This window comes from Myxine glutinosa, chromosome 3 (genome assembly GCF_964187855.1).
Source record: "Myxine glutinosa chromosome 3, kmMyxGlut1.1, whole genome shotgun sequence".
Classification (NCBI taxonomy): Eukaryota; Metazoa; Chordata; class Myxini; order Myxiniformes; family Myxinidae; genus Myxine; species Myxine glutinosa.
The window spans coordinates 85,151,227-85,223,315 of NC_136263.1; positions in this window are offsets into that span (position 1 = coordinate 85,151,227).

Sequence of the window (72,089 nt, forward strand, 5' to 3'; positions counted from 1 at the left end):
GCAAAAGTGGTTTCCTGCACCAACACAAGTGCAAAAAGTGGTTTTTCAACACTAACACAAGTGCGAAAAGTGGTTTTTCAACACTAACACAAGTGCAAAAAGTGGTTTTTCAACACTATCACAAGTGCAAAGAGTGGTTTTTCCACACTAATACAAGTGCAAAAGTGGTTTCCTGCACCAACACAAGTGCGAAAAGTAGTTTTTCAACACTAACACAAGTGCGAAAAGTGGTTTTTCAACACTATCACAAGTGCAAAAAGTGTTTTTTCCACACTAATACAAGTGCAAAAGTGGTTTCCTGCACCAGCACAAGTGCGAAAAGAGGTTTTTCAACACTAACAGATGTGCAAAAAGTGTTTTTTCCACACTAATACAAGTGCAAAAGTGGTTTCCTGCACCAACACAAGTGCGAAAAGTGGTTTTTCAACACTAACAGAAGTGGGAAACGTGGTTTTTCAACACTAACACAAGTGCGAAAAGTGGTTTTTCAACATTATCACAAGTGCAAAAAGTGTTTTTCCACACTAATACAAGTGCAAAAGTGGTTTCCTGCACCAACACAAGTGCGAAAAGTGGTTTTTCAACACTAACACAAGTGCAAAAAGTGGTTTTTCAACACTAACACAAGTGCGAAAAGTGTTTTTTCCACACTTATACAAGTGCAAAAGTGGTTTCCTGCACCAACACAAGTGCGAAAAGTAGTTTTTCAACACTAACACAAGTGCGAAAAGTGGTTTTTCAACACTATCACAAGTGCAAAAAGTGTTTTTTCCACACTAATACAAGTGCAAAAATGGTTTCCTGCACCAACACAAGTGCGAAAAGTGGTTTTTCAACACTAACACAAGTGCGAAAAGTGGTTTTTCAACACTAACACAAGTACGAAAAATGGTTTTTCAACACTATCACAAGTGCGAAAAGTGGTTTTTCAACGCAATCACAAGTGCAAAAAGTGCTTTTTCCACACTAATACAAGTGCAAAAGTGGTTTCCTGCACCAACACAAGTGCGAAAAGTGGTTTTTCAACACTAACACAAGTGCGAAAAGTGGGTTTTTCAACACTAACACAAGTGTGAAAAGTGGTTTTTCCACACTAATACAAGTGCAAAAGTGGTTTCCTGCACCAACACAAGTGCGAAAAGTGGTTTTTCAACACTAACACAAGTGCGAAAAGTGGTTTTTCAACACTATCACAAGTGCAAAAAGTGTTTTTTCCACACTAATACAAGTGCAAAAGTGGTTTCCTGCACTAACACAAGTGCGAAAAGTGGTTTTTCAACACTAACAGAAGTGCGAAAAGTGGTTTTTCAACACTAACACAAGTGCGAAAAGTGGTTTTTCAACACTAACACAAGTGCGAAAAGTGGTTTTTCAACACTAACACAAGTGCAAAAAGTGGTTTTTCCACACTAATACAAGTGCAAAAGTGGTTTCCTGCACCAACACAAGTGCGAAAAGTGGTTTTTCAACACTAACACAAGTGCGAAAAGTGGTTTTTCAACACTATCACAAGTGCAAAAAGTGGTTTTTCCAGACTAATACAAGTGCAAAAAGTGGTTTTTCCACATTAATACAAATGCAAAAGTGGTTTCCTGCACCAACACAAGTGCGAAAATTGGTTTTTCAACACTAACACAAGTGCGAAAAGTGGTTTTTCAACACTATCACAAGTGCAAAAAGTGGTTTTTCCACACTAATACAAGTGCAAAAAGTGTTTTTTCCACACTAATACAAGTGCAAAAGTGGTTTCCTGCACCAACACAAGTGCGAAAAGTGGTTTTTCAACACTAACACAAGTGCGAAAAGTGTTTTTTCAACACTAACACAAGTGCGAAAAGTGGTTTTTCAACACTAACACAAGTGCGAAAAGTGGTTTTTCAACACTAACACAAGTGCGAAAAGTGGTTTTTCAACACTATCACAAGTGCAAAAAGTGTTTTTTCCACACTAATACAAGTGCAAAAGTGGTTTCCTGCACCAACACAAGTGCGAAAAGTGGTTTTTCAACACTAACACAAGTGCGAAAAGTGGTTTTTCAACACTAACACAAGTGCGAAAAATGGTTTTTCAACACTATCACAAGTGCAAAAAGTGTTTTTTCCACACTAATACAAATGCAAAAGTGGTTTCCTGCAGCAACACAAGTGTGAAAAGTGATTTTTCAACACTAACACAAGTGCGAAAAGTGGTTTTTCAACACTAACACAAGTGCAAAAAGTGGTTTTTCCACACTAATACAAGTGCAAAAGTGGTTTCCTGCACCAACACAAGTGCGAAAAGTGGTTTTTCCACACTAATACAAGTGCAAAAGTGGTTTCCTGCACCAACACAAGTGCGAAAGGTGGTTTTTCAACACTAACACAAGTGCGAAAAGCGGTTTTTCAACACTAACACAAGTGCGAAAAGTGGTTTTTCCACACTAATACAAGTGCAAAAGTTGTTTCCTGCACCAACACAAGTGCGAAAAGTAGTTTTTCAACACTAACACAAGTGCGAAAAGTGGTTTTTCAACACTATCACAAGTGCAAAAAGTGTTTTTTCCACACTAATACAAGTGCAAAAGTGGTTTGGCCTGCACCAGCACAAGTGCGAAAAGAGGTTTTTCAACACTAACAGAAGTGCAAAAAGTGGTTTTTCAACACTATCACAAGTGCAAAAAGTGTTTTTTCTACACTAATACAAGTGCAAAAGTGGTTTCCTGCACCAACACAAGTGCGAAAAGTGGTTTTTCAACACTAACACAAGTGTGAAAAGTGGTTTTTCCACACTAATACAAGTGCAAAAGTGGTTTCCTGCACCAACACAAGTGCGAAAAGTGGTTTTTCAACACTAACACAAGTGCGAAAAGTGGTTTTTCAACACTATCACAAGTGCAAAAAGTGTTTTTTCCAAACTAATACAAGTGCAAAAGTGGTTTCCTGCACTAACACAAGTGCGAAAAGTGGTTTTTCAACACTAACAGAAGTGCGAAAAGTGGTTTTTCAACACTAACACAAGTGCGAAAAGTGGTTTTTCAACACTAACACAAGTGCGAAAAGTGGTTTTTCAACACTAACACAAGTGCGAAAAGTGGTTTTTCAACACTATCACAAGTGCAAAAAGTGGTTTTTCCAGACTAATACAAGTGCAAAAAGTGGTTTTTCCACATTAATACAAATGTAAAAGTGGTTTCCTGCACCAACACAAGTGCGAAAATTGGTTTTTCAACACTAACACAAGTGCGAAAAGTGGTTTTTCAACACTATCACAAGTGCAAAAAGTGGTTTTTCCACACTAATACAAGTGCAAAAAGTGTTTTTTCCACACTAATACAAGTGCAAAAGTGGTTTCCTGCACCAACACAAGTGCGAAAAGTGGTTTTTCAACACTAACACAAGTGCGAAAAGTGTTTTTTCAACACTAACACAAGTGCGAAAAGTGGTTTTTCAACACTAACACAAGTGCGAAAAGTGGTTTTTCAACACTAACACAAGTGCGAAAAGTGGTTTTTCAACACTAACACAAGTGCGAAAAGTGGTTTTTCAACACTAATACAAGTGCAAAAAGTGGTTTTCCACACTAATACAAGTGCAAAAGTGGTTTCCTGCACCAACACAAGTGCGAAAAGTGGTTTTTCAACACTAACACAAGTGCGAAAAGTGGTTTTTCAACACTATCACAAGTACGAAAAGTGGTTTTTCAACACTAACACAAGAGCAAAAAGTGGTTTTTCCACACTAATACAAGTGCAAAAGTGGTTTACTGCATCAACACAAGTGCGAAAAGTGGTTTTTCAACACTAACACAAGTGCAAAAAGTGGTTTTTCAACACTATCACAAGTGCAAAAAGTAGTTTTTTCCACACTAATACAAGTGCAAAAAGTGTTTTTTCCACACTAATACAAGTGCAAAAGTGGTTTCCTGCACCAACACAAGTGCGAAAAGTGGTTTTTCAACACTAACACAAGTGCGAAAAGTGGTTTTTCCACACTAATACAAGTGTAAAAGTGGTTTCCTGCACCAACACAAGTGCGAAAAGTGGTTTTTCAACACTAACACAAGTGCGAAAAGTGGTTTTTCAACACTATCATCACAAGTGCAAAAAGTGTTTTTTCCACACTAATACAAGTGCAAAAAGTGTTTTTTCCACACTAATACAAGTGCAAAAGTGGTTTCCTGCACCAACACAAGTGCGAAAAGTGGTTTTCCACACTAACACAAGTGCGAAAAGTGGTTTTTCAACACTAACACAAGTGCGAAAAGTGGTTTTTCAACACTATCACAAGTGCAAAAAGTGTTTTTTCCACACTAATACAAGTGCAAAAGTGGTTTCCTGCACCAACACAAGTGCGAAAAGTGGTTTTCCACACTAATACAAGTGCAAAAGTGGTTTCCTGCACCAACACAAGTGCGAAAAGTGGTTTTTCAACACTAACACAAGTGCGAAAAGTGGTTTTTCAACACTATCACAAGTGCAAAAAGTGTTTTTTCCACACTAATACAAGTGCAAAAGTGGTTTCCTGCACCAACACAAGTGCGAAAAGTAGTTTTTCAACACTAACACAAGTGCGAAAAGTGGTTTTTCAACACTAACACAAGTGCGAAAAGTGGTTTTTCAACGCAATCACAAGTGCAAAAAGTGTTTTTTCCACACTAATACAAGTGCAAAAGTGGTTTCCTGCACCAACACAAGTGCGAAAAGTGGTTTTTCCAACACTAACACAAGTGCGAAAAGTGGTTTTTCAACACTAACACAAGTGCGAAAAGTGGTTTTTCCACACTAATACAAGTGCAAAAGTGGTTTCCTGCACCAACACAAGTGCGAAAAGTGGTTTTTCAACACTATCACAAGTGCAAAAAGTGTTTTTTCCACACTAATACAAGTGCAAAAGTGGTTTCCTGCACCAACACAAGTGCGAAAAGTGGTTTTTCAACACTAACACAAGTGCGAAAAGTGGTTTTTCAACACTAACACAAGTGCAAAAAGTGGTTTTTCCACACTAATACAAGTGCAAAAGTGGTTTCCTGCACCAACACAAGTGCGAAAAGTGGTTTTTCCACACTAATACAAGTGCAAAAGTGGTTTCCTGCACCAACACAAGTGCAAAAAGTGGTTTTTCAACACTAACACAAGTGCGAAAAGTGGTTTTTCAACACTAACACAAGTGCAAAAAGTGGTTTTTCAACACTATCACAAGTGCAAAAAGTGGTTTTTCCACACTAATACAAGTGCAAAAGTGGTTTCCTGCACCAACACAAGTGCGAAAAGTAGTTTTTCAACACTAACACAAGTGCGAAAAGTGGTTTTTCAACACTATCACAAGTGCAAAAAGTGTTTTTTCCACACTAATACAAGTGCAAAAGTGGTTTCCTGCACCAGCACAAGTGCGAAAAGAGGTTTTTCAACACTAACAGATGTGCAAAAAGTGTTTTTTCCACACTAATACAAGTGCAAAAGTGGTTTCCTGCACCAACACAAGTGCGAAAAGTGGTTTTTCAACACTAACAGAAGTGGGAAACGTGGTTTTTCAACACTAACACGAGTGCAAAAAGTGGTTTTTCAACACTATCACAAGTGCAAAAAGTGTATTTTCCACACTAATACAAATGCAAATGTGGTTTCCTGCACCAACACAAGTGCGAAAAGTGGTTTTTCAACACTAACACCAGTGCAAAAAGTGGTTTTTCAACACTAACACAAGTGCGAAAAGTGGTTTTTCCACACTAATACAAGTGCAAAAGTGGTTTCCTGCACCAACAGAAGTGCGAAAAGTGGTTTTTCAACACTAACACAAGTGCGAAAAGTGGTTTTTCAACACTATCACAAGTGCAAAAAGTGTTTTTTCCACACTAATACAAGTACAAAAGTGGTTTCCTGCACCAACACAAGTGCGAAATGTGGTTTTTCAACACTAACACACGTGCAAAAAGTGGTTTTTCAACACTAACACAAGTGCGAAAAGTGGTTTTTCAACACTAACACAAGAGCAAAAAGTGGTTTTTCCACACTAATACAAGTGCAAAAGTGGTTTACTGCATCAACACAAGTGCGAAAAGTGGTTTTTCAACACTAACACAAGTGCAAAAAGTGGTTTTTCAACACTATCACAAGTGCAAAAAGTAGTTTTTTCCACACTAATACAAGTGCAAAAAGTGTTTTTTCCACACTAATACAAGTGCAAAAGTGGTTTCCTGCACCAACACAAGTGCGAAAAGTGGTTTTTCAACACTAACACAAGTGCGAAATGTGGTTTTTCAACACTAACACAAGTGCGAAAAGTGGTTTTTCAACACTAACACAAGTGCGAAAAGTGGTTTTTCAACACTAACACAAGTGCAAAAAGTGGTTTTTCCACACTAATACAAGTGCAAAAGTGGTTTCCTGCACCAACACAAGTGCGAAAAGTGGTTTTTCAACACTAACACAAGTGCGAAAAGTTGTTTTTCAACACTAACACAAGTGCGAAAAGTGGTTTTTCCACACTAATACAAGTGTAAAAGTGGTTTCCTGCACCAACACAAGTGCGAAAAGTGGTTTTTCAACACTAACACAAGTGCGAAAAGTGGTTTTTCAACACTATCATCACAAGTGCAAAAAGTGTTTTTTCCACACTAATACAAGTGCAAAAGTGGTTTCCTGCACCAACACAAGTGCGAAACGTGGTTTTTCAACACTATCACAAGTGCAAAAAGTGTTTTTTCCACACTAATACAAGTGCAAAAGTGGTTTCCTGCACCAACACAAGTGCGAAACGTGGTTTTTCAACACTAACACAAGTGCGAAAAGTGGTTTTTCAACACTAACACAAGTGCGAAAAGTGGTTTTTCAACACTATCACAAGTGCAAAAAGTGTTTTTTCCACACTAATACAAGTGCAAAAGTGGTTTCCTGCACCAACACAAGTGCGAAAAGTGGTTTTCCACACTAATACAAGTGCAAAAGTGGTTTCCTGCACCAACACAAGTGCGAAAAGTGGTTTTTCAACACTAACACAAGTGCGAAAAGTGGTTTTTCAACACTATCACAAGTGCAAAAAGTGTTTTTTCCACACTAATACAAGTGCAAAAGTGGTTTCCTGCACCAACACAAGTGCGAAAAGTAGTTTTTCAACACTAACACAAGTGCGAAAAGTGGTTTTTCAACACTAACACAAGTGCGAAAAGTGGTTTTTCAACGCAATCACAAGTGCAAAAAGTGTTTTTTCCACACTAATACAAGTGCAAAAGTGGTTTCCTGCACCAACACAAGTGCGAAAAGTGGTTTTTCCAACACTAACACAAGTGCGAAAAGTGGTTTTTCAACACTAACACAAGTGCGAAAAGTGGTTTTTCCACACTAATACAAGTGCAAAAGTGGTTTCCTGCACCAACACAAGTGCGAAAAGTGGTTTTTCAACACTATCACAAGTGCAAAAAGTGTTTTTTCCACACTAATACAAGTGCAAAAGTGGTTTCCTGCACCAACACAAGTGCGAAAAGTGGTTTTTCAACACTAACACAAGTGCGAAAAGTGGTTTTTCAACACTAACACAAGTGCAAAAAGTGGTTTTTCCACACTAATACAAGTGCAAAAGTGGTTTCCTGCACCAACACAAGTGCGAAAAGTGGTTTTTCCACACTAATACAAGTGCAAAAGTGGTTTCCTGCACCAACACAAGTGCGAAAAGTAGTTTTTCAACACTAACACAAGTGCGAAAAGTGGTTTTTCAACACTATCACAAGTGCAAAGAGTGTTTTTCCCACACTAATACAAGTGCAAAAGTGGTTTCCTGCACCAGCACAAGTGCGAAAAGAGGTTTTTCAACACTAACACAAGTGCGAAAAGTGGTTTTTCAACACTAACACAAGTGCAAAAAGTGGTTTTTCAACACTATCACAAGTGCAAAAAGTGTTTTTTCCACACTAATACAAGTGCAAAAGTGGTTTCCTGCACCAACACAAGTGCGAAAAGCGGGTTTTCAACACTAACACAAGTGCGAAAAGTGGTTTTTCCACACTAATACAAGTGCAAAAGTGGTTTCCTGCACCAACACAAGTGCGAAAAGTAGTTTTTCAACACTAACACAAGTGCGAAAAGTGGTTTTTCAACACTATCACAAGTGCAAAAAGTGTTTTTTCCACACTAATACAAGTGCAAAAGTGGTTTCCTGCACCAGCACAAGTGCGAAAAGAGGTTTTTCAACACCAACAGAAGTGCGAAAAGTGGTTTTTCAACACTAACACAAGTGCGAAAAGTGGTTTTTCAATACTAACACAAGTGCAAAAAGTGGTTTTTCCACACTAATACAAGTGCAAAAGTGGTTTCCTGCACCAACACAAGTGCGAAAAGTGGTTTTTCAACACTAACACAAGTGCGAAAAGTGGTTTTTCAACACTATCACAAGTGCAAAAAGTGGTTTTTCCACACTAATACAAGTGCAAAAAGTGTTTTTTCCACACTAATACAAGTGCAAAAGTGGTTTCCTGCACCAACACAAGTGCGAAAGGTGGTTTTTCAACACTAACACAAGTGCGAAGTGGTTTTTCAACACTAACACAAGTGCGAAAAGTGTTTTTTCCACACTAATACAAGTGCAAAAGTGGTTTCCTGCACCAACACAAGTGCAAAAAGTGGTTTTTCAACACTAACACAAGTGCGAAAAGTGGTTTTTCAACACTAACACAAGTGCAAAAAGTGGTTTTTCAACACTATCACAAGTGCAAAGAGTGGTTTTTCCACACTAATACAAGTGCAAAAGTGGTTTCCTGCACCAACACAAGTGCGAAAAGTAGTTTTTCAACACTAACACAAGTGCGAAAAGTGGTTTTTCAACACTATCACAAGTGCAAAAAGTGTTTTTTCCACACTAATACAAGTGCAAAAGTGGTTTCCTGCACCAGCACAAGTGCGAAAAGAGGTTTTTCAACACTAACAGATGTGCAAAAAGTGTTTTTTCCACACTAATACAAGTGCAAAAGTGGTTTCCTGCACCAACACAAGTGCGAAAAGTGGTTTTTCAACACTAACAGAAGTGGGAAACGTGGTTTTTCAACACTAACACAAGTGCGAAAAGTGGTTTTTCAACATTATCACAAGTGCAAAAAGTGTTTTTCCACACTAATACAAGTGCAAAAGTGGTTTCCTGCACCAACACAAGTGCGAAAAGTGGTTTTTCAACACTAACACAAGTGCAAAAAGTGGTTTTTCAACACTAACACAAGTGCGAAAAGTGTTTTTTCCACACTTATACAAGTGCAAAAGTGGTTTCCTGCACCAACACAAGTGCGAAAAGTAGTTTTTCAACACTAACACAAGTGCGAAAAGTGGTTTTTCAACACTATCACAAGTGCAAAAAGTGTTTTTTCCACACTAATACAAGTGCAAAAATGGTTTCCTGCACCAACACAAGTGCGAAAAGTGGTTTTTCAACACTAACACAAGTGCGAAAAGTGGTTTTTCAACACTAACACAAGTGCGAAAAGTGGTTTTTCAACACTATCACAAGTGCAAAAAGTGGTTTTTCCACACTAATACAAGTGCAAAAGTGGTTTCCTGCACCAACACAAGTGCGAAAAGTGGTTTTTCAACACTAACACAAGTGCGAAAAGTGGTTTTTCAACACTAACACAAGTGCAAAAAGTGGTTTTTCCACACTAATACAAGTGCAAAAGTGGTTTCCTGCACCAACACAAGTGCGAAAAGTGGTTTTTCCACACTAATACAAGTGCAAAAGTGGTTTCCTGCACCAACACAAGTGCAAAAAGTGGTTTTTCAACACTAACACAAGTGCGAAAAGTGGTTTTTCAACACTAACACAAGTGCAAAAAGTGGTTTTTCAACACTATCACAAGTGCAAAAAGTGGTTTTTCCACACTAATACAAGTGCAAAAGTGGTTTCCTGCACCAACACAAGTGCGAAAAGTAGTTTTTCAACACTAACACAAGTGCGAAAAGTGGTTTTTCAACACTATCACAAGTGCAAAAAGTGTTTTTTCCACACTAATACAAGTGCAAAAGTGGTTTCCTGCACCAGCACAAGTGCGAAAAGAGGTTTTTCAACACTAACAGATGTGCAAAAAGTGTTTTTTTCCACACTAATACAAGTGCAAAAGTGGTTTCCTGCACCAACACAAGTGCGAAAAGTGGTTTTTCAACACTAACAGAAGTGGGAAACGTGGTTTTTCAACACTAACACGAGTGCAAAAAGTGGTTTTTCAACACTATCACAAGTGCAAAAAGTGTATTTTCCACACTAATACAAATGCAAATGTGGTTTCCTGCACCAACACAAGTGCGAAAAGTGGTTTTTCAACACTAACACCAGTGCAAAAAGTGGTTTTTCAACACTAACACAAGTGCGAAAAGTGGTTTTTCCACACTAATACAAGTGCAAAAGTGGTTTCCTGCACCAACAGAAGTGCGAAAAGTGGTTTTTCAACACTAACACAAGTGCGAAAAGTGGTTTTTCAACACTATCACAAGTGCAAAAAGTGTTTTTTCCACACTAATACAAGTACAAAAGTGGTTTCCTGCACCAACACAAGTGCGAAATGTGGTTTTTCAACACTAACACACGTGCAAAAAGTGGTTTTTCAACACTAACACAAGTGCGAAAAGTGGTTTTTCAACACTAACACAAGAGCAAAAAGTGGTTTTTCCACACTAATACAAGTGCAAAAGTGGTTTACTGCATCAACACAAGTGCGAAAAGTGGTTTTTCAACACTAACACAAGTGCAAAAAGTGGTTTTTCAACACTATCACAAGTGCAAAAAGTAGTTTTTTCCACACTAATACAAGTGCAAAAAGTGTTTTTTCCACACTAATACAAGTGCAAAAGTGGTTTCCTGCACCAACACAAGTGCGAAAAGTGGTTTTTCAACACTAACACAAGTGCGAAATGTGGTTTTTCAACACTAACACAAGTGCGAAAAGTGGTTTTTCAACACTAACACAAGTGCGAAAAGTGGTTTTTCAACACTAACACAAGTGCAAAAAGTGGTTTTTCCACACTAATACAAGTGCAAAAGTGGTTTCCTGCACCAACACAAGTGCGAAAAGTGGTTTTTCAACACTAACACAAGTGCGAAAAGTTGTTTTTCAACACTAACACAAGTGCGAAAAGTGGTTTTTCCACACTAATACAAGTGTAAAAGTGGTTTCCTGCACCAACACAAGTGCGAAAAGTGGTTTTTCAACACTAACACAAGTGCGAAAAGTGGTTTTTCAACACTATCATCACAAGTGCAAAAAGTGTTTTTTCCACACTAATACAAGTGCAAAAGTGGTTTCCTGCACCAACACAAGTGCGAAACGTGGTTTTTCAACACTATCACAAGTGCAAAAAGTGTTTTTTCCACACTAATACAAGTGCAAAAGTGGTTTCCTGCACCAACACAAGTGCGAAACGTGGTTTTTCAACACTAACACAAGTGCGAAAAGTGGTTTTTCAACACTAACACAAGTGCGAAAAGTGGTTTTTCAACACTATCACAAGTGCAAAAAGTGTTTTTTCCACACTAATACAAGTGCAAAAGTGGTTTCCTGCACCAACACAAGTGCGAAAAGTGGTTTTCCACACTAATACAAGTGCAAAAGTGGTTTCCTGCACCAACACAAGTGCGAAAAGTGGTTTTTCAACACTAACACAAGTGCGAAAAGTGGTTTTTCAACACTATCACAAGTGCAAAAAGTGTTTTTTCCACACTAATACAAGTGCAAAAGTGGTTTCCTGCACCAACACAAGTGCGAAAAGTAGTTTTTCAACACTAACACAAGTGCGAAAAGTGGTTTTTCAACACTAACACAAGTGCGAAAAGTGGTTTTTCAACGCAATCACAAGTGCAAAAAGTGTTTTTTCCACACTAATACAAGTGCAAAAGTGGTTTCCTGCACCAACACAAGTGCGAAAAGTGGTTTTTCCAACACTAACACAAGTGCGAAAAGTGGTTTTTCAACACTAACACAAGTGCGAAAAGTGGTTTTTCCACACTAATACAAGTGCAAAAGTGGTTTCCTGCACCAACACAAGTGCGAAAAGTGGTTTTTCAACACTATCACAAGTGCAAAAAGTGTTTTTTCCACACTAATACAAGTGCAAAAGTGGTTTCCTGCACCAACACAAGTGCGAAAAGTGGTTTTTCAACACTAACACAAGTGCGAAAAGTGGTTTTTCAACACTAACACAAGTGCAAAAAGTGGTTTTTCCACACTAATACAAGTGCAAAAGTGGTTTCCTGCACCAACACAAGTGCGAAAAGTGGTTTTTCCACACTAATACAAGTGCAAAAGTGGTTTCCTGCACCAACACAAGTGCGAAAAGTAGTTTTTCAACACTAACACAAGTGCGAAAAGTGGTTTTTCAACACTATCACAAGTGCAAAGAGTGTTTTTCCCACACTAATACAAGTGCAAAAGTGGTTTCCTGCACCAGCACAAGTGCGAAAAGAGGTTTTTCAACACTAACACAAGTGCGAAAAGTGGTTTTTCAACACTAACACAAGTGCAAAAAGTGGTTTTTCAACACTATCACAAGTGCAAAAAGTGTTTTTTCCACACTAATACAAGTGCAAAAGTGGTTTCCTGCACCAACACAAGTGCGAAAAGCGGGTTTTCAACACTAACACAAGTGCGAAAAGTGGTTTTTCCACACTAATACAAGTGCAAAAGTGGTTTCCTGCACCAACACAAGTGCGAAAAGTAGTTTTTCAACACTAACACAAGTGCGAAAAGTGGTTTTTCAACACTATCACAAGTGCAAAAAGTGTTTTTTCCACACTAATACAAGTGCAAAAGTGGTTTCCTGCACCAGCACAAGTGCGAAAAGAGGTTTTTCAACACCAACAGAAGTGCGAAAAGTGGTTTTTCAACACTAACACAAGTGCGAAAAGTGGTTTTTCAATACTAACACAAGTGCAAAAAGTGGTTTTTCCACACTAATACAAGTGCAAAAGTGGTTTCCTGCACCAACACAAGTGCGAAAAGTGGTTTTTCAACACTAACACAAGTGCGAAAAGTGGTTTTTCAACACTATCACAAGTGCAAAAAGTGGTTTTTCCACACTAATACAAGTGCAAAAAGTGTTTTTTCCACACTAATACAAGTGCAAAAGTGGTTTCCTGCACCAACACAAGTGCGAAAGGTGGTTTTTCAACACTAACACAAGTGCGAAGTGGTTTTTCAACACTAACACAAGTGCGAAAAGTGTTTTTTCCACACTAATACAAGTGCAAAAGTGGTTTCCTGCACCAACACAAGTGCAAAAAGTGGTTTTTCAACACTAACACAAGTGCGAAAAGTGGTTTTTCAACACTAACACAAGTGCAAAAAGTGGTTTTTCAACACTATCACAAGTGCAAAGAGTGGTTTTTCCACACTAATACAAGTGCAAAAGTGGTTTCCTGCACCAACACAAGTGCGAAAAGTAGTTTTTCAACACTAACACAAGTGCGAAAAGTGGTTTTTCAACACTATCACAAGTGCAAAAAGTGTTTTTTCCACACTAATACAAGTGCAAAAGTGGTTTCCTGCACCAGCACAAGTGCGAAAAGAGGTTTTTCAACACTAACAGATGTGCAAAAAGTGTTTTTTCCACACTAATACAAGTGCAAAAGTGGTTTCCTGCACCAACACAAGTGCGAAAAGTGGTTTTTCAACACTAACAGAAGTGGGAAACGTGGTTTTTCAACACTAACACAAGTGCGAAAAGTGGTTTTTCAACATTATCACAAGTGCAAAAAGTGTTTTTCCACACTAATACAAGTGCAAAAGTGGTTTCCTGCACCAACACAAGTGCGAAAAGTGGTTTTTCAACACTAACACAAGTGCAAAAAGTGGTTTTTCAACACTAACACAAGTGCGAAAAGTGTTTTTTCCACACTTATACAAGTGCAAAAGTGGTTTCCTGCACCAACACAAGTGCGAAAAGTAGTTTTTCAACACTAACACAAGTGCGAAAAGTGGTTTTTCAACACTATCACAAGTGCAAAAAGTGTTTTTTCCACACTAATACAAGTGCAAAAATGGTTTCCTGCACCAACACAAGTGCGAAAAGTGGTTTTTCAACACTAACACAAGTGCGAAAAGTGGTTTTTCAACACTAACACAAGTGCGAAAAGTGGTTTTTCAACACTATCACAAGTGCAAAAAGTGTTTTTTCCACACTAATACAAGTGCAAAAGTGGTTTCCTGCACCAACACAAGTGCGAAAAGTGGTTTTTCAACACTAACACAAGTGCGAAAAGTGGTTTTTCAACACTAACACAAGTACGAAAAATGGTTTTTCAACACTATCACAAGTGCGAAAAGTGGTTTTTCAACGCAATCACAAGTGCAAAAAGTGCTTTTTCCACACTAATACAAGTGCAAAAGTGGTTTCCTGCACCAACACAAGTGCGAAAAGTGGTTTTTCAACACTAACACAAGTGCGAAAAGTGGTTTTTCAACACTAACACAAGTGTGAAAAGTGGTTTTTCCACACTAATACAAGTGCAAAAGTGGTTTCCTGCACCAACACAAGTGCGAAAAGTGGTTTTTCAACACTAACACAAGTGCGAAAAGTGGTTTTTCAACACTATCACAAGTGCAAAAAGTGTTTTTTCCACACTAATACAAGTGCAAAAGTGGTTTCCTGCACTAACACAAGTGCGAAAAGTGGTTTTTCAACACTAACAGAAGTGCCGAAAAGTGGTTTTTCAACACTAACACAAGTGCGAAAAGTGGTTTTTCAACACTAACACAAGTGCGAAAAGTGGTTTTTCAACACTAACACAAGTGCAAAAAGTGGTTTTTCCACACTAATACAAGTGCAAAAGTGGTTTCCTGCACCAACACAAGTGCGAAAAGTGGTTTTTCAACACTAACACAAGTGCGAAAAGTGGTTTTTCAACACTATCACAAGTGCAAAAAGTGGTTTTTCCAGACTAATACAAGTGCAAAAAGTGGTTTTTCCACATTAATACAAATGCAAAAGTGGTTTCCTGCACCAACACAAGTGCGAAAATTGGTTTTTCAACACTAACACAAGTGCGAAAAGTGGTTTTTCAACACTATCACAAGTGCAAAAAGTGGTTTTTCCACACTAATACAAGTGCAAAAAGTGTTTTTTCCACACTAATACAAGTGCAAAAGTGGTTTCCTGCACCAACACAAGTGCGAAAAGTGGTTTTTCAACACTAACACAAGTGCGAAAAGTGTTTTTTCAACACTAACACAAGTGCGAAAAGTGGTTTTTCAACACTAACACAAGTGCGAAAAGTGGTTTTTCAACACTAACACAAGTGCGAAAAGTGGTTTTTCAACACTATCACAAGTGCAAAAAGTGTTTTTTCCACACTAATACAAGTGCAAAAGTGGTTTCCTGCACCAACACAAGTGCGAAAAGTGGTTTTTCAACACTAACACAAGTGCGAAAAGTGGTTTTTCAACACTAACACAAGTGCGAAAAATGGTTTTTCAACACTATCACAAGTGCAAAAAGTGTTTTTTCCACACTAATACAAATGCAAAAGTGGTTTCCTGCAGCAACACAAGTGTGAAAAGTGATTTTTCAACACTAACACAAGTGCGAAAAGTGGTTTTTCAACACTAACACAAGTGCAAAAAGTGGTTTTTCCACACTAATACAAGTGCAAAAGTGGTTTCCTGCACCAACACAAGTGTGAAAAGTGGTTTTTCCACACTAATACAAGTGCAAAAGTGGTTTCCTGCACCAACACAAGTGCGAAAGGTGGTTTTTCAACACTAACACAAGTGCGAAAAGCGGTTTTTCAACACTAACACAAGTGCGAAAAGTGGTTTTTCCACACTAATACAAGTGCAAAAGTTGTTTCCTGCACCAACACAAGTGCGAAAAGTAGTTTTTCAACACTAACACAAGTGCGAAAAGTGGTTTTTCAACACTATCACAAGTGCAAAAAGTGTTTTTTCCACACTAATACAAGTGCAAAAGTGGTTTGGCCTGCACCAGCACAAGTGCGAAAAGAGGTTTTTCAACACTAACAGAAGTGCAAAAAGTGGTTTTTCAACACTATCACAAGTGCAAAAAGTGTTTTTTCTACACTAATACAAGTGCAAAAGTGGTTTCCTGCACCAACACAAGTGCGAAAAGTGGTTTTTCAACACTAACACAAGTGTGAAAAGTGGTTTTTCCACACTAATACAAGTGCAAAAGTGGTTTCCTGCACCAACACAAGTGCGAAAAGTGGTTTTTCAACACTAACACAAGTGCGAAAAGTGGTTTTTCAACACTATCACAAGTGCAAAAAGTGTTTTTTCCAAACTAATACAAGTGCAAAAGTGGTTTCCTGCACTAACACAAGTGCGAAAAGTGGTTTTTCAACACTAACAGAAGTGCGAAAAGTGGTTTTTCAACACTAACACAAGTGCGAAAAGTGGTTTTTCAACACTAACACAAGTGCGAAAAGTGGTTTTTCAACACTAACACAAGTGCGAAAAGTGGTTTTTCAACACTATCACAAGTGCAAAAAGTGGTTTTTCCAGACTAATACAAGTGCAAAAAGTGGTTTTTCCACATTAATACAAATGTAAAAGTGGTTTCCTGCACCAACACAAGTGCGAAAATTGGTTTTTCAACACTAACACAAGTGCGAAAAGTGGTTTTTCAACACTATCACAAGTGCAAAAAGTGGTTTTTCCACACTAATACAAGTGCAAAAAGTGTTTTTTCCACACTAATACAAGTGCAAAAGTGGTTTCCTGCACCAACACAAGTGCGAAAAGTGGTTTTTCAACACTAACACAAGTGCGAAAAGTGTTTTTTCAACACTAACACAAGTGCGAAAAGTGGTTTTTCAACACTAACACAAGTGCGAAAAGTGGTTTTTCAACACTAACACAAGTGCGAAAAGTGGTTTTTCAACACTAACACAAGTGCGAAAAGTGGTTTTTCAACACTAATACAAGTGCAAAAAGTGGTTTTCCACACTAATACAAGTGCAAAAGTGGTTTCCTGCACCAACACAAGTGCGAAAAGTGGTTTTTCAACACTAACACAAGTGCGAAAAGTGGTTTTTCAACACTATCACAAGTACGAAAAGTGGTTTTTCAACACTAACACAAGAGCAAAAAGTGGTTTTTCCACACTAATACAAGTGCAAAAGTGGTTTACTGCATCAACACAAGTGCGAAAAGTGGTTTTTCAACACTAACACAAGTGCAAAAAGTGGTTTTTCAACACTATCACAAGTGCAAAAAGTAGTTTTTTCCACACTAATACAAGTGCAAAAAGTGTTTTTTCCACACTAATACAAGTGCAAAAGTGGTTTCCTGCACCAACACAAGTGCGAAAAGTGGTTTTTCAACACTAACACAAGTGCGAAATGTGGTTTTTCAACACTAACACAAGTGCGAAAAGTGGTTTTTCAACACTAACACAAGTGCGAAAAGTGGTTTTTCAACACTAACACAAGTGCAAAAAGTGGTTTTCCCACACTAATACAAGTGCAAAAGTGGTTTCCTGCACCAACACAAGTGCGAAAAGTGGTTTTTCAACACTAACACAAGTGCGAAAAGTTGTTTCCTGCACCAACACAAGTGCGAAAAGTGGTTTTCCACACTAATACAAGTGCAAAAGTGGTTTCCTGCACCAACACAAGTGCGAAAAGTGGTTTTTCAACACTAACACAAGTGCGAAAAGTGGTTTTTCAACACTATCACAAGTGCAAAAAGTGTTTTTTCCACACTAATACAAGTGCAAAAGTGGTTTCCTGCACCAACACAAGTGCGAAAAGTAGTTTTTCAACACTAACACAAGTGCGAAAAGTGGTTTTTCAACACTAACACAAGTGCGAAAAGTGGTTTTTCAACGCAATCACAAGTGCAAAAAGTGTTTTTTCCACACTAATACAAGTGCAAAAGTGGTTTCCTGCACCAACACAAGTGCGAAAAGTGGTTTTTCCAACACTAACACAAGTGCGAAAAGTGGTTTTTCAACACTAACACAAGTGCGAAAAGTGGTTTTTCCACACTAATACAAGTGCAAAAGTGGTTTCCTGCACCAACACAAGTGCGAAAAGTGGTTTTTCAACACTATCACAAGTGCAAAAAGTGTTTTTTCCACACTAATACAAGTGCAAAAGTGGTTTCCTGCACCAACACAAGTGCGAAAAGTGGTTTTTCAACACTAACACAAGTGCGAAAAGTGGTTTTTCAACACTAACACAAGTGCAAAAAGTGGTTTTTCCACACTAATACAAGTGCAAAAGTGGTTTCCTGCACCAACACAAGTGCGAAAAGTGGTTTTTCCACACTAATACAAGTGCAAAAGTGGTTTCCTGCACCAACACAAGTGCGAAAAGTAGTTTTTCAACACTAACACAAGTGCGAAAAGTGGTTTTTCAACACTATCACAAGTGCAAAGAGTGTTTTTCCCACACTAATACAAGTGCAAAAGTGGTTTCCTGCACCAGCACAAGTGCGAAAAGAGGTTTTTCAACACTAACACAAGTGCGAAAAGTGGTTTTTCAACACTAACACAAGTGCAAAAAGTGGTTTTTCAACACTATCACAAGTGCAAAAAGTGTTTTTTCCACACTAATACAAGTGCAAAAGTGGTTTCCTGCACCAACACAAGTGCGAAAAGCGGGTTTTCAACACTAACACAAGTGCGAAAAGTGGTTTTTCCACACTAATACAAGTGCAAAAGTGGTTTCCTGCACCAACACAAGTGCGAAAAGTAGTTTTTCAACACTAACACAAGTGCGAAAAGTGGTTTTTCAACACTATCACAAGTGCAAAAAGTGTTTTTTCCACACTAATACAAGTGCAAAAGTGGTTTCCTGCACCAGCACAAGTGCGAAAAGAGGTTTTTCAACACCAACAGAAGTGCGAAAAGTGGTTTTTCAACACTAACACAAGTGCGAAAAGTGGTTTTTCAATACTAACACAAGTGCAAAAAGTGGTTTTTCCACACTAATACAAGTGCAAAAGTGGTTTCCTGCACCAACACAAGTGCGAAAAGTGGTTTTTCAACACTAACACAAGTGCGAAAAGTGGTTTTTCAACACTATCACAAGTGCAAAAAGTGGTTTTTCCACACTAATACAAGTGCAAAAAGTGTTTTTTCCACACTAATACAAGTGCAAAAGTGGTTTCCTGCACCAACACAAGTGCGAAAGGTGGTTTTTCAACACTAACACAAGTGCGAAGTGGTTTTTCAACACTAACACAAGTGCGAAAAGTGTTTTTTCCACACTAATACAAGTGCAAAAGTGGTTTCCTGCACCAACACAAGTGCAAAAAGTGGTTTTTCAACACTAACACAAGTGCGAAAAGTGGTTTTTCAACACTAACACAAGTGCAAAAAGTGGTTTTTCAACACTATCACAAGTGCAAAGAGTGGTTTTTCCACACTAATACAAGTGCAAAAGTGGTTTCCTGCACCAACACAAGTGCGAAAAGTAGTTTTTCAACACTAACACAAGTGCGAAAAGTGGTTTTTCAACACTATCACAAGTGCAAAAAGTGTTTTTTCCACACTAATACAAGTGCAAAAGTGGTTTCCTGCACCAGCACAAGTGCGAAAAGAGGTTTTTCAACACTAACAGATGTGCAAAAAGTGTTTTTTCCACACTAATACAAGTGCAAAAGTGGTTTCCTGCACCAACACAAGTGCGAAAAGTGGTTTTTCAACACTAACAGAAGTGGGAAACGTGGTTTTTCAACACTAACACAAGTGCGAAAAGTGGTTTTTCAACATTATCACAAGTGCAAAAAGTGTTTTTCCACACTAATACAAGTGCAAAAGTGGTTTCCTGCACCAACACAAGTGCGAAAAGTGGTTTTTCAACACTAACACAAGTGCAAAAAGTGGTTTTTCAACACTAACACAAGTGCGAAAAGTGTTTTTTCCACACTTATACAAGTGCAAAAGTGGTTTCCTGCACCAACACAAGTGCGAAAAGTAGTTTTTCAACACTAACACAAGTGCGAAAAGTGGTTTTTCAACACTATCACAAGTGCAAAAAGTGTTTTTTCCACACTAATACAAGTGCAAAAATGGTTTCCTGCACCAACACAAGTGCGAAAAGTGGTTTTTCAACACTAACACAAGTGCGAAAAGTGGTTTTTCAACACTAACACAAGTGCGAAAAGTGGTTTTTCAACACTATCACAAGTGCAAAAAGTGTTTTTTCCACACTAATACAAGTGCAAAAGTGGTTTCCTGCACCAACACAAGTGCGAAAAGTGGTTTTTCAACACTAACACAAGTGCGAAAAGTGGTTTTTCAACACTAACACAAGTACGAAAAATGGTTTTTCAACACTATCACAAGTGCGAAAAGTGGTTTTTCAACGCAATCACAAGTGCAAAAAGTGCTTTTTCCACACTAATACAAGTGCAAAAGTGGTTTCCTGCACCAACACAAGTGCGAAAAGTGGTTTTTCAACACTAACACAAGTGCGAAAAGTGGGTTTTTCAACACTAACACAAGTGTGAAAAGTGGTTTTTCCACACTAATACAAGTGCAAAAGTGGTTTCCTGCACCAACACAAGTGCGAAAAGTGGTTTTTCAACACTAACACAAGTGCGAAAAGTGGTTTTTCAACACTATCACAAGTGCAAAAAGTGTTTTTTCCACACTAATACAAGTGCAAAAGTGGTTTCCTGCACTAACACAAGTGCGAAAAGTGGTTTTTCAACACTAACAGAAGTGCGAAAAGTGGTTTTTCAACACTAACACAAGTGCGAAAAGTGGTTTTTCAACACTAACACAAGTGCGAAAAGTGGTTTTTCAACACTAACACAAGTGCAAAAAGTGGTTTTTCCACACTAATACAAGTGCAAAAGTGGTTTCCTGCACCAACACAAGTGCGAAAAGTGGTTTTTCAACACTAACACAAGTGCGAAAAGTGGTTTTTCAACACTATCACAAGTGCAAAAAGTGGTTTTTCCAGACTAATACAAGTGCAAAAAGTGGTTTTTCCACATTAATACAAATGCAAAAGTGGTTTCCTGCACCAACACAAGTGCGAAAATTGGTTTTTCAACACTAACACAAGTGCGAAAAGTGGTTTTTCAACACTATCACAAGTGCAAAAAGTGGTTTTTCCACACTAATACAAGTGCAAAAAGTGTTTTTTCCACACTAATACAAGTGCAAAAGTGGTTTCCTGCACCAACACAAGTGCGAAAAGTGGTTTTTCAACACTAACACAAGTGCGAAAAGTGTTTTTTCAACACTAACACAAGTGCGAAAAGTGGTTTTTCAACACTAACACAAGTGCGAAAAGTGGTTTTTCAACACTAACACAAGTGCGAAAAGTGGTTTTTCAACACTATCACAAGTGCAAAAAGTGTTTTTTCCACACTAATACAAGTGCAAAAGTGGTTTCCTGCACCAACACAAGTGCGAAAAGTGGTTTTTCAACACTAACACAAGTGCGAAAAGTGGTTTTTCAACACTAACACAAGTGCGAAAAGTGGTTTTTCAACACTAACACAAGTGCAAAAAGTGGTTTTTCCACACTAATACAAGTGCAAAAGTGGTTTCCTGCACCAACACAAGTGCGAAAAGTGGTTTTTCCACACTAATACAAGTGCAAAAGTGGTTTCCTGCACCAACACAAGTGCGAAAAGTAGTTTTTCAACACTAACACAAGTGCGAAAAGTGGTTTTTCAACACTATCACAAGTGCAAAGAGTGTTTTTCCCACACTAATACAAGTGCAAAAGTGGTTTCCTGCACCAGCACAAGTGCGAAAAGAGGTTTTTCAACACTAACACAAGTGCGAAAAGTGGTTTTTCAACACTAACACAAGTGCAAAAAGTGGTTTTTCAACACTATCACAAGTGCAAAAAGTGTTTTTTCCACACTAATACAAGTGCAAAAGTGGTTTCCTGCACCAACACAAGTGCGAAAAGCGGGTTTTCAACACTAACACAAGTGCGAAAAGTGGTTTTTCCACACTAATACAAGTGCAAAAGTGGTTTCCTGCACCAACACAAGTGCGAAAAGTAGTTTTTCAACACTAACACAAGTGCGAAAAGTGGTTTTTCAACACTATCACAAGTGCAAAAAGTGTTTTTTCCACACTAATACAAGTGCAAAAGTGGTTTCCTGCACCAGCACAAGTGCGAAAAGAGGTTTTTCAACACCAACAGAAGTGCGAAAAGTGGTTTTTCAACACTAACACAAGTGCGAAAAGTGGTTTTTCAATACTAACACAAGTGCAAAAAGTGGTTTTTCCACACTAATACAAGTGCAAAAGTGGTTTCCTGCACCAACACAAGTGCGAAAAGTGGTTTTTCAACACTAACACAAGTGCGAAAAGTGGTTTTTCAACACTATCACAAGTGCAAAAAGTGGTTTTTCCACACTAATACAAGTGCAAAAAGTGTTTTTTTCCACACTAATACAAGTGCAAAAGTGGTTTCCTGCACCAACACAAGTGCGAAAGGTGGTTTTTCAACACTAACACAAGTGCGAAGTGGTTTTTCAACACTAACACAAGTGCGAAAAGTGTTTTTTCCACACTAATACAAGTGCAAAAGTGGTTTCCTGCACCAACACAAGTGCAAAAAGTGGTTTTTCAACACTAACACAAGTGCGAAAAGTGGTTTTTCAACACTAACACAAGTGCAAAAAGTGGTTTTTCAACACTATCACAAGTGCAAAGAGTGGTTTTTCCACACTAATACAAGTGCAAAAGTGGTTTCCTGCACCAACACAAGTGCGAAAAGTAGTTTTTCAACACTAACACAAGTGCGAAAAGTGGTTTTTCAACACTATCACAAGTGCAAAAAGTGTTTTTTCCACACTAATACAAGTGCAAAAGTGGTTTCCTGCACCAGCACAAGTGCGAAAAGAGGTTTTTCAACACTAACAGATGTGCAAAAAGTGTTTTTTCCACACTAATACAAGTGCAAAAGTGGTTTCCTGCACCAACACAAGTGCGAAAAGTGGTTTTTCAACACTAACAGAAGTGGGAAACGTGGTTTTTCAACACTAACACAAGTGCGAAAAGTGGTTTTTCAACATTATCACAAGTGCAAAAAGTGTTTTTCCACACTAATACAAGTGCAAAAGTGGTTTCCTGCACCAACACAAGTGCGAAAAGTGGTTTTTCAACACTAACACAAGTGCAAAAAGTGGTTTTTCAACACTAACACAAGTGCGAAAAGTGTTTTTTCCACACTTATACAAGTGCAAAAGTGGTTTCCTGCACCAACACAAGTGCGAAAAGTAGTTTTTCAACACTAACACAAGTGCGAAAAGTGGTTTTTCAACACTATCACAAGTGCAAAAAGTGTTTTTTCCACACTAATACAAGTGCAAAAATGGTTTCCTGCACCAACACAAGTGCGAAAAGTGGTTTTTCAACACTAACACAAGTGCGAAAAGTGGTTTTTCAACACTAACACAAGTGCGAAAAGTGGTTTTTCAACACTATCACAAGTGCAAAAAGTGTTTTTTCCACACTAATACAAGTGCAAAAGTGGTTTCCTGCACCAACACAAGTGCGAAAAGTGGTTTTTCAACACTAACACAAGTGCGAAAAGTGGTTTTTCAACACTAACACAAGTACGAAAAATGGTTTTTCAACACTATCACAAGTGCGAAAAGTGGTTTTTCAACGCAATCACAAGTGCAAAAAGTGCTTTTTCCACACTAATACAAGTGCAAAAGTGGTTTCCTGCACCAACACAAGTGCGAAAAGTGGTTTTTCAACACTAACACAAGTGCGAAAAGTGGGTTTTTCAACACTAACACAAGTGTGAAAAGTGGTTTTTCCACACTAATACAAGTGCAAAAGTGGTTTCCTGCACCAACACAAGTGCGAAAAGTGGTTTTTCAACACTAACACAAGTGCGAAAAGTGGTTTTTCAACACTATCACAAGTGCAAAAAGTGTTTTTTCCACACTAATACAAGTGCAAAAGTGGTTTCCTGCACTAACACAAGTGCGAAAAGTGGTTTTTCAACACTAACAGAAGTGCGAAAAGTGGTTTTTCAACACTAACACAAGTGCGAAAAGTGGTTTTTCAACACTAACACAAGTGCGAAAAGTGGTTTTTCAACACTAACACAAGTGCAAAAAGTGGTTTTTCCACACTAATACAAGTGCAAAAGTGGTTTCCTGCACCAACACAAGTGCGAAAAGTGGTTTTTCAACACTAACACAAGTGCGAAAAGTGGTTTTTCAACACTATCACAAGTGCAAAAAGTGGTTTTTCCAGACTAATACAAGTGCAAAAAGTGGTTTTTCCACATTAATACAAATGCAAAAGTGGTTTCCTGCACCAACACAAGTGCGAAAATTGGTTTTTCAACACTAACACAAGTGCGAAAAGTGGTTTTTCAACACTATCACAAGTGCAAAAAGTGGTTTTTCCACACTAATACAAGTGCAAAAAGTGTTTTTTCCACACTAATACAAGTGCAAAAGTGGTTTCCTGCACCAACACAAGTGCGAAAAGTGGTTTTTCAACACTAACACAAGTGCGAAAAGTGTTTTTTCAACACTAACACAAGTGCGAAAAGTGGTTTTTCAACACTAACACAAGTGCGAAAAGTGGTTTTTCAACACTAACACAAGTGCGAAAAGTGGTTTTTCAACACTATCACAAGTGCAAAAAGTGTTTTTTCCACACTAATACAAGTGCAAAAGTGGTTTCCTGCACCAACACAAGTGCGAAAAGTGGTTTTTCAACACTAACACAAGTGCGAAAAGTGGTTTTTCAACACTAACACAAGTGCGAAAAATGGTTTTTCAACACTATCACAAGTGCAAAAAGTGTTTTTTCCACACTAATACAAATGCAAAAGTGGTTTCCTGCAGCAACACAAGTGTGAAAAGTGATTTTTCAACACTAACACAAGTGCGAAAAGTGGTTTTTCAACACTAACACAAGTGCAAAAAGTGGTTTTTCCACACTAATACAAGTGCAAAAGTGGTTTCCTGCACCAACACAAGTGTGAAAAGTGGTTTTTCCACACTAATACAAGTGCAAAAGTGGTTTCCTGCACCAACACAAGTGCGAAAGGTGGTTTTTCAACACTAACACAAGTGCGAAAAGCGGTTTTTCAACACTAACACAAGTGCGAAAAGTGGTTTTTCCACACTAATACAAGTGCAAAAGTTGTTTCCTGCACCAACACAAGTGCGAAAAGTAGTTTTTCAACACTAACACAAGTGCGAAAAGTGGTTTTTCAACACTATCACAAGTGCAAAAAGTGTTTTTTCCACACTAATACAAGTGCAAAAGTGGTTTGGCCTGCACCAGCACAAGTGCGAAAAGAGGTTTTTCAACACTAACAGAAGTGCAAAAAGTGGTTTTTCAACACTATCACAAGTGCAAAAAGTGTTTTTTCTACACTAATACAAGTGCAAAAGTGGTTTCCTGCACCAACACAAGTGCGAAAAGTGGTTTTTCAACACTAACACAAGTGTGAAAAGTGGTTTTTCCACACTAATACAAGTGCAAAAGTGGTTTCCTGCACCAACACAAGTGCGAAAAGTGGTTTTTCAACACTAACACAAGTGCGAAAAGTGGTTTTTCAACACTATCACAAGTGCAAAAAGTGTTTTTTCCAAACTAATACAAGTGCAAAAGTGGTTTCCTGCACTAACACAAGTGCGAAAAGTGGTTTTTCAACACTAACAGAAGTGCGAAAAGTGGTTTTTCAACACTAACACAAGTGCGAAAAGTGGTTTTTCAACACTAACACAAGTGCGAAAAGTGGTTTTTCAACACTAACACAAGTGCGAAAAGTGGTTTTTCAACACTATCACAAGTGCAAAAAGTGGTTTTTCCAGACTAATACAAGTGCAAAAAGTGGTTTTTCCACATTAATACAAATGTAAAAGTGGTTTCCTGCACCAACACAAGTGCGAAAATTGGTTTTTCAACACTAACACAAGTGCGAAAAGTGGTTTTTCAACACTATCACAAGTGCAAAAAGTGGTTTTTCCACACTAATACAAGTGCAAAAAGTGTTTTTTCCACACTAATACAAGTGCAAAAGTGGTTTCCTGCACCAACACAAGTGCGAAAAGTGGTTTTTCAACACTAACACAAGTGCGAAAAGTGTTTTTTCAACACTAACACAAGTGCGAAAAGTGGTTTTTCAACACTAACACAAGTGCGAAAAGTGGTTTTTCAACACTAACACAAGTGCGAAAAGTGGTTTTTCAACACTAACACAAGTGCGAAAAGTGGTTTTTCAACACTAATACAAGTGCAAAAAGTGGTTTTCCACACTAATACAAGTGCAAAAGTGGTTTCCTGCACCAACACAAGTGCGAAAAGTGGTTTTTCAACACTAACACAAGTGCGAAAAGTGGTTTTTCAACACTATCACAAGTACGAAAAGTGGTTTTTCAACACTAACACAAGAGCAAAAAGTGGTTTTTCCACACTAATACAAGTGCAAAAGTGGTTTACTGCATCAACACAAGTGCGAAAAGTGGTTTTTCAACACTAACACAAGTGCAAAAAGTGGTTTTTCAACACTATCACAAGTGCAAAAAGTAGTTTTTTCCACACTAATACAAGTGCAAAAAGTGTTTTTTCCACACTAATACAAGTGCAAAAGTGGTTTCCTGCACCAACACAAGTGCGAAAAGTGGTTTTTCAACACTAACACAAGTGCGAAATGTGGTTTTTCAACACTAACACAAGTGCGAAAAGTGGTTTTTCAACACTAACACAAGTGCGAAAAGTGGTTTTTCAACACTAACACAAGTGCAAAAAGTGGTTTTCCCACACTAATACAAGTGCAAAAGTGGTTTCCTGCACCAACACAAGTGCGAAAAGTGGTTTTTCAACACTAACACAAGTGCGAAAAGTTGTTTTTCAACACTAACACAAGTGCGAAAAGTGGTTTTTCCACACTAATACAAGTGTAAAAGTGGTTTCCTGCACCAACACAAGTGCGAAAAGTGGTTTTTCAACACTAACACAAGTGCGAAAAGTGGTTTTTCAACACTATCATCACAAGTGCAAAAAGTGTTTTTTCCACACTAATACAAGTGCAAAAGTGGTTTCCTGCACCAACACAAGTGCGAAACGTGGTTTTTCAACACTATCACAAGTGCAAAAAGTGTTTTTTCCACACTAATACAAGTGCAAAAGTGGTTTCCTGCACCAACACAAGTGCGAAACGTGGTTTTTCAACACTAACACAAGTGCGAAAAGTGGTTTTTCCACACTAATACAAGTGCAAAAGTGGTTTCCTGCACCAACACAAGTGCGAAAAGTGGTTTTCCACACTAATACAAGTGCAAAAGTGGTTTCCTGCACCAACACAAGTGCGAAAAGTGGTTTTTCAACACTAACACAAGTGCGAAAAGTGGTTTTTCAACACTATCACAAGTGCAAAAAGTGTTTTTTCCACACTAATACAAGTGCAAAAGTGGTTTCCTGCACCAACACAAGTGCGAAAAGTAGTTTTTCAACACTAACACAAGTGCGAAAAGTGGTTTTTCAACACTAACACAAGTGCGAAAAGTGGTTTTTCAACGCAATCACAAGTGCAAAAAGTGTTTTTTCCACACTAATACAAGTGCAAAAGTGGTTTCCTGCACCAACACAAGTGCGAAAAGTGGTTTTTCCAACACTAACACAAGTGCGAAAAGTGGTTTTTCAACACTAACACAAGTGCGAAAAGTGGTTTTTCCACACTAATACAAGTGCAAAAGTGGTTTCCTGCACCAACACAAGTGCGAAAAGTGGTTTTTCAACACTATCACAAGTGCAAAAAGTGTTTTTTCCACACTAATACAAGTGCAAAAGTGGTTTCCTGCACCAACACAAGTGCGAAAAGTGGTTTTTCAACACTAACACAAGTGCGAAAAGTGGTTTTTCAACACTAACACAAGTGCAAAAAGTGGTTTTTCCACACTAATACAAGTGCAAAAGTGGTTTCCTGCACCAACACAAGTGCGAAAAGTGGTTTTTCAACACTAACACAAGTGCGAAAAGTTGTTTTTCAACACTAACACAAGTGCGAAAAGTGGTTTTTCCACACTAATACAAGTGTAAAAGTGGTTTCCTGCACCAACACAAGTGCGAAAAGTGGTTTTTCAACACTAACACAAGTGCGAAAAGTGGTTTTTCAACACTATCATCACAAGTGCAAAAAGTGTTTTTTCCACACTAATACAAGTGCAAAAGTGGTTTCCTGCACCAACACAAGTGCGAAACGTGGTTTTTCAACACTATCACAAGTGCAAAAAGTGTTTTTTCCACACTAATACAAGTGCAAAAGTGGTTTCCTGCACCAACACAAGTGCGAAACGTGGTTTTTCAACACTAACACAAGTGCGAAAAGTGGTTTTTCAACACTAACACAAGTGCGAAAAGTGGTTTTTCAACACTATCACAAGTGCAAAAAGTGTTTTTTCCACACTAATACAAGTGCAAAAGTGGTTTCCTGCACCAACACAAGTGCGAAAAGTGGTTTTCCACACTAATACAAGTGCAAAAGTGGTTTCCTGCACCAACACAAGTGCGAAAAGTGGTTTTTCAACACTAACACAAGTGCGAAAAGTGGTTTTTCAACACTATCACAAGTGCAAAAAGTGTTTTTTCCACACTAATACAAGTGCAAAAGTGGTTTCCTGCACCAACACAAGTGCGAAAAGTAGTTTTTCAACACTAACACAAGTGCGAAAAGTGGTTTTTCAACACTAACACAAGTGCGAAAAGTGGTTTTTCAACGCAATCACAAGTGCAAAAAGTGTTTTTTCCACACTAATACAAGTGCAAAAGTGGTTTCCTGCACCAACACAAGTGCGAAAAGTGGTTTTTCCAACACTAACACAAGTGCGAAAAGTGGTTTTTCAACACTAACACAAGTGCGAAAAGTGGTTTTTCCACACTAATACAAGTGCAAAAGTGGTTTCCTGCACCAACACAAGTGCGAAAAGTGGTTTTTCAACACTATCACAAGTGCAAAAAGTGTTTTTTCCACACTAATACAAGTGCAAAAGTGGTTTCCTGCACCAACACAAGTGCGAAAAGTGGTTTTTCAACACTAACACAAGTGCGAAAAGTGGTTTTTCAACACTAACACAAGTGCAAAAAGTGGTTTTTCCACACTAATACAAGTGCAAAAGTGGTTTCCTGCACCAACACAAGTGCGAAAAGTGGTTTTTCCACACTAATACAAGTGCAAAAGTGGTTTCCTGCACCAACACAAGTGCGAAAAGTAGTTTTTCAACACTAACACAAGTGCGAAAAGTGGTTTTTCAACACTATCACAAGTGCAAAAAGTGTTTTTCCCACACTAATACAAGTGCAAAAGTGGTTTCCTGCACCAGCACAAGTGCGAAAAGAGGTTTTTCAACACTAACACAAGTGCGAAAAGTGGTTTTTCAACACTAACACAAGTGCAAAAAGTGGTTTTTCAACACTATCACAAGTGCAAAAAGTGTTTTTTCCACACTAATACAAGTGCAAAAGTGGTTTCCTGCACCAACACAAGTGCGAAAAGCGGGTTTTCAACACTAACACAAGTGCGAAAAGTGGTTTTTCCACACTAATACAAGTGCAAAAGTGGTTTCCTGCACCAACACAAGTGCGAAAAGTAGTTTTTCAACACTAACACAAGTGCGAAAAGTGGTTTTTCAACACTATCACAAGTGCAAAAAGTGTTTTTTCCACACTAATACAAGTGCAAAAGTGGTTTCCTGCACCAGCACAAGTGCGAAAAGAGGTTTTTCAACACCAACAGAAGTGCGAAAAGTGGTTTTTCAACACTAACACAAGTGCGAAAAGTGTTTTTTCAATACTAACACAAGTGCAAAAAGTGGTTTTTCCACACTAATACAAGTGCAAAAGTGGTTTCCTGCACCAACACAAGTGCGAAAAGTGGTTTTTCAACACTAACACAAGTGCGAAAAGTGGTTTTTCAACACTATCACAAGTGCAAAAAGTGGTTTTTCCACACTAATACAAGTGCAAAAAGTGTTTTTTCCACACTAATACAAGTGCAAAAGTGGTTTCCTGCACCAACACAAGTGCGAAAGGTGGTTTTTCAACACTAACACAAGTGCGAAGTGGTTTTTCAACACTAACACAAGTGCGAAAAGTGTTTTTTCCACACTAATACAAGTGCAAAAGTGGTTTCCTGCACCAACACAAGTGCAAAAAGTGGTTTTTCAACACTAACACAAGTGCGAAAAGTGGTTTTTCAACACTAACACAAGTGCAAAAAGTGGTTTTTCAACACTATCACAAGTGCAAAGAGTGGTTTTTCCACACTAATACAAGTGCAAAAGTGGTTTCCTGCACCAACACAAGTGCGAAAAGTAGTTTTTCAACACTAACACAAGTGCGAAAAGTGGTTTTTCAACACTATCACAAGTGCAAAAAGTGTTTTTTCCACACTAATACAAGTGCAAAAGTGGTTTCCTGCACCAGCACAAGTGCGAAAAGAGGTTTTTCAACACTAACAGATGTGCAAAAAGTGTTTTTTCCACACTAATACAAGTGCAAAAGTGGTTTCCTGCACCAACACAAGTGCGAAAAGTGGTTTTTCAACACTAACAGAAGTGGGAAACGTGGTTTTTCAACACTAACACAAGTGCGAAAAGTGGTTTTTCAACATTATCACAAGTGCAAAAAGTGTTTTTCCACACTAATACAAGTGCAAAAGTGGTTTCCTGCACCAACACAAGTGCGAAAAGTGGTTTTTCAACACTAACACAAGTGCAAAAAGTGGTTTTTCAACACTAACACAAGTGCGAAAAGTGTTTTTTCCACACTTATACAAGTGCAAAAGTGGTTTCCTGCACCAACACAAGTGCGAAAAGTAGTTTTTCAACACTAACACAAGTGCGAAAAGTGGTTTTTCAACACTATCACAAGTGCAAAAAGTGTTTTTTCCACACTAATACAAGTGCAAAAATGGTTTCCTGCACCAACACAAGTGCGAAAAGTGGTTTTTCAACACTAACACAAGTGCGAAAAGTGGTTTTTCAACACTAACACAAGTGCGAAAAGTGGTTTTTCAACACTATCACAAGTGCAAAAAGTGTTTTTTCCACACTAATACAAGTGCAAAAGTGGTTTCCTGCACCAACACAAGTGCGAAAAGTGGTTTTTCAACACTAACACAAGTGCGAAAAGTGGTTTTTCAACACTAACACAAGTACGAAAAATGGTTTTTCAACACTATCACAAGTGCGAAAAGTGGTTTTTCAACGCAATCACAAGTGCAAAAAGTGCTTTTTCCACACTAATACAAGTGCAAAAGTGGTTTCCTGCACCAACACAAGTGCGAAAAGTGGTTTTTCAACACTAACACAAGTGCGAAAAGTGGGTTTTTCAACACTAACACAAGTGTGAAAAGTGGTTTTTCCACACTAATACAAGTGCAAAAGTGGTTTCCTGCACCAACACAAGTGCGAAAAGTGGTTTTTCAACACTAACACAAGTGCGAAAAGTGGTTTTTCAACACTATCACAAGTGCAAAAAGTGTTTTTTCCACACTAATACAAGTGCAAAAGTGGTTTCCTGCACTAACACAAGTGCGAAAAGTGGTTTTTCAACACTAACAGAAGTGCGAAAAGTGGTTTTTCAACACTAACACAAGTGCGAAAAGTGGTTTTTCAACACTAACACAAGTGCGAAAAGTGGTTTTTCAACACTAACACAAGTGCAAAAAGTGGTTTTTCCACACTAATACAAGTGCAAAAGTGGTTTCCTGCACCAACACAAGTGCGAAAAGTGGTTTTTCAACACTAACACAAGTGCGAAAAGTGGTTTTTCAACACTATCACAAGTGCAAAAAGTGGTTTTTCCAGACTAATACAAGTGCAAAAAGTGGTTTTTCCACATTAATACAAATGCAAAAGTGGTTTCCTGCACCAACACAAGTGCGAAAATTGGTTTTTCAACACTAACACAAGTGCGAAAAGTGGTTTTTCAACACTATCACAAGTGCAAAAAGTGGTTTTTCCACACTAATACAAGTGCAAAAAGTGTTTTTTCCACACTAATACAAGTGCAAAAGTGGTTTCCTGCACCAACACAAGTGCGAAAAGTGGTTTTTCAACACTAACACAAGTGCGAAAAGTGTTTTTTCAACACTAACACAAGTGCGAAAAGTGGTTTTTCAACACTAACACAAGTGCGAAAAGTGGTTTTTCAACACTAACACAAGTGCGAAAAGTGGTTTTTCAACACTATCACAAGTGCAAAAAGTGTTTTTTCCACACTAATACAAGTGCAAAAGTGGTTTCCTGCACCAACACAAGTGCGAAAAGTGGTTTTTCAACACTAACACAAGTGCGAAAAGTGGTTTTTCAACACTAACACAAGTGCGAAAAATGGTTTTTCAACACTATCACAAGTGCAAAAAGTGTTTTTTCCACACTAATACAAATGCAAAAGTGGTTTCCTGCAGCAACACAAGTGTGAAAAGTGATTTTTCAACACTAACACAAGTGCGAAAAGTGGTTTTTCAACACTAACACAAGTGCAAAAAGTGGTTTTTCCACACTAATACAAGTGCAAAAGTGGTTTCCTGCACCAACACAAGTGTGAAAAGTGGTTTTTCCACACTAATACAAGTGCAAAAGTGGTTTCCTGCACCAACACAAGTGCGAAAGGTGGTTTTTCAACACTAACACAAGTGCGAAAAGCGGTTTTTCAACACTAACACAAGTGCGAAAAGTGGTTTTTCCACACTAATACAAGTGCAAAAGTTGTTTCCTGCACCAACACAAGTGCGAAAAGTAGTTTTTCAACACTAACACAAGTGCGAAAAGTGGTTTTTCAACACTATCACAAGTGCAAAAAGTGTTTTTTCCACACTAATACAAGTGCAAAAGTGGTTTGGCCTGCACCAGCACAAGTGCGAAAAGAGGTTTTTCAACACTAACAGAAGTGCAAAAAGTGGTTTTTCAACACTATCACAAGTGCAAAAAGTGTTTTTTCTACACTAATACAAGTGCAAAAGTGGTTTCCTGCACCAACACAAGTGCGAAAAGTGGTTTTTCAACACTAACACAAGTGTGAAAAGTGGTTTTTCCACACTAATACAAGTGCAAAAGTGGTTTCCTGCACCAACACAAGTGCGAAAAGTGGTTTTTCAACACTAACACAAGTGCGAAAAGTGGTTTTTCAACACTATCACAAGTGCAAAAAGTGTTTTTTCCAAACTAATACAAGTGCAAAAGTGGTTTCCTGCACTAACACAAGTGCGAAAAGTGGTTTTTCAACACTAACAGAAGTGCGAAAAGTGGTTTTTCAACACTAACACAAGTGCGAAAAGTGGTTTTTCAACACTAACACAAGTGCGAAAAGTGGTTTTTCAACACTAACACAAGTGCGAAAAGTGGTTTTTCAACACTATCACAAGTGCAAAAAGTGGTTTTTCCAGACTAATACAAGTGCAAAAAGTGGTTTTTCCACATTAATACAAATGTAAAAGTGGTTTCCTGCACCAACACAAGTGCGAAAATTGGTTTTTCAACACTAACACAAGTGCGAAAAGTGGTTTTTCAACACTATCACAAGTGCAAAAAGTGGTTTTTCCACACTAATACAAGTGCAAAAAGTGTTTTTTCCACACTAATACAAGTGCAAAAGTGGTTTCCTGCACCAACACAAGTGCGAAAAGTGGTTTTTCAACACTAACACAAGTGCGAAAAGTGTTTTTTCAACACTAACACAAGTGCGAAAAGTGGTTTTTCAACACTAACACAAGTGCGAAAAGTGGTTTTTCAACACTAACACAAGTGCGAAAAGTGGTTTTTCAACACTAACACAAGTGCGAAAAGTGGTTTTTCAACACTAATACAAGTGCAAAAAGTGGTTTTCCACACTAATACAAGTGCAAAAGTGGTTTCCTGCACCAACACAAGTGCGAAAAGTGGTTTTTCAACACTAACACAAGTGCGAAAAGTGGTTTTTCAACACTATCACAAGTACGAAAAGTGGTTTTTCAACACTAACACAAGAGCAAAAAGTGGTTTTTCCACACTAATACAAGTGCAAAAGTGGTTTACTGCATCAACACAAGTGCGAAAAGTGGTTTTTCAACACTAACACAAGTGCAAAAAGTGGTTTTTCAACACTATCACAAGTGCAAAAAGTAGTTTTTTCCACACTAATACAAGTGCAAAAAGTGTTTTTTCCACACTAATACAAGTGCAAAAGTGGTTTCCTGCACCAACACAAGTGCGAAAAGTGGTTTTTCAACACTAACACAAGTGCGAAATGTGGTTTTTCAACACTAACACAAGTGCGAAAAGTGGTTTTTCAACACTAACACAAGTGCGAAAAGTGGTTTTTCAACACTAACACAAGTGCAAAAAGTGGTTTTCCCACACTAATACAAGTGCAAAAGTGGTTTCCTGCACCAACACAAGTGCGAAAAGTGGTTTTTCAACACTAACACAAGTGCGAAAAGTTGTTTTTCAACACTAACACAAGTGCGAAAAGTGGTTTTTCCACACTAATACAAGTGTAAAAGTGGTTTCCTGCACCAACACAAGTGCGAAAAGTGGTTTTTCAACACTAACACAAGTGCGAAAAGTGGTTTTTCAACACTATCATCACAAGTGCAAAAAGTGTTTTTTCCACACTAATACAAGTGCAAAAGTGGTTTCCTGCACCAACACAAGTGCGAAACGTGGTTTTTCAACACTATCACAAGTGCAAAAAGTGTTTTTTCCACACTAATACAAGTGCAAAAGTGGTTTCCTGCACCAACACAAGTGCGAAACGTGGTTTTTCAACACTAACACAAGTGCGAAAAGTGGTTTTTCCACACTAATACAAGTGCAAAAGTGGTTTCCTGCACCAACACAAGTGCGAAAAGTGGTTTTCCACACTAATACAAGTGCAAAAGTGGTTTCCTGCACCAACACAAGTGCGAAAAGTGGTTTTTCAACACTAACACAAGTGCGAAAAGTGGTTTTTCAACACTATCACAAGTGCAAAAAGTGTTTTTTCCACACTAATACAAGTGCAAAAGTGGTTTCCTGCACCAACACAAGTGCGAAAAGTAGTTTTTCAACACTAACACAAGTGCGAAAAGTGGTTTTTCAACACTAACACAAGTGCGAAAAGTGGTTTTTCAACGCAATCACAAGTGCAAAAAGTGTTTTTTCCACACTAATACAAGTGCAAAAGTGGTTTCCTGCACCAACACAAGTGCGAAAAGTGGTTTTTCCAACACTAACACAAGTGCGAAAAGTGGTTTTTCAACACTACCACAAGTGCGAAAAGTGGTTTTTCCACACTAATACAAGTGCAAAAGTGGTTTCCTGCACCAACACAAGTGCGAAAAGTGGTTTTTCAACACTATCACAAGTGCAAAAAGTGTTTTTTCCACACTAATACAAGTGCAAAAGTGGTTTCCTGCACCAACACAAGTGCGAAAAGTGGTTTTTCAACACTAACACAAGTGCGAAAAGTGGTTTTTCAACACTAACACAAGTGCAAAAAGTGGTTTTTCCACACTAATACAAGTGCAAAAGTGGTTTCCTGCACCAACACAAGTGCGAAAAGTGGTTTTTCCACACTAATACAAGTGCAAAAGTGGTTTCCTGCACCAACACAAGTGCGAAAAGTAGTTTTTCAACACTAACACAAGTGCGAAAAGTGGTTTTTCAACACTATCACAAGTGCAAAAAGTGTTTTTCCCACACTAATACAAGTGCAAAAGTGGTTTCCTGCACCAGCACAAGTGCGAAAAGAGGTTTTTCAACACTAACACAAGTGCGAAAAGTGGTTTTTCAACACTAACACAAGTGCAAAAAGTGGTTTTTCAACACTATCACAAGTGCAAAAAGTGTTTTTTCCACACTAATACAAGTGCAAAAGTGGTTTCCTGCACCAACACAAGTGCGAAAAGCGGGTTTTCAACACTAACACAAGTGCGAAAAGTGGTTTTTCCACACTAATACAAGTGCAAAAGTGGTTTCCTGCACCAACACAAGTGCGAAAAGTAGTTTTTCAACACTAACACAAGTGCGAAAAGTGGTTTTTCAACACTATCACAAGTGCAAAAAGTGTTTTTTCCACACTAATACAAGTGCAAAAGTGGTTTCCTGCACCAGCACAAGTGCGAAAAGAGGTTTTTCAACACCAACAGAAGTGCGAAAAGTGGTTTTTCAACACTAACACAAGTGCGAAAAGTGGTTTTTCAATACTAACACAAGTGCAAAAAGTGGTTTTTCCACACTAATACAAGTGCAAAAGTGGTTTCCTGCACCAACACAAGTGCGAAAAGTGGTTTTTCAACACTAACACAAGTGCGAAAAGTGGTTTTTCAACACTATCACAAGTGCAAAAAGTGGTTTTTCCACACTAATACAAGTGCAAAAAGTGTTTTTTCCACACTAATACAAGTGCAAAAGTGGTTTCCTGCACCAACACAAGTGCGAAAGGTGGTTTTTCAACACTAACACAAGTGCGAAGTGGTTTTTCAACACTAACACAAGTGCGAAAAGTGTTTTTTCCACACTAATACAAGTGCAAAAGTGGTTTCCTGCACCAACACAAGTGCAAAAAGTGGTTTTTCAACACTAACACAAGTGCGAAAAGTGGTTTTTCAACACTAACACAAGTGCAAAAAGTGGTTTTTCAACACTATCACAAGTGCAAAGAGTGGTTTTTCCACACTAATACAAGTGCAAAAGTGGTTTCCTGCACCAACACAAGTGCGAAAAGTAGTTTTTCAACACTAACACAAGTGCGAAAAGTGGTTTTTCAACACTATCACAAGTGCAAAAAGTGTTTTTTCCACACTAATACAAGTGCAAAAGTGGTTTCCTGCACCAGCACAAGTGCGAAAAGAGGTTTTTCAACACTAACAGATGTGCAAAAAGTGTTTTTTCCACACTAATACAAGTGCAAAAGTGGTTTCCTGCACCAACACAAGTGCGAAAAGTGGTTTTTCAACACTAACAGAAGTGGGAAACGTGGTTTTTCAACACTAACACAAGTGCGAAAAGTGGTTTTTCAACATTATCACAAGTGCAAAAAGTGTTTTTCCACACTAATACAAGTGCAAAAGTGGTTTCCTGCACCAACACAAGTGCGAAAAGTGGTTTTTCAACACTAACACAAGTGCAAAAAGTGGTTTTTCAACACTAACACAAGTGCGAAAAGTGTTTTTTCCACACTTATACAAGTGCAAAAGTGGTTTCCTGCACCAACACAAGTGCGAAAAGTAGTTTTTCAACACTAACACAAGTGCGAAAAGTGGTTTTTCAACACTATCACAAGTGCAAAAAGTGTTTTTTCCACACTAATACAAGTGCAAAAATGGTTTCCTGCACCAACACAAGTGCGAAAAGTGGTTTTTCAACACTAACACAAGTGCGAAAAGTGGTTTTTCAACACTAACACAAGTGCGAAAAGTGGTTTTTCAACACTATCACAAGTGCAAAAAGTGTTTTTTCCACACTAATACAAGTGCAAAAGTGGTTTCCTGCACCAACACAAGTGCGAAAAGTGGTTTTTCAACACTAACACAAGTGCGAAAAGTGGTTTTTCAACACTAACACAAGTACGAAAAATGGTTTTTCAACACTATCACAAGTGCGAAAAGTGGTTTTTCAACGCAATCACAAGTGCAAAAAGTGCTTTTTCCACACTAATACAAGTGCAAAAGTGGTTTCCTGCACCAACACAAGTGCGAAAAGTGGTTTTTCAACACTAACACAAGTGCGAAAAGTGGTTTTTCAACACTAACACAAGTGTGAAAAGTGGTTTTTCCACACTAATACAAGTGCAAAAGTGGTTTCCTGCACCAACACAAGTGCGAAAAGTGGTTTTTCAACACTAACACAAGTGCGAAAAGTGGTTTTTCAACACTATCACAAGTGCAAAAAGTGTTTTTTCCACACTAATACAAGTGCAAAAGTGGTTTCCTGCACTAACACAAGTGCGAAAAGTGGTTTTTCAACACTAACAGAAGTGCGAAAAGTGGTTTTTCAACACTAACACAAGTGCGAAAAGTGGTTTTTCAACACTAACACAAGTGCGAAAAGTGGTTTTTCAACACTAACACAAGTGCAAAAAGTGGTTTTTCCACACTAATACAAGTGCAAAAGTGGTTTCCTGCACCAACACAAGTGCGAAAAGTGGTTTTTCAACACTAACACAAGTGCGAAAAGTGGTTTTTCAACACTATCACAAGTGCAAAAAGTGGTTTTTCCAGACTAATACAAGTGCAAAAAGTGGTTTTTCCACATTAATACAAATGCAAAAGTGGTTTCCTGCACCAACACAAGTGCGAAAATTGGTTTTTCAACACTAACACAAGTGCGAAAAGTGGTTTTTCAACACTATCACAAGTGCAAAAAGTGGTTTTTCCACACTAATACAAGTGCAAAAAGTGTTTTTTCCACACTAATACAAGTGCAAAAGTGGTTTCCTGCACCAACACAAGTGCGAAAAGTGGTTTTTCAACACTAACACAAGTGCGAAAAGTGTTTTTTCAACACTAACACAAGTGCGAAAAGTGGTTTTTCAACACTAACACAAGTGCGAAAAGTGGTTTTTCAACACTAACACAAGTGCGAAAAGTGGTTTTTCAACACTATCACAAGTGCAAAAAGTGTTTTTTCCACACTAATACAAGTGCAAAAGTGGTTTCCTGCACCAACACAAGTGCGAAAAGTGGTTTTTCAACACTAACACAAGTGCGAAAAGTGGTTTTTCAACACTAACACAAGTGCGAAAAATGGTTTTTCAACACTATCACAAGTGCAAAAAGTGTTTTTTCCACACTAATACAAATGCAAAAGTGGTTTCCTGCAGCAACACAAGTGTGAAAAGTGATTTTTCAACACTAACACAAGTGCGAAAAGTGGTTTTTCAACACTAACACAAGTGCAAAAAGTGGTTTTTCCACACTAATACAAGTGCAAAAGTGGTTTCCTGCACCAACACAAGTGCGAAAAGTGGTTTTTCCACACTAATACAAGTGCAAAAGTGGTTTCCTGCACCAACACAAGTGCGAAAGGTGGTTTTTCAACACTAACACAAGTGCGAAAAGCGGTTTTTCAACACTAACACAAGTGCGAAAAGTGGTTTTTCCACACTAATACAAGTGCAAAAGTTGTTTCCTGCACCAACACAAGTGCGAAAAGTAGTTTTTCAACACTAACACAAGTGCGAAAAGTGGTTTTTCAACACTATCACAAGTGCAAAAAGTGTTTTTTCCACACTAATACAAGTGCAAAAGTGGTTTGGCCTGCACCAGCACAAGTGCGAAAAGAGGTTTTTCAACACTAACAGAAGTGCAAAAAGTGGTTTTTCAACACTATCACAAGTGCAAAAAGTGTTTTTTCTACACTAATACAAGTGCAAAAGTGGTTTCCTGCACCAACACAAGTGCGAAAAGTGGTTTTTCAACACTAACACAAGTGTGAAAAGTGGTTTTTCCACACTAATACAAGTGCAAAAGTGGTTTCCTGCACCAACACAAGTGCGAAAAGTGGTTTTTCAACACTAACACAAGTGCGAAAAGTGGTTTTTCAACACTATCACAAGTGCAAAAAGTGTTTTTTCCAAACTAATACAAGTGCAAAAGTGGTTTCCTGCACTAACACAAGTGCGAAAAGTGGTTTTTCAACACTAACAGAAGTGCGAAAAGTGGTTTTTCAACACTAACACAAGTGCGAAAAGTGGTTTTTCAACACTAACACAAGTGCGAAAAGTGGTTTTTCAACACTAACACAAGTGCGAAAAGTGGTTTTTCAACACTATCACAAGTGCAAAAAGTGGTTTTTCCAGACTAATACAAGTGCAAAAAGTGGTTTTTCCACATTAATACAAATGTAAAAGTGGTTTCCTGCACCAACACAAGTGCGAAAATTGGTTTTTCAACACTAACACAAGTGCGAAAAGTGGTTTTTCAACACTATCACAAGTGCAAAAAGTGGTTTTTCCACACTAATACAAGTGCAAAAAGTGTTTTTTCCACACTAATACAAGTGCAAAAGTGGTTTCCTGCACCAACACAAGTGCGAAAAGTGGTTTTTCAACACTAACACAAGTGCGAAAAGTGTTTTTTCAACACTAACACAAGTGCGAAAAGTGGTTTTTCAACACTAACACAAGTGCGAAAAGTGGTTTTTCAACACTAACACAAGTGCGAAAAGTGGTTTTTCAACACTAACACAAGTGCGAAAAGTGGTTTTTCAACACTAATACAAGTGCAAAAAGTGGTTTTCCACACTAATACAAGTGCAAAAGTGGTTTCCTGCACCAACACAAGTGCGAAAAGTGGTTTTTCAACACTAACACAAGTGCGAAAAGTGGTTTTTCAACACTATCACAAGTACAAAAAGTGGTTTTTCCACACTAATACAAGTGCAAAAAGTGTTTTTTCCACACTAATACAAGTGCAAAAGTGGTTTCCTGCACCAACACAAGTGCGAAAAGTGGTTTTTCAACACTAACACAAGTGCGAAAAGTGTTTTTTCAACACTAACACAAGTGCGAAAAGTGGTTTTTCAACACTAACACAAGTGCGAAAAGTGGTTTTTCAACACTAACACAAGTGCGAAAAGTGGTTTTTCAACACTATCACAAGTGCAAAAAGTGTTTTTTCCACACTAATACAAGTGCAAAAGTGGTTTCCTGCACCAACACAAGTGCGAAAAGTGGTTTTTCAACACTAACACAAGTGCGAAAAGTGGTTTTTCAACACTAACACAAGTGCGAAAAATGGTTTTTCAACACTATCACAAGTGCAAAAAGTGTTTTTTCCACACTAATACAAATGCAAAAGTGGTTTCCTGCAGCAACACAAGTGTGAAAAGTGATTTTTCAACACTAACACAAGTGCGAAAAGTGGTTTTTCAACACTAACACAAGTGCAAAAAGTGGTTTTTCCACACTAATACAAGTGCAAAAGTGGTTTCCTGCACCAACACAAGTGCGAAAAGTGGTTTTTCCACACTAATACAAGTGCAAAAGTGGTTTCCTGCACCAACACAAGTGCGAAAGGTGGTTTTTCAACACTAACACAAGTGCGAAAAGTGGTTTTTCAACACTAACACAAGTGCGAAAAGTGGTTTTTCCACACTAATACAAGTGCAAAAGTTGTTTCCTGCACCAACACAAGTGCGAAAAGTAGTTTTTCAACACTAACACAAGTGCGAAAAGTGGTTTTTCAACACTATCACAAGTGCAAAAAGTGTTTTTTCCACACTAATACAAGTGCAAAAGTGGTTTGGCCTGCACCAGCACAAGTGCGAAAAGAGGTTTTTCAACACTAACAGAAGTGCAAAAAGTGGTTTTTCAACACTATCACAAGTGCAAAAAGTGTTTTTTCTACACTAATACAAGTGCAAAAGTGGTTTCCTGCACCAACACAAGTGCGAAAAGTGGTTTTTCAACACTAACACAAGTGTGAAAAGTGGTTTTTCCACACTAATACAAGTGCAAAAGTGGTTTCCTGCACCAACACAAGTGCGAAAAGTGGTTTTTCAACACTAACACAAGTGCGAAAAGTGGTTTTTCAACACTATCACAAGTGCAAAAAGTGTTTTTTCCAAACTAATACAAGTGCAAAAGTGGTTTCCTGCACTAACACAAGTGCGAAAAGTGGTTTTTCAACACTAACAGAAGTGCGAAAAGTGGTTTTTCAACACTAACACAAGTGCGAAAAGTGGTTTTTCAACACTAACACAAGTGCGAAAAGTGGTTTTTCAACACTAACACAAGTGCGAAAAGTGGTTTTTCAACACTATCACAAGTGCAAAAAGTGGTTTTTCCAGACTAATACAAGTGCAAAAAGTGGTTTTTCCACATTAATACAAATGTAAAAGTGGTTTCCTGCACCAACACAAGTGCGAAAATTGGTTTTTCAACACTAACACAAGTGCGAAAAGTGGTTTTTCAACACTATCACAAGTGCAAAAAGTGGTTTTTCCACACTAATACAAGTGCAAAAAGTGTTTTTTCCACACTAATACAAGTGCAAAAGTGGTTTCCTGCACCAACACAAGTGCGAAAAGTGGTTTTTCAACACTAACACAAGTGCGAAAAGTGTTTTTTCAACACTAACACAAGTGCGAAAAGTGGTTTTTCAACACTAACACAAGTGCGAAAAGTGGTTTTTCAACACTAACACAAGTGCGAAAAGTGGTTTTTCAACACTAACACAAGTGCGAAAAGTGGTTTTTCAACACTAATACAAGTGCAAAAAGTGGTTTTCCACACTAATACAAGTGCAAAAGTGGTTTCCTGCACCAACACAAGTGCGAAAAGTGGTTTTTCAACACTAACACAAGTGCGAAAAGTGGTTTTTCAACACTATCACAAGTACAAAAAGTGGTTTTTCCACACTAATACAAGTGCAAAAAGTGTTTTTTCCACACTAATACAAGTGCAAAAGTGGTTTCCTGCACCAACACAAGTGCGAAAAGTGGTTTTTCAACACTAACACAAGTGCGAAAAGTTGTTTTTCAACACTATCACAAGTGCAAAAAGTGTTTTTTCCACACTAATACAAGTGCAAAAGTGGTTTCCTGCACCAACACAAGTGCGAAAAGTGGTTTTTCAACACTAACACAAGTGTGAAAAGTGGTTTTTCAACACTAACACAAGTGCGAAAAGTGGTTTTTCCACACTAATACAAGTGCAAAAGTGGTTTCCTGCACCAACACAAGTGCGAAAAGTGGTTTTTCCACACTAATACAAGTGCAAAAGTGGTTTCCTGCACCAGCACAAGTGCGAAAAGAGGTTTTTCAACACTAACAGAAGTGCAAAAAGTGTTTTTTCCACACTAATACAAGTGCAAAAGTGGTTTCCTGCACCAACACAAGTGCGAAAAGTGGTTTTTCAACACTAACAGAAGTGGGAAAAGTGGTTTTTCAACACTAACACAAGTGCGAAAAGTGGTTTTTCAACATTATCACAAGTGCAAAAAGTGTTTTTCCACACTAATACAAGTGCAAAAGTGGTTTCCTGCACCAACACAAGTGCGAAAAGTGGTTTTTCAACACTAACACAAGTGCGAAAAGTGGTTTTTCAACACTAACACAAGTGCGAAAAGTGTTTTTTCCACACTAATACAAGTGCAAAAGTGGTTTCCTGCACCAACACAAGTGCGAAAAGTGGTTTTTCAACACTAACACAAGTGCGAAAATTGGTTTTTCAACACTATCACATGTGCAAAAAGTGTTTTTTCCACACTAATACAAGTGCAAAAGTGGTTTCCTGCACCAACACAAGTGCGAAAAGTGGTTTTTCAACACTAACACAAGTGCGAAAAGTGGTTTTTCAACACTAACACAAGTGCGAAAAATGGTTTTTCAACACTATCACAAGTGCAAAAAGTGTTTTTTCCACACTAATACAAATGCAAAAGTGGTTTCCTGCACCAACACAAGTGTGAAAAGTGGTTTTTCAACCCTAACACAAGTGCGAAAAGTGGTTTTTCAACACTAACACAAGTGCAAAAAGTGGTTTTTCCACACTAATACAAGTGCAAAAGTGGTTTCCTGCACCAACACAAGTGCGAAAGGTGGTTTTTCAACACTAACACAAGTGCGAAAAGCGGTTTTTCAACACTAACACAAGTGCGAAAAGTGGTTTTTCCACACTAATACAAGTGCAAAAGTGGTTTCCTGCACCAACACAAGTGCGAAAAGTAGTTTTTCAACACTAACACAAGTGCGAAAAGTGGTTTTTCAACACTATCACAAGTGCAAAAAGTGTTTTTTCAACATTAACACAAGTGCAAAAAGTGGTTTTCTGCACCAACACAAGTGTGAAAAGTGGTCTTTCAACACTAACACAAGTGCGAAAAGTGGTTTTTCAACATTAACACAAGTGCAAAAAGTGGTTTTTCAACACTACCACAAGTGCAAAAAGTGTTTTTTCCACACTAATACAAGTGCAAAAGTGGTTTCCTGCACCAACACAAGTGCGAAAAGCGGGTTTTCAACACTAACACAAGTGCGAAAAGTGGTTTTTCCACACTAATACAAGTGCAAAAGTGGTTTCCTGCACCAACACAAGTGCGAAAAGTAGTTTTTCAACACTAACACAAGTGCGAAAAGTGGTTTTTCAACACTATCACAAGTGCAAAAAGTGTTTTTTCCACACTAATACAAGTGCAAAAGTGGTTTCCTGCACCAGCACAAGTGCGAAAAGAGGTTTTTCAACACCAACAGAAGTGCGAAAAGTGGTTTTTCAACACTAACACAAGTGCGAAAAGTGGTTTTTCAACACTAACACAAGTCCAAAAAGTGGTTTTTCCACACTAATACAAGTGCAAAAGTGGTTTCCTGCACCAACACAAGTGCGAAAAGTGGTTTTTCAACACTAACACAAGTGCGGAAAGTGGTTTTTCAACACTATCACAAGTGCAAAAAGTGGTTTTTCCACACTAATACAAGTGCAAAAAGTGTTTTTTCCCAACTAATACAAGTGCAAAAGTGGTTTCCTGCACCAACACAAGTGCGAAAGGTGGTTTTTCAACACTAACACAAGTGCAAAAAGTGTTTTTTCCACACTAATACAAGTGCAAAAGTGGTTTCCTGCACCAACACAAGTGCGAAAAGTGGTTTTTCAACACTAACACAAGTGCGAAAAGTGGTTTTTCAACACTAACACAAGTGTGAAAAGTGGTTTTTCAACACTATCACAAGTGCAAAAAGTGTTTTTTCCACACTAATACAAGTGCAAAAGTGGTTTGGCCTGCACCAGCACAAGTGCGAAAAGAGGTTTTTCAACACTAACAGAAGTGCAAAAAGTGGTTTTTCAACACTATCACAAGTGCAAAAAGTGTTTTTTCTACACTAATACAAGTGCAAAAGTGGTTTCCTGCACCAACACAAGTGCGAAAAGTGGTTTTTCAACACTAACACAAGTGTGAAAAGTGGTTTTTCCACACTAATACAAGTGCAAAAGTGGTTTCCTGCACCAACACAAGTGCGAAAAGTGGTTTTTCAACACTAACACAAGTGCGAAAAGTGGTTTTTCAACACTATCACAAGTGCAAAAAGTGTTTTTTCCAAACTAATACAAGTGCAAAAGTGGTTTCCTGCACTAACACAAGTGCGAAAAGTGGTTTTTCAACACTAACAGAAGTGCGAAAAGTGGTTTTTCAACACTAACACAAGTGCGAAAAGTGGTTTTTCAACACTAACACAAGTGCGAAAAGTGGTTTTTCAACACTAACACAAGTGCGAAAAGTGGTTTTTCAACACTATCACAAGTGCAAAAAGTGGTTTTTCCAGACTAATACAAGTGCAAAAAGTGGTTTTTCCACATTAATACAAATGTAAAAGTGGTTTCCTGCACCAACACAAGTGCGAAAATTGGTTTTTCAACACTAACACAAGTGCGAAAAGTGGTTTTTCAACACTATCACAAGTGCAAAAAGTGGTTTTTCCACACTAATACAAGTGCAAAAAGTGTTTTTTCCACACTAATACAAGTGCAAAAGTGGTTTCCTGCACCAACACAAGTGCGAAAAGTGGTTTTTCAACACTAACACAAGTGCGAAAAGTGTTTTTTCAACACTAACACAAGTGCGAAAAGTGGTTTTTCAACACTAACACAAGTGCGAAAAGTGGTTTTTCAACACTAACACAAGTGCGAAAAGTGGTTTTTCAACACTAACACAAGTGCGAAAAGTGGTTTTTCAACACTAATACAAGTGCAAAAAGTGGTTTTCCACACTAATACAAGTGCAAAAGTGGTTTCCTGCACCAACACAAGTGCGAAAAGTGGTTTTTCAACACTAACACAAGTGCGAAAAGTGGTTTTTCAACACTATCACAAGTACAAAAAGTGGTTTTTCCACACTAATACAAGTGCAAAAAGTGTTTTTTCCACACTAATACAAGTGCAAAAGTGGTTTCCTGCACCAACACAAGTGCGAAAAGTGGTTTTTCAACACTAACACAAGTGCGAAAAGTTGTTTTTCAACACTATCACAAGTGCAAAAAGTGTTTTTTCCACACTAATACAAGTGCAAAAGTGGTTTCCTGCACCAACACAAGTGCGAAAAGTGGTTTTTCAACACTAACACAAGTGTGAAAAGTGGTTTTTCAACACTAACACAAGTGCGAAAAGTGGTTTTTCCACACTAATACAAGTGCAAAAGTGGTTTCCTGCACCAACACAAGTGCGAAAAGTGGTTTTTCCACACTAATACAAGTGCAAAAGTGGTTTCCTGCACCAGCACAAGTGCGAAAAGAGGTTTTTCAACACTAACAGAAGTGCAAAAAGTGTTTTTTCCACACTAATACAAGTGCAAAAGTGGTTTCCTGCACCAACACAAGTGCGAAAAGTGGTTTTTCAACACTAACAGAAGTGGGAAAAGTGGTTTTTCAACACTAACACAAGTGCGAAAAGTGGTTTTTCAACATTATCACAAGTGCAAAAAGTGTTTTTCCACACTAATACAAGTGCAAAAGTGGTTTCCTGCACCAACACAAGTGCGAAAAGTGGTTTTTCAACACTAACACAAGTGCGAAAAGTGGTTTTTCAACACTAACACAAGTGCGAAAAGTGTTTTTTCCACACTAATACAAGTGCAAAAGTGGTTTCCTGCACCAACACAAGTGCGAAAAGTGGTTTTTCAACACTAACACAAGTGCGAAAATTGGTTTTTCAACACTATCACATGTGCAAAAAGTGTTTTTTCCACACTAATACAAGTGCAAAAGTGGTTTCCTGCACCAACACAAGTGCGAAAAGTGGTTTTTCAACACTAACACAAGTGCGAAAAGTGGTTTTTCAACACTAACACAAGTGCGAAAAATGGTTTTTCAACACTATCACAAGTGCAAAAAGTGTTTTTTCCACACTAATACAAATGCAAAAGTGGTTTCCTGCACCAACACAAGTGTGAAAAGTGGTTTTTCAACCCTAACACAAGTGCGAAAAGTGGTTTTTCAACACTAACACAAGTGCAAAAAGTGGTTTTTCCACACTAATACAAGTGCAAAAGTGGTTTCCTGCACCAACACAAGTGCGAAAGGTGGTTTTTCAACACTAACACAAGTGCGAAAAGCGGTTTTTCAACACTAACACAAGTGCGAAAAGTGGTTTTTCCACACTAATACAAGTGCAAAAGTGGTTTCCTGCACCAACACAAGTGCGAAAAGTAGTTTTTCAACACTAACACAAGTGCGAAAAGTGGTTTTTCAACACTATCACAAGTGCAAAAAGTGTTTTTTCAACATTAACACAAGTGCAAAAAGTGGTTTTCTGCACCAACACAAGTGTGAAAAGTGGTCTTTCAACACTAACACAAGTGCGAAAAGTGGTTTTTCAACATTAACACAAGTGCAAAAAGTGGTTTTTCAACACTACCACAAGTGCAAAAAGTGTTTTTTCCACACTAATACAAGTGCAAAAGTGGTTTCCTGCACCAACACAAGTGCGAAAAGCGGGTTTTCAACACTAACACAAGTGCGAAAAGTGGTTTTTCCACACTAATACAAGTGCAAAAGTGGTTTCCTGCACCAACACAAGTGCGAAAAGTAGTTTTTCAACACTAACACAAGTGCGAAAAGTGGTTTTTCAACACTATCACAAGTGCAAAAAGTGTTTTTTCCACACTAATACAAGTGCAAAAGTGGTTTCCTGCACCAGCACAAGTGCGAAAAGAGGTTTTTCAACACCAACAGAAGTGCGAAAAGTGGTTTTTCAACACTAACACAAGTGCGAAAAGTGGTTTTTCAACACTAACACAAGTCCAAAAAGTGGTTTTCCACACTAATACAAGTGCAAAAGTGGTTTCCTGCACCAACACAAGTGCGAAAAGTGGTTTTTCAACACTAACACAAGTGCGGAAAGTGGTTTTTCAACACTATCACAAGTGCAAAAAGTGGTTTTTCCACACTAATACAAGTGCAAAAAGTGTTTTTTCCCAACTAATACAAGTGCAAAAGTGGTTTCCTGCACCAACACAAGTGCGAAAGGTGGTTTTTCAACACTAACACAAGTGCAAAAAGTGTTTTTTCCACACTAATACAAGTGCAAAAGTGGTTTCCTGCACCAACACAAGTGCGAAAAGTGGTTTTTCAACACTAACACAAGTGCGAAAAGTGGTTTTTCAACAGTAACACAAGTGTGAAAAGTGGTTTTTCAACACTATCACAAGTGCAAAAAGTGGTTTTTCCACACTAATACAAGTGCAAAAAGTGTTTTTTCCCAACTAATACAAGTGCAAAAGTGGTTTCCTGCACCAACACAAGTGCGAAAGGTGGTTTTTCAACACTAACACAAGTGCAAAAAGTGTTTTTTCCACACTAATACAAGTGCAAAAGTGGTTTCCTGCACCAACACAAGTGCGAAAAGTGGTTTTTCAACACTAACACAAGTGCGAAAAGTGGTTTTTCAACACTAACACAAGTGCGAAAAGTGGTTTTTCAACACTATCACAAGTGCAAAAAGTGTTTTTTCCACACTAATACAAATGCAAAAGTGGTTTTCTGCACCAACACAAGTGTGAAAAGTGGTTTTTCAACACTAACACAAGTGCGAAAAGTGGTTTTTCAACACTAACACAAGTGCAAAAAGTGGTTTCTCAACACTATCACAAGTGCAAAAAGTGTTTTTTCCACACTAATACAAGTGCAAAAGTGGTTTCCTGCACCAACACAAGTGCGAAAAGTGGTTTTTCAACACTAACACAAGTGTGAAAAGTGGTTTTCCACACTAATACAAGTGCAAAAGTGGTTTCCTGCACCAACACAAGTGCGAAAAGTGGTTTTTCAACACTAACACAAGTGCGAAAAGTGGTTTTTCAACACTATCACAAGTGCAAAAAGTGTTTTTTCCACACTAATACAAGTGCAAAAGTGGTTTCCTGCACTAACACAAGTGCGAAAAGTGGTTTTTCAACACTAACAGAAGTGCGAAAAGTGGTTTTTCAACACTCACAAGTGCAAAAAGTGGTTTTTCCACACTAATACAAGTGCAAAAAGTGGTTTTCCACACTAATACAAAGGCAAAAGTGGTTTCCTGCACCAACACAAGTGCGAAAAGTCGTTTTTCAACACTAACACAAGTGCGAAAAGTGGTTTTTCAACACTATCACAAGTGCAAAAAGTGGTTTTTCCACACTAATACAAGTGCATAAAGTGTTTTTTCCACACTAATACAAGTGCAAAAGTGGTTTCCTGCACCAACACAAGTGCGAAAAGTGGTTTTTCAACACTAACACAAGTGCGAAAAGTGGTTTTTCAACACTAACACAAGTGCGAAAAGTGGTTTTTCAACACTAACACAAGTGCAAAAAGTGGTTTTTCCACACTAATACAAGTGCAAAAGTGGTTTACTGCACCAACACAAGTGCGAAAAGTGGTTTTTCAACACTAACACAAGTGCGAAAAGTGGTTTTTCAACACTATCACAAGTGCAAAAAGTGGTTTTTCCACACTAATACAAGTGCAAAAAGTGTTTTTTCCACACTAATACAAGTGCAAAAGTGGTTTCCTGCACCAACACAAGTGCGAAAAGTGGTTTTTCAACACTAACACAAGTGCGAAAAGTGGTTTTTCAACACTATCACAAGTGCCAAAAGTGTTTTTTCCACACTAATACAAGTGCAAAAGTGGTTTCCTGCACCAACACAAGTGCGAAAAGTGGTTTTTCAACACTAACACAAGTGCGAAAAGTATTTTTCCCACACTAATACAAGTGCAAAAGTGGTTTCCTGCACCAACACAAGTGCGAAAAGTGTTTTCTCCACACTAATACAAGTGCAAAAGTGGTTTCCTGCACCAACACAAGTGCGAAAAGTGGTTTTTCAACACTAACACAAGTGCGAAAAGTGATTTTTCAACACTAACACAAGTGCGAAAAGTGGTTTTTCAACACTATCACAAGTGCAAAAAGTGTTTTTTCCACACTAATACAAGTGCAAAAGTGGTTTCCTGCACCAACACAAGTGCGAAAAGTGGTTTTTCAACACTAACACAAGTGCGAAAAGTGTTTTTTCAACACTAACACAAGTGCGAAAAGTGGTTTTTCCACACTAATGCAAGTGCAAAAGTGGTTTCCTGCACCAACACAAGTGCGAAAAGTGGTTTTTCAACACTAACACAAGTGCAAAAAGTGTTTTTTCCACACTAATACAAGTGCAAAAGTGGTTTCCTGCACCAACACAAGTGCGAAAAGTGGTTTTTCAACACTAACCCAAGTGCGAAAAGTGGTTTTTCAACACTAACACAAGTGCGAAAAGTGGTTTTTCAACACTAACACAAGTGCGAAAAGTGGTTTTTCAACACTAACACAAGTGCAAAAAGTGGTTTTTCCACACTAATACAAGTGCAAAAGTGGTTTCCTGCACCAACACAAGTGCGAAAAGTGGTTTTTCCACACTAATACAAGTGCAAAAGTGGTTTCCTGCACCAACACAAGTGCGAAAAGTAGTTTTTCAACACTAACACAAGTGCGAAAAGTGGTTTTTCCACACTAATACAAGTGCAAAAGTGGTTTCCTGCACCAACACAAGTGCGAAAAGTGTTTTTTCAACACTAACACAAGTGCGAAAAGTGGTTTTTCAACACTATCACAAGTGCAAAAAGTGTTTTTTCCACACTAATACAAGTGCAAAAGTGGTTTCCTGCACCAACACAAGTGCGAAAAGTAGTTTTTCAACACTAACACAAGTGCGAAAAGTGGTTTTTCCACACTAATACAACTGCAAAAGTGGTTTCCTGCACCAACACAAGTGCGAAAAGTAGTTTTTCAACACTAACACAAGTGCGAAAAGTGGTTTTTCAACACTAACAGAAGTGCGAAAAGTGGTTTTTCAACACTAACACGAGTGCAAAAAGTGGTTTTTCAACACTATCACAAGTGCAAAAAGTGTATTTTCCACACTAATACAAATGCAAATGTGGTTTCCTGCACCAACACAAGTGTGAAAAGTGGTTTTTCAACACTAACACAAGTGCGAAAAGTGGTTTTTCAACACTAACACGAGTGCAAAAAGTGGTTTTTCAACACTATCACAAGTGCAAAAAGTGTATTTTCCACACTAATACAAGTGCAAATGTGGTTTCCTGCACCAACACAAGTGCGAAAAGTGGTTTTTCAACACTAACACCAGTGCGAAAAGTGGTTTTTCAACACTAACACAAGTGCGAAAAGTGGTTTTTCAACACTATCACAAGTGCAAAAAGTGTTTTTCCCACACTAATACAAGTGCAAAAGTGGTTTCCTGTGCCAACACAAGTGCGAAAAGTGGGTTTTTCAACACTATCACAAGTGCAAAAAGTGTTTTTTCCACACTAATACAAGTGCAAAAGTGGTTTCCTGCACCAACACAAGTGCGAAAAGTGGTTTTTCAACACTAACACAAGTGCGAAAAGTGGTTTTTCAACACTATCACAAGTGCAAAAAGTGTTTTTTCCACACTAATACAAGTGCAAAAGTGGTTTCCTGCACCAACACAAGTGCGAAAAGTGTTTTTTCAACACTAACACAAGTGCAAAAAGTGGTTTTTCCACACTAATACAACTGCAAAAGTGGTTTCCTGCACCAACACAAGTGCGAAAAGTAGTTTTTCAACACTAACACAAGTGCGAAAAGTGGTTTTTCAACACTAACAGAAGTGCGAAAAGTGGTTTTTCAACACTAACACGAGTGCAAAAAGTGGTTTTTCAACACTATCACAAGTGCAAAAAGTGTATTTTCCACACTAATACAAATGCAAATGTGGTTTCCTGCACCAACACAAGTGCGAAAAGTGGTTTTTCAACACTAACACCAGTGCGAAAAGTGGTTTTTCAACACTAACACAAGTGCGAAAAGTGGTTTTTCCACACTAATACAAGTGCAAAAGTGGTTTCCTGCACCAACAGAAGTGCGAAAAGTGGTTTTTCAACACTAACACAAGTGCGAAAAGTGGTTTTTCAACACTATCACAAGTGCAAAAAGTGTTTTTTCCACACTAATACAAGTACAAAAGTGGTTTCCTGCACCAACACAAGTGCGAAATGTGGTTTTTCAACACTAACACACGTGCAAAAAGTGGTTTTTCAACACTAACACAAGTGCGAAAAGTGGTTTTTCAACACTAACACAAGAGCAAAAAGTGGTTTTTCCACACTAATACAAGTGCAAAAGTGGTTTACTGCATCAACACAAGTGCGAAAAGTGGTTTTTCAACACTAACACAAGTGCAAAAAGTGGTTTTTCAACACTATCACAAGTGCAAAAAGTAGTTTTTTCCACACTAATACAAGTGCAAAAAGTGTTTTTTCCACACTAATACAAGTGCAAAAGTGGTTTCCTGCACCAACACAAGTGCGAAAAGTGGTTTTTCAACACTAACACAAGTGCGAAATGTGGTTTTTCAACACTAACACAAGTGCGAAAAGTGGTTTTTCAACACTAACACAAGTGCGAAAAGTGGTTTTTCAACACTAACACAAGTGCAAAAAGTGGTTTTTCCACACTAATACAAGTGCAAAAGTGGTTTCCTGCACCAACACAAGTGCGAAAAGTGGTTTTTCAACACTAACACAAGTGCGAAAAGTTGTTTTTCAACACTAACACAAGTGCGAAAAGTGGTTTTTCCACACTAATACAAGTGTAAAAGTGGTTTCCTGCACCAACACAAGTGCGAAAAGTGGTTTTTCAACACTAACACAAGTGCGAAAAGTGGTTTTTCAACACTATCATCACAAGTGCAAAAAGTGTTTTTTCCACACTAATACAAGTGCAAAAGTGGTTTCCTGCACCAACACAAGTGCGAAACGTGGTTTTTCAACACTATCACAAGTGCAAAAAGTGTTTTTTCCACACTAATACAAGTGCAAAAGTGGTTTCCTGCACCAACACAAGTGCGAAACGTGGTTTTTCAACACTAACACAAGTGCGAAAAGTGGTTTTTCAACACTAACACAAGTGCGAAAAGTGGTTTTTCAACACTATCACAAGTGCAAAAAGTGTTTTTTCCACACTAATACAAGTGCAAAAGTGGTTTCCTGCACCAACACAAGTGCGAAAAGTGGTTTTCCACACTAATACAAGTGCAAAAGTGGTTTCCTGCACCAACACAAGTGCGAAAAGTGGTTTTTCAACACTAACACAAGTGCGAAAAGTGGTTTTTCAACACTATCACAAGTGCAAAAAGTGTTTTTTCCACACTAATACAAGTGCAAAAGTGGTTTCCTGCACCAACACAAGTGCGAAAAGTAGTTTTTCAACACTAACACAAGTGCGAAAAGTGGTTTTTCAACAGTAACACAAGTGCGAAAAGTGGTTTTTCAACGCAATCACAAGTGCAAAAAGTGTTTTTTCCACACTAATACAAGTGCAAAAGTGGTTTCCTGCACCAACACAAGTGCGAAAAGTGGTTTTTCCAACACTAACACAAGTGCGAAAAGTGGTTTTTCAACACTAACACAAGTGCGAAAAGTGGTTTTTCCACACTAATACAAGTGCAAAAGTGGTTTCCTGCACCAACACAAGTGCGAAAAGTGGTTTTTCAACACTATCACAAGTGCAAAAAGTGTTTTTTCCACACTAATACAAGTGCAAAAGTGGTTTCCTGCACCAACACAAGTGCGAAAAGTGGTTTTTCAACACTAACACAAGTGCGAAAAGTGGTTTTTCAACACTAACACAAGTGCAAAAAGTGGTTTTTCCACACTAATACAAGTGCAAAAGTGGTTTCCTGCACCAACACAAGTGCGAAAAGTGGTTTTTCCACACTAATACAAGTGCAAAAGTGGTTTCCTGCACCAACACAAGTGCGAAAAGTGGTTTTTCAACACTATCACAAGTGCAAAAAGTGTTTTTCCCACACTAATACAAGTGCAAAAGTGGTTTCCTGCACCAGCACAAGTGCGAAAAGAGGTTTTTCAACACTAACACAAGTGCGAAAAGTGGTTTTTCAACACTAACACAAGTGCAAAAAGTGGTTTTTCAACACTATCACAAGTGCAAAAAGTGTTTTTTCCACACTAATACAAGTGCAAAAGTGGTTTCCTGCACCAACACAAGTGCGAAAAGCGGGTTTTCAACACTAACACAAGTGCGAAAAGTGGTTTTTCCACACTAATACAAGTGCAAAAGTGGTTTCCTGCACCAACACAAGTGCGAAAAGTAGTTTTTCAACACTAACACAAGTGCGAAAAGTGGTTTTTCAACACTATCACAAGTGCAAAAAGTGTTTTTTCCACACTAATACAAGTGCAAAAGTGGTTTCCTGCACCAGCACAAGTGCGAAAAGAGGTTTTTCAACACCAACAGAAGTGCGAAAAGTGGTTTTTCAACACTAACACAAGTGCGAAAAGTGGTTTTTCAATACTAACACAAGTGCAAAAAGTGGTTTTTCCACACTAATACAAGTGCAAAAGTGGTTTCCTGCACCAACACAAGTGCGAAAAGTGGTTTTTCAACACTAACACAAGTGCGAAAAGTGGTTTTTCAACACTATCACAAGTGCAAAAAGTGGTTTTTCCACACTAATACAAGTGCAAAAAGTGTTTTTTCCACACTAATACAAGTGCAAAAGTGGTTTCCTGCACCAACACAAGTGCGAAAGGTGGTTTTTCAACACTAACACAAGTGCGAAGTGGTTTTTCAACACTAACACAAGTGCGAAAAGTGTTTTTTCCACACTAATACAAGTGCAAAAGTGGTTTCCTGCACCAACACAAGTGCAAAAAGTGGTTTTTCAACACTAACACAAGTGCGAAAAGTGGTTTTTCAACACTAACACAAGTGCAAAAAGTGGTTTTTCAACACTATCACAAGTGCAAAAAGTGGTTTTTCCACACTAATACAAGTGCAAAAGTGGTTTCCTGCACCAACACAAGTGCGAAAAGTAGTTTTTCAACACTAACACAAGTGCGAAAAGTGGTTTTTCAACACTATCACAAGTGCAAAAAGTGTTTTTTCCACACTAATACAAGTGCAAAAGTGGTTTCCTGCACCAGCACAAGTGCGAAAAGAGGTTTTTCAACACTAACAGATGTGCAAAAAGTGTTTTTTCCACACTAATACAAGTGCAAAAGTGGTTTCCTGCACCAACACAAGTGCGAAAAGTGGTTTTTCAACACTAACAGAAGTGGGAAACGTGGTTTTTCAACACTAACACGAGTGCAAAAAGTGGTTTTTCAACACTATCACAAGTGCAAAAAGTGTATTTTCCACACTAATACAAATGCAAATGTGGTTTCCTGCACCAACACAAGTGCGAAAAGTGGTTTTTCAACACTAACACCAGTGCGAAAAGTGGTTTTTCAACACTAACACAAGTGCGAAAAGTGGTTTTTCCACACTAATACAAGTGCAAAAGTGGTTTCCTGCACCAACAGAAGTGCGAAAAGTGGTTTTTCAACACTAACACAAGTGCGAAAAGTGGTTTTTCAACACTATCACAAGTGCAAAAAGTGTTTTTTCCACACTAATACAAGTACAAAAGTGGTTTCCTGCACCAACACAAGTGCGAAATGTGGTTTTTCAACACTAACACACGTGCAAAAAGTGGTTTTTCAACACTAACACAAGTGCGAAAAGTGGTTTTTCAACACTAACACAAGAGCAAAAAGTGGTTTTTCCACACTAATACAAGTGCAAAAGTGGTTTACTGCATCAACACAAGTGCGAAAAGTGGTTTTTCAACACTAACACAAGTGCAAAAAGTGGTTTTTCAACACTATCACAAGTGCAAAAAGTAGTTTTTTCCACACTAATACAAGTGCAAAAAGTGTTTTTTCCACACTAATACAAGTGCAAAAGTGGTTTCCTGCACCAACACAAGTGCGAAAAGTGGTTTTTCAACACTAACACAAGTGCGAAAAGTTGTTTTTCAACACTAACACAAGTGCGAAAAGTGGTTTTTCCACACTAATACAAGTGTAAAAGTGGTTTCCTGCACCAACACAAGTGCGAAAAGTGGTTTTTCAACACTAACACAAGTGCGAAAAGTGGTTTTTCAACACTATCATCACAAGTGCAAAAAGTGTTTTTTCCACACTAATACAAGTGCAAAAAGTGTTTTTTCCACACTAATACAAGTGCAAAAGTGGTTTCCTGCACCAACACAAGTGCGAAAAGTGGTTTTCCACACTAACACAAGTGCGAAAAGTGGTTTTTCAACACTATCAAAAGTGCAAAAAGTGTTTTTTCCACACTAATACAAGTGCAAAAGTGGTTTCCTGCACCAACACAAGTGCGAAAAGTGGTTTTTCAACACTAACACAAGTGCGAAATGTGGTTTTTCAACACTAACACAAGTGCGAAAAGTGGTTTTTCAACACTAACACAAGTGCGAAAAGTGGTTTTTCAACACTAACACAAGTGCAAAAAGTGGTTTTTCAACACTAACACAAGTGCAAAAAGTGGTTTTTCCACACTAATACAAGTGCAAAAGTGGTTTCTTGCACCAACACAAGTGCGAAAAGTGGTTTTTCAACACTAACACAAGTGCGAAAAGTGGTTTTTCAACACTAACACAAGTGCAAAAAGTGGTTTTTCCACACTAATACAAGTGCAAAAGTGGTTTCCTGCACCAACACAAGTGCGAAAAGTGGTTTTTCAACACTAACACAAGTGCGAAAAGTTGTTTTTCAACACTAACACAAGTGCGAAAAGTGGTTTTTCCACACTAATACAAGTGTAAAAGTGGTTTCCTGCACCAACACAAGTGCGAAAAGTGGTTTTTCAACACTAACACAAGTGCGAAAAGTGGTTTTTCAACACTATCATCACAAGTGCAAAAAGTGTTTTTTCCACACTAATACAAGTGCAAAAAGTGTTTTTTCCACACTAATACAAGTGCAAAAGTGGTTTCCTGCACCAACACAAGTGCGAAAAGTGGTTTTCCACACTAACACAAGTGCGAAAAGTGGTTTTTCAACACTAACACAAGTGCGAAAAGTGGTTTTTCAACACTATCACAAGTGCAAAAAGTGTTTTTTCCACACTAATACAAGTGCAAAAGTGGTTTCCTGCACCAACACAAGTGCGAAAAGTGGTTTTCCACACTAATACAAGTGCAAAAGTGGTTTCCTGCACCAACACAAGTGCGAAAAGTGGTTTTTCAACACTAACACAAGTGCGAAAAGTGGTTTTTCAACACTATCACAAGTGCAAAAAGTGTTTTTTCCACACTAATACAAGTGCAAAAGTGGTTTCCTGCACCAACACAAGTGCGAAAAGTAGTTTTTCAACACTAACACAAGTGCGAAAAGTGGTTTTTCAACACTAACACAAGTGCGAAAAGTGTTTTTTCCACACTAATACAAGTGCAAAAGTGGTTTCCTGCACCAACACAAGTGCGAAAAGTGGTTTTTCAACACTAACACAAGTGCGAAAAGTGGTTTTTCAACACTAACACAAGTGCAAAAAGTGGTTTTTCCACACTAATACAAGTGCAAAAGTGGTTTCCTGCACCAACACAAGTGCGAAAAGTGGTTTTTCCACACTAATACAAGTGCAAAAGTGGTTTCCTGCACCAACACAAGTGCGAAAAGTAGTTTTTCAACACTAACACAAGTGCGAAAAGTGGTTTTTCAACACTATCACAAGTGCAAAAAGTGTTTTTCCCACACTAATACAAGTGCAAAAGTGGTTTCCTGCACCAGCACAAGTGCGAAAAGAGGTTTTTCAACACTAACACAAGTGCGAAAAGTGGTTTTTCAACACTAACACAAGTGCAAAAAGTGGTTTTTCAACACTATCACAAGTGCAAAAAGTGTTTTTTCCACACTAATACAAGTGCAAAAGTGGTTTCCTGCACCAACACAAGTGCGAAAAGCGGGTTTTCAACACTAACACAAGTGCGAAAAGTGGTTTTTCCACACTAATACAAGTGCAAAAGTGGTTTCCTGCACCAACACAAGTGCGAAAAGTAGTTTTTCAACACTAACACAAGTGCGAAAAGTGGTTTTTCAACACTATCACAAGTGCAAAAAGTGTTTTTTCCACACTAATACAAGTGCAAAAGTGGTTTCCTGCACCAGCACAAGTGCGAAAAGAGGTTTTTCAACACCAACAGAAGTGCGAAAAGTGGTTTTTCAACACTAACACAAGTGCGAAAAGTGGTTTTTCAATACTAACACAAGTGCAAAAAGTGGTTTTTCCACACTAATACAAGTGCAAAAGTGGTTTCCTGCACCAACACAAGTGCGAAAAGTGGTTTTTCAACACTAACACAAGTGCGAAAAGTGGTTTTTCAACACTATCACAAGTGCAAAAAGTGGTTTTTCCACACTAATACAAGTGCAAAAAGTGTTTTTTCCACACTAATACAAGTGCAAAAGTGGTTTCCTGCACCAACACAAGTGCGAAAGGTGGTTTTTCAACACTAACACAAGTGCGAAGTGGTTTTTCAACACTAACACAAGTGCGAAAAGTGTTTTTTCCACACTAATACAAGTGCAAAAGTGGTTTCCTGCACCAACACAAGTGCAAAAAGTGGTTTTTCAACACTAACACAAGTGCGAAAAGTGGTTTTTCAACACTAACACTAGTGCAAAAAGTGGTTTTTCAACACTATCACAAGTGCAAAAAGTGGTTTTTCCACACTAATACAAGTGCAAAAGTGGTTTCCTGCACCAACACAAGTGCGAAAAGTAGTTTTTCAACACTAACACAAGTGCGAAAAGTGGTTTTTCAACACTATCACAAGTGCAAAAAGTGTTTTTTCCACACTAATACAAGTGCAAAAGTGGTTTCCTGCACCAGCACAAGTGCGAAAAGAGGTTTTTCAACACTAACAGATGTGCAAAAAGTGTTTTTTCCACACTAATACAAGTGCAAAAGTGGTTTCCTGCACCAACACAAGTGCGAAAAGTGGTTTTTCAACACTAACAGAAGTGGGAAACGTGGTTTTTCAACACTAACACGAGTGCAAAAAGTGGTTTTTCAACACTATCACAAGTGCAAAAAGTGTATTTTCCACACTAATACAAATGCAAATGTGGTTTCCTGCACCAACACAAGTGCGAAAAGTGGTTTTTCAACACAAACACCAGTGCGAAAAGTGGTTTTTCAACACTAACACAAGTGCGAAAAGTGGTTTTTCCACACTAATACAAGTGCAAAAGTGGTTTCCTGCACCAACAGAAGTGCGAAAAGTGGTTTTTCAACACTAACACAAGTGCGAAAAGTGGTTTTTCAACACTATCACAAGTGCAAAAAGTGTTTTTTCCACACTAATACAAGTACAAAAGTGGTTTCCTGCACCAACACAAGTGCGAAATGTGGTTTTTCAACACTAACACACGTGCAAAAAGTGGTTTTTCAACACTAACACAAGTGCGAAAAGTGGTTTTTCAACACTAACACAAGAGCAAAAAGTGGTTTTTCCACACTAATACAAGTGCAAAAGTGGTTTACTGCATCAACACAAGTGCGAAAAGTGGTTTTTCAACACTAACACAAGTGCAAAAAGTGGTTTTTCAACACTATCACAAGTGCAAAAAGTAGTTTTTTCCACACTAATACAAGTGCAAAAAGTGTTTTTTCCACACTAATACAAGTGCAAAAGTGGTTTCCTGCACCAACACAAGTGCGAAAAGTGGTTTTTCAACACTAACACAAGTGCGAAATGTGGTTTTTCAACACTAACACAAGTGCGAAAAGTGGTTTTTCAACACTAACACAAGTGCGAAAAGTGGTTTTTCAACACTAACACAAGTGCAAAAAGTGGTTTTTCCACACTAATACAAGTGCAAAAGTGGTTTCCTGCACCAACACAAGTGCGAAAAGTGGTTTTTCAACACTAACACAAGTGCGAAAAGTTGTTTTTCAACACTAACACAAGTGCGAAAAGTGGTTTTTCCACACTAATACAAGTGTAAAAGTGGTTTCCTGCACCAACACAAGTGCGAAAAGTGCTTTTTCAACACTAACACAAGTGCGAAAAGTGGTTTTTCAACACTATCATCACAAGTGCAAAAAGTGTTTTTTCCACACTAATACAAGTGCAAAAAGTGTTTTTTCCACACTAATACAAGTGCAAAAGTGGTTTCCTGCACCAACACAAGTGCGAAAAGTGGTTTTCCACACTAACACAAGTGCGAAAAGTGGTTTTTCAACACTAACACAAGTGCGAAAAGTGGTTTTTCAACACTATCACAAGTGCAAAAAGTGTTTTTTCCACACTAATACAAGTGCAAAAGTGGTTTCCTGCACCAACACAAGTGCGAAAAGTGGTTTTCCACACTAATACAAGTGCAAAAGTGGTTTCCTGCACCAACACAAGTGCGAAAAGTGATTTTTCAACACTAACACAAGTGCGAAAAGTGGTTTTTCAACACTATCACAAGTGCAAAAAGTGTTTTTTCCACACTAATACAAGTGCAAAAGTGGTTTCCTGCACCAACACAAGTGCGAAAAGTAGTTTTTCAACACTAACACAAGTGCGAAAAGTGGTTTTTCAACACTAACACAAGTGCGAAAAGTGGTTTTTCAACGCAATCACAAGTGCAAAAAGTGTTTTTTACACACTAATACAAGTGCAAAAGTGGTTTCCTGCACCAACACAAGTGCGAAAAGTGGTTTTTCCAACACTAACACAAGTGCGAAAAGTGGTTTTTCAACACTAACACAAGTGCGAAAAGTGGTTTTTCCACACTAATACAAGTGCAAAAGTGGTTTCCTGCACCAACACAAGTGCGAAAAGTGGTTTTTCAACACTATCACAAGTGCAAAAAGTGTTTTTTCCACACTAATACAAGTGCAAAAGTGGTTTCCTGCACCAACACAAGTGCGAAAAGTGGTTTTTCAACACTAACACAAGTGCGAAAAGTGGTTTTTCAACACTAACACAAGTGCAAAAAGTGGTTTTTCCACACTAATACAAGTGCAAAAGTGGTTTCCTGCACCAACACAAGTGCGAAAAGTGGTTTTTCCACACTAATACAAGTGCAAAAGTGGTTTCCTGCACCAACACAAGTGCAAAAAGTGGTTTTTCAACACTAACACAAGTGCGAAAAGTGGTTTTTCAACACTAACACAAGTGCAAAAAGTGGTTTTTCAACACTATCACAAGTGCAAAAAGTGGTTTTTCCACACTAATACAAGTGCAAAAGTGGTTTCCTGCACCAACACAAGTGCGAAAAGTAGTTTTTCAACACTAACACAAGTGCGAAAAGTGGTTTTTCAACACTATCACAAGTGCAAAAAGTGTTTTTTCCACACTAATACAAGTGCAAAAGTGGTTTCCTGCACCAGCACAAGTGCGAAAAGAGGTTTTTCAACACTAACAGATGTGCAAAAAGTGTTTTTTCCACACTAATACAAGTGCAAAAGTGGTTTCCTGCACCAACACAAGTGCGAAAAGTGGTTTTTCAACACTAACAGAAGTGGGAAACGTGGTTTTTCAACACTAACACGAGTGCAAAAAGTGGTTTTTCAACACTATCACAAGTGCAAAAAGTGTATTTTCCACACTAATACAAATGCAAATGTGGTTTCCTGCACCAACATAAGTGCGAAAAGTGGTTTTTCAACACTAACACCAGTGCGAAAAGTGGTTTTTCAACACTAACACAAGTGCGAAAAGTGGTTTTTCCACACTAATACAAGTGCAAAAGTGGTTTCCTGCACCAACAGAAGTGCGAAAAGTGGTTTTTCAACACTAACACAAGTGCGAAAAGTGGTTTTTCAACACTATCACAAGTGCAAAAAGTGTTTTTTCCACACTAATACAAGTACAAAAGTGGTTTCCTGCACCAACACAAGTGCGAAATGTGGTTTTTCAACACTAACACACGTGCAAAAAGTGGTTTTTCAACACTAACACAAGTGCGAAAAGTGGTTTTTCAACACTAACACAAGAGCAAAAAGTGGTTTTTCCACACTAATACAAGTGCAAAAGTGGTTTACTGCATCAACACAAGTGCGAAAAGTGGTTTTTCAACACTAACACAAGTGCAAAAAGTGGTTTTTCAACACTATCACAAGTGCAAAAAGTAGTTTTTTCCACACTAATACAAGTGCAAAAAGTGTTTTTTCCACACTAATACAAGTGCAAAAGTGGTTTCCTGCACCAACACAAGTGCGAAAAGTGGTTTTTCAACACTAACACAAGTGCGAAATGTGGTTTTTCAACACTAACACAAGTGCGAAAAGTGGTTTTTCAACACTAACACAAGTGCGAAAAGTGGTTTTTCAACACTAACACAAGTGCAAAAAGTGGTTTTTCCACACTAATACAAGTGCAAAAGTGGTTTCCTGCACCAACACAAGTGCGAAACGTGGTTTTTCAACACTATCACAAGTGCAAAAAGTGTTTTTTCCACACTAATACAAGTGCAAAAGTGGTTTCCTGCACCAACACAAGTGCGAAACGTGGTTTTTCAACACTAACACAAGTGCGAAAAGTGGTTTTTCAACACTAACACAAGTGCGAAAAGTGGTTTTTCAACACTATCACAAGTGCAAAAAGTGTTTTTTCCACACTAATACAAGTGCAAAAGTGGTTTCCTGCACCAACACAAGTGCGAAAAGTGGTTTTCCACACTAATACAAGTGCAAAAGTGGTTTCCTGCACCAACACAAGTGCGAAAAGTGGTTTTTCAACACTAACACAAGTGCGAAAAGTGGTTTTTCAACACTATCACAAGTGCAAAAAGTGTTTTTTCCACACTAATACAAGTGCAAAAGTGGTTTCCTGCACCAACACAAGTGCGAAAAGTAGTTTTTCAACACTAACACAAGTGCGAAAAGTGGTTTTTCAACACTAACACAAGTGCGAAAAGTGGTTTTTCAACGCAATCACAAGTGCAAAAAGTGTTTTTTCCACACTAATACAAGTGCAAAAGTGGTTTCCTGCACCAACACAAGTGCGAAAAGTGGTTTTTCCAACACTAACACAAGTGCGAAAAGTGGTTTTTCAACACTAACACAAGTGCGAAAAGTGGTTTTTCCACACTAATACAAGTGCAAAAGTGGTTTCCTGCACCAACACAAGTGCGAAAAGTGGTTTTTCAACACTATCACAAGTGCAAAAAGTGTTTTTTCCACACTAATACAAGTGCAAAAGTGGTTTCCTGCACCAACACAAGTGCGAAAAGTGGTTTTTCAACACTAACACAAGTGCGAAAAGTGGTTTTTCAACACTAACACAAGTGCAAAAAGTGGTTTTTCCACACTAATACAAGTGCAAAAGTGGTTTCCTGCACCAACACAAGTGCGAAAAGTGGTTTTTCCACACTAATACAAGTGCAAAAGTGGTTTCCTGCACCAACACAAGTGCGAAAAGTAGTTTTTCAACACTAACACAAGTGCGAAAAGTGGTTTTTCAACACTATCACAAGTGCAAAAAGTGTTTTTCCCACACTAATACAAGTGCAAAAGTGGTTTCCTGCACCAGCACAAGTGCGAAAAGAGGTTTTTCAACACTAACACAAGTGCGAAAAGTGGTTTTTCAACACTAACACAAGTGCAAAAAGTGGTTTTTCAACACTATCACAAGTGCAAAAAGTGTTTTTTCCACACTAATACAAGTGCAAAAGTGGTTTCCTGCACCAACACAAGTGCGAAAAGCGGGTTTTCAACACTAACACAAGTGCGAAAAGTGGTTTTTCCACACTAATACAAGTGCAAAAGTGGTTTCCTGCACCAACACAAGTGCGAAAAGTAGTTTTTCAACACTAACACAAGTGCGAAAAGTGGTTTTTCAACACTATCACAAGTGCAAAAAGTGTTTTTTCCACACTAATACAAGTGCAAAAGTGGTTTCCTGCACCAGCACAAGTGCGAAAAGAGGTTTTTCAACACCAACAGAAGTGCGAAAAGTGGTTTTTCAACACTAACACAAGTGCGAAAAGTGGTTTTTCAATACTAACACAAGTGCAAAAAGTGGTTTTTCCACACTAATACAAGTGCAAAAGTGGTTTCCTGCACCAACACAAGTGCGAAAAGTGGTTTTTCAACACTAACACAAGTGCGAAAAGTGGTTTTTCAACACTATCACAAGTGCAAAAAGTGGTTTTTCCACACTAATACAAGTGCAAAAAGTGTTTTTTCCACACTAATACAAGTGCAAAAGTGGTTTCCTGCACCAACACAAGTGCGAAAGGTGGTTTTTCAACACTAACACAAGTGCGAAGTGGTTTTTCAACACTAACACAAGTGCGAAAAGTGTTTTTTCCACACTAATACAAGTGCAAAAGTGGTTTCCTGCACCAACACAAGTGCAAAAAGTGGTTTTTCAACACTAACACAAGTGCGAAAAGTGGTTTTTCAACACTAACACAAGTGCAAAAAGTGGTTTTTCAACACTATCACAAGTGCAAAGAGTGGTTTTTCCACACTAATACAAGTGCAAAAGTGGTTTCCTGCACCAACACAAGTGCGAAAAGTAGTTTTTCAACACTAACACAAGTGTGAAAAGTGGTTTTTCAACACTATCACAAGTGCAAAAAGTGTTTTTTCCACACTAATACAAGTGCAAAAGTGGTTTCCTGCACCAGCACAAGTGCGAAAAGAGGTTTTTCAACACTAACAGATGTGCAAAAAGTGTTTTTTCCACACTAATACAAGTGCAAAAGTGGTTTCCTGCACCAACACAAGTGCGAAAAGTGGTTTTTCAACACTAACAGAAGTGGGAAACGTGGTTTTTCAACACTAACACAAGTGCGAAAAGTGGTTTTTCAACATTATCACAAGTGCAAAAAGTGTTTTTCCACACTAATACAAGTGCAAAAGTGGTTTCCTGCACCAACACAAGTGCGAAAAGTGGTTTTTCAACACTAACACAAGTGCAAAAAGTGGTTTTTCAACACTAACACAAGTGCGAAAAGTGTTTTTTCCACACTTATACAAGTGCAAAAGTGGTTTCCTGCACCAACACAAGTGCGAAAAGTAGTTTTTCAACACTAACACAAGTGCGAAAAGTGGTTTTTCAACACTATCACAAGTGCAAAAGTGTTTTTTCCACACTAATACAAGTGCAAAAATGGTTTCCTGCACCAACACAAGTGCGAAAAGTGGTTTTTCAACACTAACACAAGTGCGAAAAGTGGTTTTTCAACACTAACACAAGTGCGAAAAGTGGTTTTTCAACACTATCACAAGTGCAAAAAGTGTTTTTTCCACACTAATACAAGTGCAAAAGTGGTTTCCTGCACCAACACAAGTGCGAAAAGTGGTTTTTCAACACTAACACAAGTGCGAAAAGTGGTTTTTCAACACTAACACAAGTACGAAAAATGGTTTTTCAACACTATCACAAGTGCGAAAAGTGGTTTTCAACGCAATCACAAGTGCAAAAAGTGCTTTTTCCACACTAATACAAGTGCAAAAGTGGTTTCCTGCACCAACACAAGTGCGAAAAGTGGTTTTTCAACACTAACACAAGTGCGAAAAGTGGTTTTTCAACACTAACACAAGTGTGAAAAGTGGTTTTTCCACACTAATACAAGTGCAAAAGTGGTTTCCTGCACCAACACAAGTGCGAAAAGTGGTTTTTCAACACTAACACAAGTGCGAAAAGTGGTTTTTCAACACTATCACAAGTGCAAAAAGTGTTTTTTCCACACTAATACAAGTGCAAAAGTGGTTTCCTGCACTAACACAAGTGCGAAAAGTGGTTTTTCAACACTAACAGAAGTGCGAAAAGTGGTTTTTCAACACTAACAAGTGCGAAAAGTGGTTTTTCAACACTAACACAAGTGCGAAAAGTGGTTTTTCAACACTAACACAAGTGCAAAAAGTGGTTTTTCCACACTAATACAAGTGCAAAAGTGGTTTCCTGCACCAACACAAGTGCGAAAAGTGGTTTTTCAACACTAACACAAGTGCGAAAAGTGGTTTTTCAACACTATCACAAGTGCAAAAAGTGGTTTTTCCAGACTAATACAAGTGCAAAAAGTGGTTTTTCCACATTAATACAAATGCAAAAGTGGTTTCCTGCACCAACACAAGTGCGAAAATTGGTTTTTCAACACTAACACAAGTGCGAAAAGTGGTTTTTCAACACTATCACAAGTGCAAAAAGTGGTTTTTCCACACTAATACAAGTGCAAAAAGTGTTTTTTCCACACTAATACAAGTGCAAAAGTGGTTTCCTGCACCAACACAAGTGCGAAAAGTGGTTTTTCAACACTAACACAAGTGCGAAAAGTGTTTTTTCAACACTAACACAAGTGCGAAAAGTGGTTTTTCAACACTAACACAAGTGCGAAAAGTGGTTTTTCAACACTAACACAAGTGCGAAAAGTGGTTTTTCAACACTATCACAAGTGCAAAAAGTGTTTTTTCCACACTAATACAAGTGCAAAAGTGGTTTCCTGCACCAACACAAGTGCGAAAAGTGGTTTTTCAACACTAACACAAGTGCGAAAAGTGGTTTTTCAACACTAACACAAGTGCGAAAAATGGTTTTTCAACACTATCACAAGTGCAAAAAGTGTTTTTTCCACACTAATACAAATGCAAAAGTGGTTTCCTGCAGCAACACAAGTGTGAAAAGTGATTTTTCAACACTAACACAAGTGCGAAAAGTGGTTTTTCAACACTAACACAAGTGCAAAAAGTGGTTTTTCCACACTAATACAAGTGCAAAAGTGGTTTCCTGCACCAACACAAGTGCGAAAAGTGGTTTTTCCACACTAATACAAGTGCAAAAGTGGTTTCCTGCACCAACACAAGTGCGAAAGGTGGTTTTTCAACACTAACACAAGTGCGAAAAGCGGTTTTTCAACACTAACACAAGTGCGAAAAGTGGTTTTTCCACACTAATACAAGTGCAAAAGTTGTTTCCTGCACCAACACAAGTGCGAAAAGTAGTTTTTCAACACTAACACAAGTGCGAAAAGTGGTTTTTCAACACTATCACAAGTGCAAAAAGTGTTTTTTCCACACTAATACAAGTGCAAAAGTGGTTTGGCCTGCACCAGCACAAGTGCGAAAAGAGGTTTTTCAACACTAACAGAAGTGCAAAAAGTGGTTTTTCAACACTATCACAAGTGCAAAAAGTGTTTTTTCTACACTAATACAAGTGCAAAAGTGGTTTCCTGCACCAACACAAGTGCGAAAAGTGGTTTTTCAACACTAACACAAGTGTGAAAAGTGGTTTTTCCACACTAATACAAGTGCAAAAGTGGTTTCCTGCACCAACACAAGTGCGAAAAGTGGTTTTTCAACACTAACACAAGTGCGAAAAGTGGTTTTTCAACACTATCACAAGTGCAAAAAGTGTTTTTTCCAAACTAATACAAGTGCAAAAGTGGTTTCCTGCACTAACACAAGTGCGAAAAGTGGTTTTTCAACACTAACAGAAGTGCGAAAAGTGGTTTTTCAACACTAACACAAGTGCGAAAAGTGGTTTTTCAACACTAACACAAGTGCGAAAAGTGGTTTTTCAACACTAACACAAGTGCGAAAAGTGGTTTTTCAACACTATCACAAGTGCAAAAAGTGGTTTTTCCAGACTAATACAAGTGCAAAAAGTGGTTTTTCCACATTAATACAAATGTAAAAGTGGTTTCCTGCACCAACACAAGTGCGAAAATTGGTTTTTCAACACTAACACAAGTGTGAAAAGTGGTTTTTCAACACTATCACAAGTGCAAAAAGTGGTTTTTCCACACTAATACAAGTGCAAAAAGTGTTTTTTCCACACTAATACAAGTGCAAAAGTGGTTTCCTGCACCAGCACAAGTGCGAAAAGAGGTTTTTCAACACTAACACAAGTGCGAAAAGTGGTTTTTCAACACTAACACAAGTGCAAAAAGTGGTTTTTCAACACTATCACAAGTGCAAAAAGTGTTTTTTCCACACTAATACAAGTGCAAAAGTGGTTTCCTGCACCAACACAAGTGCGAAAAGCGGGTTTTCAACACTAACACAAGTGCGAAAAGTGGTTTTTCCACACTAATACAAGTGCAAAAGTGGTTTCCTGCACCAACACAAGTGCGAAAAGTAGTTTTTCAACACTAACACAAGTGCGAAAAGTGGTTTTTCAACACTATCACAAGTGCAAAAAGTGTTTTTTCCACACTAATACAAGTGCAAAAGTGGTTTCCTGCACCAGCACAAGTGCGAAAAGAGGTTTTTCAACACCAACAGAAGTGCGAAAAGTGGTTTTTCAACACTAACACAAGTGCGAAAAGTGGTTTTTCAATACTAACACAAGTGCAAAAAGTGGTTTTTCCACACTAATACAAGTGCAAAAGTGGTTTCCTGCACCAACACAAGTGCGAAAAGTGGTTTTTCAACACTATCACAAGTGCAAAAAGTGGTTTTTCCACACTAATACAAGTGCAAAAAGTGTTTTTTCCACACTAATACAAGTGCAAAAGTGGTTTCCTGCACCAACACAAGTGCGAAAGGTGGTTTTTCAACACTAACACAAGTGCGAAGTGGTTTTTCAACACTAACACAAGTGCGAAAAGTGTTTTTTCCACACTAATACAAGTGCAAAAGTGGTTTCCTGCACCAACACAAGTGCAAAAAGTGGTTTTTCAACACTAACACAAGTGCGAAAAGTGGTTTTTCAACACTAACACAAGTGCAAAAAGTGGTTTTTCAACACTATCACAAGTGCAAAGAGTGGTTTTTCCACACTAATACAAGTGCAAAAGTGGTTTCCTGCACCAACACAAGTGCGAAAAGTAGTTTTTCAACACTAACACAAGTGCGAAAAGTGGTTTTTCAACACTATCACAAGTGCAAAAAGTGTTTTTTCCACACTAATACAAGTGCAAAAGTGGTTTCCTGCACCAGCACAAGTGCGAAAAGAGGTTTTTCAACACTAACAGATGTGCAAAAAGTGTTTTTTCCACACTAATACAAGTGCAAAAGTGGTTTCCTGCACCAACACAAGTGCGAAAAGTGGTTTTTCAACACTAACAGAAGTGGGAAACGTGGTTTTTCAACACTAACACAAGTGCGAAAAGTGGTTTTTCAACATTATCACAAGTGCAAAAAGTGTTTTTCCACACTAATACAAGTGCAAAAGTGGTTTCCTGCACCAACACAAGTGCGAAAAGTGGTTTTTCAACACTAACACAAGTGCAAAAAGTGGTTTTTCAACACTAACACAAGTGCGAAAAGTGTTTTTTCCACACTTATACAAGTGCAAAAGTGGTTTCCTGCACCAACACAAGTGCGAAAAGTAGTTTTTCAACACTAACACAAGTGCGAAAAGTGGTTTTTCAACACTATCACAAGTGCAAAAGTGTTTTTTCCACACTAATACAAGTGCAAAAATGGTTTCCTGCACCAACACAAGTGCGAAAAGTGGTTTTTCAACACTAACACAAGTGCGAAAAGTGGTTTTTCAACACTAACACAAGTGCGAAAAGTGGTTTTTCAACACTATCACAAGTGCAAAAAGTGTTTTTTCCACACTAATACAAGTGCAAAAGTGGTTTCCTGCACCAACACAAGTGCGAAAAGTGGTTTTTCAACACTAACACAAGTGCGAAAAGTGGTTTTTCAACACTAACACAAGTACGAAAAATGGTTTTTCAACACTATCACAAGTGCGAAAAGTGGTTTTCAACGCAATCACAAGTGCAAAAAGTGCTTTTTCCACACTAATACAAGTGCAAAAGTGGTTTCCTGCACCAACACAAGTGCGAAAAGTGGTTTTTCAACACTAACACAAGTGCGAAAAGTGGTTTTTCAACACTAACACAAGTGTGAAAAGTGGTTTTTCCACACTAATACAAGTGCAAAAGTGGTTTCCTGCACCAACACAAGTGCGAAAAGTGGTTTTTCAACACTAACACAAGTGCGAAAAGTGGTTTTTCAACACTATCACAAGTGCAAAAAGTGTTTTTTCCACACTAATACAAGTGCAAAAGTGGTTTCCTGCACTAACACAAGTGCGAAAAGTGGTTTTTCAACACTAACAGAAGTGCGAAAAGTGGTTTTTCAACACTAACAAGTGCGAAAAGTGGTTTTTCAACACTAACACAAGTGCGAAAAGTGGTTTTTCAACACTAACACAAGTGCAAAAAGTGGTTTTTCCACACTAATACAAGTGCAAAAGTGGTTTCCTGCACCAACACAAGTGCGAAAAGTGGTTTTTCAACACTAACACAAGTGCGAAAAGTGGTTTTTCAACACTATCACAAGTGCAAAAAGTGGTTTTTCCAGACTAATACAAGTGCAAAAAGTGGTTTTTCCACATTAATACAAATGCAAAAGTGGTTTCCTGCACCAACACAAGTGCGAAAATTGGTTTTTCAACACTAACACAAGTGCGAAAAGTGGTTTTTCAACACTATCACAAGTGCAAAAAGTGGTTTTTCCACACTAATACAAGTGCAAAAAGTGTTTTTTCCACACTAATACAAGTGCAAAAGTGGTTTCCTGCACCAACACAAGTGCGAAAAGTGGTTTTTCAACACTAACACAAGTGCGAAAAGTGTTTTTTCAACACTAACACAAGTGCGAAAAGTGGTTTTTCAACACTAACACAAGTGCGAAAAGTGGTTTTTCAACACTAACACAAGTGCGAAAAGTGGTTTTTCAACACTATCACAAGTGCAAAAAGTGTTTTTTCCACACTAATACAAGTGCAAAAGTGGTTTCCTGCACCAACACAAGTGCGAAAAGTGGTTTTTCAACACTAACACAAGTGCGAAAAGTGGTTTTTCAACACTAACACAAGTGCGAAAAATGGTTTTTCAACACTATCACAAGTGCAAAAAGTGTTTTTTCCACACTAATACAAATGCAAAAGTGGTTTCCTGCAGCAACACAAGTGTGAAAAGTGATTTTTCAACACTAACACAAGTGCGAAAAGTGGTTTTTCAACACTAACACAAGTGCAAAAAGTGGTTTTTCCACACTAATACAAGTGCAAAAGTGGTTTCCTGCACCAACACAAGTGCGAAAAGTGGTTTTTCCACACTAATACAAGTGCAAAAGTGGTTTCCTGCACCAACACAAGTGCGAAAGGTGGTTTTTCAACACTAACACAAGTGCGAAAAGCGGTTTTTCAACACTAACACAAGTGCGAAAAGTGGTTTTTCCACACTAATACAAGTGCAAAAGTTGTTTCCTGCACCAACACAAGTGCGAAAAGTAGTTTTTCAACACTAACACAAGTGCGAAAAGTGGTTTTTCAACACTATCACAAGTGCAAAAAGTGTTTTTTCCACACTAATACAAGTGCAAAAGTGGTTTGGCCTGCACCAGCACAAGTGCGAAAAGAGGTTTTTCAACACTAACAGAAGTGCAAAAAGTGGTTTTTCAACACTATCACAAGTGCAAAAAGTGTTTTTTCTACACTAATACAAGTGCAAAAGTGGTTTCCTGCACCAACACAAGTGCGAAAAGTGGTTTTTCAACACTAACACAAGTGTGAAAAGTGGTTTTTCCACACTAATACAAGTGCAAAAGTGGTTTCCTGCACCAACACAAGTGCGAAAAGTGGTTTTTCAACACTAACACAAGTGCGAAAAGTGGTTTTTCAACACTATCACAAGTGCAAAAAGTGTTTTTTCCAAACTAATACAAGTGCAAAAGTGGTTTCCTGCACTAACACAAGTGCGAAAAGTGGTTTTTCAACACTAACAGAAGTGCGAAAAGTGGTTTTTCAACACTAACACAAGTGCGAAAAGTGGTTTTTCAACACTAACACAAGTGCGAAAAGTGGTTTTTCAACACTAACACAAGTGCGAAAAGTGGTTTTTCAACACTATCACAAGTGCAAAAAGTGGTTTTTCCAGACTAATACAAGTGCAAAAAGTGGTTTTTCCACATTAATACAAATGTAAAAGTGGTTTCCTGCACCAACACAAGTGCGAAAATTGGTTTTTCAACACTAACACAAGTGCGAAAAGTGGTTTTTCAACACTATCACAAGTGCAAAAAGTGGTTTTTCCACACTAATACAAGTGCAAAAAGTGTTTTTTCCACACTAATACAAGTGCAAAAGTGGTTTCCTGCACCAACACAAGTGCGAAAAGTGGTTTTTCAACACTAACACAAGTGCGAAAAGTGTTTTTTCAACACTAACACAAGTGCGAAAAGTGGTTTTTCAACACTAACACAAGTGCGAAAAGTGGTTTTTCAACACTAACACAAGTGCGAAAAGTGGTTTTTCAACACTAACACAAGTGCGAAAAGTGGTTTTTCAACACTAATACAAGTGCAAAAAGTGGTTTTCCACACTAATACAAGTGCAAAAGTGGTTTCCTGCACCAACACAAGTGCGAAAAGTGGTTTTTCAACACTAACACAAGTGCGAAAAGTGGTTTTTCAACACTATCACAAGTACGAAAAGTGG